The sequence below is a fragment of the Rhinoderma darwinii genome, chromosome 3 (genome assembly GCF_050947455.1).
Source record: "Rhinoderma darwinii isolate aRhiDar2 chromosome 3, aRhiDar2.hap1, whole genome shotgun sequence".
Taxonomy (NCBI): domain Eukaryota; kingdom Metazoa; phylum Chordata; class Amphibia; order Anura; family Rhinodermatidae; genus Rhinoderma; species Rhinoderma darwinii.
In genome coordinates this window covers 398,141,546-398,213,634 of record NC_134689.1, presented here as the reverse complement: position 1 = coordinate 398,213,634, position 72,089 = coordinate 398,141,546, and the positions used below count along the sequence as shown (strand labels likewise).

Genomic DNA, 72,089 nt, shown 5'->3' with positions numbered 1-72,089 from the left:
TTTTTTTGCAGAATTTAGTGGGATTAGTCTGTGAAGATGAAAATCACCTATTTTTCTGTGGAAACATAGAATTTTTTTCATTTTTACAAGGAATAAAGGAGAAAAAGCACCCCAAACATTTGTAAAACAATTTCTCCCGATTACGGCAATACCCCATATGTGGTCATAAACTGATGTTTGGACCCACAGCAGGGCTCAGAAGGGAGGGAGCGCCTTTTGGATTTTGGAGCGCAGATTTTGCTGGATTGGTTTTCAGTGCCACGTCGGGTTTGCAACGCCCCGGAGGGACCAAAACAGTGGAAACCCCCCAAAAGTGACCCTATTTTGGAAACTACACCCCTCAAGGAATTTTTCTAGGGGTATAGTGAGCATTTTGACCCCACAGGATCTTTTTTTAGAGCTAAGGTAACCAAAAAACAGAGATTTTGGCGCTTTAAATTCTTTATTTCTTACAGCGTTCACCGTGCGCAATAAATTACGTTTTACTTTATTCTGCCAGACGGTACGATTATGCCGATACCATATGTGTATATTTTTTTTTATACGTTTTGCAGCGTTTGCACAATAAAATTTCGTTTCTATAAAGTGATTTATTTTCTGAGACACCATATTCTGAGCCGTAACTTTTTTTTAGTTTTTCGTCGAAAAAGTTGTGAGAGGTCTTGTTTTTTGCGGGACGGGTTGTAGTTTTTATTGGTACTATTTTGGGGTAAATGCGACTTTTTGATCACTTTTTATTCTATATCTTGTGAGGGGTGGTGACCAAAAAATAGTGATGCTGACATATTTTTCCGTTTATTTTGTTTGCGGCGTTCACCGTGCGGAAAAATTAACATGATAATTTCATAGTTTGGGTCGTTACGAACACGGCTATACCAAATATGTGTACTTTTTTTTTACGTGTTCATTTTTTCCCTATAATAAATAACTTATTATAGGAATACACTTTATTTTTTCGTTTATTAACTTCTTTTTTTACTTTTTACACTTTATTATTTTTACCTGCAACTCTGATCGCTGCTAGAATACATTACACTACCTAGGTAGTGTAACGTATTCCAACTGTCAGTGTGATGTCACAGTCACTCTGACAGTAAGTCTACGAGGGCCAGCCAGAGGCTGGTCCTCATAGGCTTCCATACATGACCCGGAGGCCGTTGCCTGGCTGTTCCACATAGGCTTCCATACAGACCTGGAGGCCGTTGCCTGGCCTTTGGATGCCATCACAAGCATCAGCAGCCCCCACAATTGCATGGGGGCTGCTGATGTGCTACAAACCCCCTAAATGTGATGATCACAATCGAGCACCACATTTATCGGGTTAATTGATGAAATAAGCGGCGATGAGCCGCTCATCGGCAACACTGGAGTGTCAGCTGTCAGGGACAGCTGATCTCCCAGTTCCCAATGCACACCTTGTCGCCGACAGTGTGCATCGGGAACGACACAGTGACTTCCTGTCACTCTGACAGGAAGCCTATCAGGACCAGCTGAAGGTTGGGCCTGATGTGCTTCCCTCCATGGCAGACATGGAAGCCATTGTTTGGCTTCCGTTTGCCATACTTACTATTGAAAAACCCCTCGATTTCGGACCGGGGTCTGCCGATATGCTAGAAACCCTTAAAATTTGGCGATTGCAACCGATCGCGGAATTTAAGGGGTTAATTCGCCTAAATCAGCGGCAAAGGACCGCTGGCCGGCAAGAGTGGAGTGTCAACTGTCGGCGACAGCTGACCTCCCGGTTCCCGGTGCACACTGTCGCCGACAGTGTGCACCAGAAAAAACTCAGTAACTGTACGTCCTCGTGCGGGAAGTAACTTACTCGTGCGGGTAGGGGTTAAAGGGGTTATGCGGGGACCAAATGTTATTAGCAGCGTACTCTCTGCAGTATGTGAGTAAACTTGCTAATATACATTCAGGTCCCCCGTCGCACTGATTCTGAGATTTTTATAGCGCTGGCGGGAGACCGTAAGTCTAGTTGCACAGCCTTCTTTGATGACGATACGACTCTTCGTCATCTGACCGATCCCGCTGTACTCTGTGTACTCGCTGTACGACTGCTACTGCTTGTACATAGCAGTACTTTAAAAATCTATGAAAATTTTAGAATCAGCGCGATGGGGGACCGGAATGTATATTAGCGAGTGTACGCGCATATCGCAGTGACTACACTGCTAATAATGTTTGGTCCCCCAATAACCCCTTTAACTTATGCTGCTAGGAGGACGCAGATTCCTTAAAATATGGGATCCCTGGATCAATGCACAAACAGCTGTTGCCTTGTAACTTTCAAATTATTTCAAGGGCCGAGTGAACGAATTGGTATGAATGGTCTACCTGTAAGGTCTCATGTACACGACTGTATTGGTTTTGTGGTCTGCAAAACCACTGGTCCTTTGGACTGCAAAAACCCATTGTTGTGCATGCATGTGTCATCTGAACGCACGGATCCGCAAAAATTCATCAGTATTGGTAAATATGCAAATCCAGACTGTAGAATGGCTTGTTCTGAGTTTTTGCGGTCCAGATTTGCGCCCCTCGCAATGATCTGTGTAAATCACAGACGTGTGCATGGGGCCGTAGAAAAGAAGGGCCCGCAATTCATCCGCAAATATGTGGATAAATTGAGGCCGCAAAAATATGGTCATGTGCATGAGGCCTAAGGGATTATCGGCATTGATCTATGAATATCTTGGGTCTAACATGGTCTGTGCAACGATTATTTACAGTATATAAAGTTGATTTTTGTACTGCGATCCCTTGCCGATCGGTGCTTGATTGTACTCTTGTTGTAAGTTTGTGTTCCCGATTGGGAATTTGTTCAACTTTTATAAAATTCTTCCAAATAAAAACATTTTTTTTAAAAATTGTCCCTGTTAAACCAGATGTATATGTCAGTAGTTTTCGTCATTTGCCCCCACATTTGGAGACGTGTCCCTTCTTCTTAGTATGCAAGCTGCTGCAGATTTGTGAGGAAATATCTCAGGGACGTTTCGTTTGGCCTTATCTGAGGACTTCTGCCGGGCCTGGCTCTGTGTACGTCACAAGGTATACAAGAGTCCGGAGGGGGAGGGGCTGCACAAGGGACCAGGGTCCGGTCTTGCTTCACACTTAGGGTGCAAGTGCAGGGTGCAGTTTTGATCAGGTTTTGTGCAATTTTTTTAAGCTAAAACCATACGTGGATTGAAATAAGAGGAGAAGAAGTACCTGGCCTTTATACTTTCTCTCCCTTCATGATTTACTCCTGGTCTTGGCTGAAGAAAAACACCAAAAAACCTGATTCAATTCTGCACATGTGAATACACCTTAAAAGTATATTTACATGAGTTGGGTATTTTTTTTGCCACTTTTTTTTATCAGGGCAACAAATGTGCCGGTGTTTACAAAAATGGCATGGATTACAAAAATCGCACCGGTACTCATGAATAAAAACAACCCATGTAAATATAACCTCACACCGTCCTGCCATAACAGTAAACCACCGACAGGGGAAGTGAATAACATTGATGATCTGGTTACGATGGCGTCTGACAAGGGGGGGATATATTCGGCAGCAAGTGAACAAGGTTGATTGGTTGGAAGAGCTAAAATGGACAAGTGTAATAATCTGAGCTACTGTCACAAGGGCCAAATTGTGATGTCTGGATGACTGGGTCAGAGCATCTCCAAAATGGCCGGTCTTGTGGGGTGTCCCCGATGTGCAGTGGTTACTACTTAACAAAAGTCGTCCAAGGAAGCACAACCGGTGAACTGGCGACAGGGTCATAGGTGACCAAGGCTCATTAATGCTGGTGGAGAGAGAAGGCTAGCCTGCTTGGTCCGATCCCACAGAAGATCTACTGTAGCACAAATTCCTGAAAAAGTCACTGCTGGCTATGATCGAAAGATTTTAGAACACGCAGAGCATCGCATCTTGTTGTGTTTGGGACTTCAGATTGGTCAGATGCTGACTCCTGTCAACCACCGAAAGTGTCTACAATGGACGCGTGAGCATCAGAACTGGACTATGGAGCAATGGAAGAAAGTGCCTGGTCTGATGAATCACGTATTTGTTTACTTCATGTGGACGGCCGGGTGCGTGTGCGTCACTTTCCTGGGGAAGAGATGGCACCAGGATGCATTATGGGAAGAAGACAAGCCGGCGGAGGCAGTGTGATATTCTGGGGAATGTTCTGCTGGGAAACCTGACATTCATGTGGATGTGAATAAAAACCTAAAAATAGAGTCAAACCCATGCTTATACTGATAAAATAAATAATTTTATTGGTACAAGATATAAAGAAACACACATTAAAATCAAAGATGATTACCACAGTGTGAAGCAATTGAGGGCAGACAGTTGTCAATAGTTGGATAATAAATACACATATATATGTGTTTTGGAAGTATCATGAGTAAGGCTTGGAGTAACTGCAACCATGAAAGCACATTCAGTGCTCTACATAGTGTATGAGATCTATAAACCGAGGAGACATGTAATGTGTTCTAGATAATATGCAGAGTTCCAGGTCTGAGTAATCATTTGAAGGCAAAGATGCAGTCAACACCAGACCCAAACAAATGGTTACATAACAAGTATATGTGGATATATAGTATAAGCAACTTACCCATAGATTTGTGCTGTCTGGCATCACACCCATTCATGTGGATTTGACACGTACCACCTACCTAAACATTGCAGCAGACAAGTACCCCCTTCGTGGTAACAGTATTTCCTAAATGCAGTGCCCTCTTTCAGCAGGATAATGCCACCGCCACACTGCAAACATTGGTCAGGAATGGTCTGAGGAACGTGACAAAGAGATCAAGGTGTTGACTTGTGGCCAAACTCTCCAGATCTCAATCCGATCAATCTGTGCGATGTGCTGGAAAAACAAGTCGGATCCATGGAGGCCGCACCTCACAACTTACAGGACTGAAAGGATCTGATGCCAACGTCCTGGTGCCAGAAACCACAGGAACCTTCAGAGGTCTTGTGGAATCCATGCCCCGACGGGTCAGAGCTGTTTTGGTGGCACCTGGGCGACCCACACAATATTAGACCAGGGGTTTTAATGTTATGGCTGATCGGTGTATATTAAGAATCTACTGGGGGAGGGCTAAAGAGCAACAGGTTTAGGTTTTAAAAGCTAATAAAAGTTTATCAATAAGTTATATTAATCGCAAAATGGTGCCATTAAAAAATACAACTTGTCCCACGAAAATCGAGCCTCATACAGCTATATAGACGGTAAAATAATGTGTCTCTTTAAAGTGTAGCTAAATGTTTGACAAACTTCTGACATGTCATAGTGACATGTCAGAAGTTTTGATTGGTGGAGGTCCGAGCACTAATCGCTAGAACGAAGCAGCAGAAGCGCTTGTGTCTGTTTGGCTTTTTCCGGAAATAAATGTATCGGTGTACGGACTCAATTGAAAGTCTATAAGCCTGTACTCCAATACATCGGCTTTCCGGAAAAAGCCGAACAGACACGAAGCGGCTGAGCGCTCACACGAGTGCTTTAGCTGCTTCGTTCTTGCGATTGGTGGGGGTCTCAGTGTTCGGACCCCCACCAATCCAAACTTCTGACATGTCACTATGACATGTCAGAAGTTTGTCAAACATTTAGCTACACTTTAAGGTAAGAAAGTTTGGGGACAACTGCAGTATGGGATAGATAGATTAGATAGATAGATAGATAGATAGATAGATAGATAGATAGATAGATAGATAGATAGATAGATAGATAGATAGATAGATAGATAGATAGATAGATAGATAGATAGATAGATAGATAGATAGATAGATAGATATGAGATAGATAGCTCTGTTTTGGCTTGCTAAAATCAAGTGGTTTGTATATCAAGTGGAGTTACTAAACAGGAGTTGAAAAGAGGAGTTAAAGCCCTTGTAAGTCTTCTTCTTCTTCTTTTTCCCCCTGTAAGTCTTCTTCTTCTTCTTCTTCTTCTTCTTCTTCTTCTTCTTCTTCTTCTTCTTCTTCTGTAGCAAGGCAGGCTTGGCTGGAACCAGGCGGCAGATAGACGTCAGGCGTCGAATGCAGCACAACATGGCAACAGCTCAGCACGGCACTAGATCTGGATAGCACGGGAACAGGATACAGGATACAGGAACAGGGAACACTAGGAAACTGGAAGACTAGGGGACCATTAGCAAGACAAACTTTGGGTAACGAACAACGCTCAGGCAAAGAACAAGAGGGCAGAGCACCTTTTATAACCCAGTAGCATTCTGGCCCTTTAAGACGGTGCATGCACAGGCGCGCGCGCTCTTCGGAGACAGTCTCGATATCCGGAAGTGAGTGCCGGCGCCTCACAGGAGGACAACGCTGCAAGGAACTTGGATGTCCATCGCCACGGCCGTCGAGGGGTACGTCAGAACTACGGGCCGTGGCCATAGACGTTACAGTATCCCCCCTCTTACGCCCCCTCTTCTTGGGACCAGAGCGGGAGAAAAACTTCCTCATGAGGACAGGGGCATCGATGTTCTCCTCTGGCTCCCAAGACCTCTCTTCTGGACTGAACCCCCTCCAAGCCACTAAATAAAACGTCCTTCCTCCCTCCTTCTTGGTGGCCAGAATCTCCCTTACTTCAAAAGTCCCGGATGAGCCGGAACTAGGAGTCCTGGAGTAGCGGTTCAGGACCACTGGTTTCAGCAAGGAGACATGGAAGGAGTTAGGGATCTTGAGGGTAGGAGGCAGCCGCAGCTTGTAAGACACCGGGTTGATCTGTAGCAGGATTTCAAAGGGTCAGAGGAACTTAGGGGCAAATTTGCAGGACGGCAGCCGGATATTCCTTGAAGACAACCAGACCTTTGTACCTGGAAGAAACTGAGGAGGAGCCCGTCTTCTTGTATCTGCCTTTCTCTTCATGCGATCCACCGCCAGCAGGATAGAAGATCGGGTCTGTTGCCATATTTGCAGAAAGCCCATGAAGGTAGCGTCAGCTGCAGGCACCTGGGACATAGTAGAGACAGGAAGAGGTATACGAGGATGTTGGCCGTAGACGATGAAGAACGGACAGGAAGTGGTGGACTCACTAGGGTAGTTATTATAGGAGAACTCTGCCCACGGGAGCAGCTGCACCCAGTCATCATGCCGCCTGGAAACAAAGTGACGCAGATAGTTCTCCATAATCTGGTTAACCCTCTCGACTAGCCCATTAGATTGGGGATGATAGGCCGAAGAGATGTCCAACTTTACACCGAGGAGACCGCAGAATTCTCTCCCAAACTTCGAGGTGAACTGGACCCCTCCGTCCGAGACAATATGCAGGGGCAAGCAGACGGAAGATGTGTTGAATGAAGAGGTCAGCTAATCGCGTAGCAGAAGGCATACCGGTCGAGGGAACAAAATGAGCCATCTTAGAAAATCGATCCACCACCACCCAGATCACACTGCAACCCGCAGAAGAAGGAAGATCTGTGACAAAGTCCATTGCGACATGCTGCCAGGGAGCAACGGGCATAAGCAATGGTTGGAGCAGGCCAGCAGGTCTGGAGTGAGCAACTTTATTTGCTGCGCATACCGTGATGAGGAGACAAAGTCCAATACGTCTTTGGGCAGCATGGGCCACCAGAACTGGCGGGCGATTAGATCTTGGGTCTTACGAGCACCCGAGTGACCTGCCAGCTTGGAACTGTGACCCCAACGAAGGATTTTTCCTCTGTCTGACAGACGCCCAAAAGTCCTTCCCAGAGGAATGTCTCTAACTTGCAGGGAGTTCACAGAGAAGATGCAGGATGGGTCAATAATATTCTGTGGGGACTCCACAGTGTCCTCAGTTTCAAATGACCTAGACAAAACATCGGCCCTCACACTCTTGTCAGCAGTTCAGTAGTGGAGTTCGAACCGGAACCGAGCAAAGAATAACGACCACCTGGTTTGATGAGGATTCAACCGCTGGGCCGTCTGTAAGTAGGTCAAGTTCTTGTGATCCGTGAAGACCAGGATAGGATGGACTGCGCCTTCCAGTAGGTGTCTACACTCCTGCAGATCCAGCTTGATGGCCAGTAACTCCCGATCCACAATCGAGTATTTGCGCTCTGCGTAAGAAAACTGTAAAGGATCTGCCAGACACAGCTTCTGTGTCGACGCCCGTGGGTAATCAGTCTGCACCTGTTCCTAAGTCTGAGAGAGTGACACGATCTTCTACCAGTCAGGCTGGGAGGCTGAGGAGTGGGAGAGCCTATCACAGCCTGGCCAGACGGAGCTAACTCCCGCCCTCTGTCTATTTATACCTGCATTTCCTGCTCCTCCTTTGCCTGTGATTCTTTTCTGTTTCCTGGCTCTGCTGCTCCTGCTATGATTATTGACTTTGCTTCATTTTTGACCCTGGCTTTACTGACTACGCTCCTGCTCTGCGATTTGTACCTCGTGCACTCCTGGTTTGATTCGGCTCGTTCACTACTCTTGCTGCTCACTGTGTTGCCGTGGGCAACTGCCCCATTTCCCTTAGCTTCTGTCTACCCTAGTCTGTTTGTCTGTCGTGCACTTATTCAGGGTAGGGACCGTCGCCCAGTTGTACGCCGTCGCCTAGGACGGGCCGTTGCAAGTAGGCAGGGACTGAGTGGCGGGTAGATTAGGGCTACCCTGTCTGTCTCCCTACCCCGTCATTACAAAAACAGCTTGGAATAGTAGCCACATACCATAGCCTTGCCTTTCGAACCTCTCTGGAACAACAGTGCACCAGCACCAACAGAGGAAGCATCCACCTCCAAAAAAAACTGTAGGGATACATCATGGTGGTGAAGAATAGAGGCTGAGGTGAAGGCTTTTTTTAAGGATTCAAATGCGGCTTCTGCCTCCGGAGTCCACTCTTTGGCATTCATACCCTTTTTAGTGAGGGTAGAAATGAGATCAGTCAAAGATTAGAAGTTGGGGTTGAACAGCCGGTAGAAGTTGGCGAATCCCAGGAAGCGTTGTATGGCCCTTAAGCCTTGGGGGCGTGGCCAATCCAGGACAGCCTTTACCTTCTCAGGGTCCATCTTGAGGCCCTGATTGGTGATGATATAGCCAAGGAAGGGTAGAGACTTTTTCTCAAACACACACTTCTCCAGCTTGGCATAAAGATGATTCTCTCTTAAACGTAGCAACACCTGGCGGACATGACTCTGACGAGTTACTGGATCTGGGGAAAAAAATCAAAATGTCATCGAGATACACCACAACACAAACATAAAGGAGATCACGAAAAATGTAATTGTGACGATGCGGGGTGCAGACCCACTGGGCCACACCGCGTAGCGGGAAGGCTGCTGGCCAATCCTGAGGCAACGTAGACAGTAGCAAGGCAGACGCGTCTGGGACCAGGCGGCGGGCAGACGCCAGGTGTGGCGCAGCAGAACAGGCGTGGAACACAGCACAATACAACAACAGCTCAGCACGGCACTATAACAGGATAGCATGGAAACAGGATACATGATACAGGAACAGGGTACACTGGGAAACTGGAAGACACTAGGAAACCATTAGCACGACAAACTTCGGGAAACAAACAACGCTCTGGCAAGGAACAAGAGGGTAGAGCCCCTTTTATAGCCCAGAGCATCCTGGGCTAGATTGCAGACTTCCTGCAATTTGCACGCACTGGCCCTTTAAGACCGTGCACGCGCCCTCGGGAGACAGTCTCGGTATCCGGAAGTGAGTGCCGGCGCCTCACAGGAGGACGACGCTGCACACAAGTCAGATGTCCATGGCCACGACGGGCCGTGGCCATAGATGTTACAGTCATTGACAAATTCTTGAAACACCGCGGGGGCATTACACAGGCTGAAGGGCATAACTAGGTATTCATAGTGCCCATCACAAATATTAAAAGCAGTCTTCCTCTCGTCACCTCGACGAATCCGGATCAGATTGTAGGCCCCCCGCAGTTCCAGTTTAAAAAAAAAATTGCCCCCCGTATGCGATCAAACAGTTCTGAAATCAAAAGCAGTGGGTACTTGTTCTTCACCGTGATCTGGTTGAGGCCTCGGTAGTCAATGCAAGGTCATAGGGATCCATCTTTCTTCTTGACAAAGAAGAACCCAGCTCCGGAAGGGGATGAGGATTTACGAATGAAGCCCCTCTCCAGATTCTCTTTAATGTAGGCCGACATAGACTGGGTCTCTGGCAAGGATAGAGGGTACACTCTACCGCGAGGAGGAGACGACTCAGGAACCAAGTAGATCGGACAATCATATGCTCGATGTGACGGCAAGGTCTCAGCTTCCTTCTGATCGAAGACATCGGAGAACATCAAGAAACAAGAAGGCAACCCTGCCAATGACTGAAGCGGAGCAGGCTGCAGTGACTGGATATGACCCATCCAGCGGTCAAGACACTTCGGGCCTCACTGGAGAACCTCTCCAGTGTTCCAATCCAGGACTCGGGCATGCAAACGGAGCTAAGGTAAACCCAGCAGCACGGGGTTGACGGCCTTGGACAGGACAAACAGGGAGATGAGCTCAGCATGAAGAGCTCCCACTTGAAGTCTTAATGGCTTGGTCACAGACACAACTGGGTCAGGCAATGGCAGTCCATCTACCGAGGCAACGATTAACGGCCTTTCCAGCAGGACAGTGGGCAACTGAAGAAGGTCCACAAGTTCTTGGCAGATGAAATTGGCTGCAGAGCCAGAGTCCAGGTAGGCAGAGGCCAGATGGGGCCTCTCGCCAGCAATGATGGTTACGGGAAAGAACTGTTTGGAGGAGAGTTCTTGATTAAATGCAGTGGCGCCCAGGCTTTTTGGCTTCTGAGGACACAGACGCACGACATGGCCAGCGAGGCCGCAATATAAACAGAGACCAGACGTTCGCCTGCGCTGTTTCTCATGGACGGACAATTTTAGCCCATCCACTTGCATCAGAACCTTGGGCAAAGCAGTAGAAGGAGGCAAGAGGGGTTGCTGGAAGTTGGGCGCCAGTCTAGGAAGCCGTCTCTCCTGACGAACTTCATGAGATCTCTCCCTCAGCCTTATGTTCACCCGAGTGGCAAGCAGAATCAAGTCGTCCAAGACAGGTGGCAGATCTCGAGCAGCCAGTTCGTCCTTGATCTTGGACGATAGACCATGCCAAAAGGATGCCACCAAGGCCTCATTGTTCCAGGATAGTTCTCCTGCCAGGGTCCGGAACTGGTTGGTGTATTCGCCCACGGAGTTGCTGAAGAGACTCGTCCTGGCTCTTCGAAAACAGTCCGGAATAACCGCACGAACCCCTGAAAGTCTTGGGTCTCGGGTCCCTGACGTTCCCAGATAGGATTTGCCCATGCCAGGGCCTTGCCGGCAAGTAGAAACACGATGAAGGCGATCTTGGTTCCATCCGAGGGAAATGCTCGGGCATGCAGGGTAAAATGGATATAGCATTGGTTCAGAAACCCCCGGAGCCCTAAGAATAAATTTAAAGAATTCTCAGGAATACTGCCTGTGCCATGCACATCACAGGAAAGACAGCGGGAGCTCAGGGAGTTAAATGCATGGCTAAAGTCTTGGTGTAGAGGAGAAGGCTTTGGGTTCCTAGAGCACTGGGCTGACTTTTCAATGGGGTACAAACTGGATTCTGCAGATGAATTGCACCTAAATGGAAGGGGGTCCGCTGTGCTGGGGGAGAGAATTCTAGCTGGGGTGGCAGAGTATTTAAACTAGGGTTGAGGAGGGAGGTCAATGTAGAAGATAAAGGGGTAGTCAGGTTAGAGAGGGGCCAGATTATAGATTATATTGGTGTGGGGAGAAGTAGACTGTGGGGAGAGGACTAGGCAACAGGATAAGGAGATACTTTTGTTACAAAACAGCAATGAAAATAAAAATGCTCAAATAATGTCAAATAATCACATTTCTGAAACTTTAAGTGAAAAAATTAAAGGCAGGTTAAAGTGTGTGTCCACAAATGCCAGAAGTCTAGCAAGCAAAATGGGGGAGCTGGAGGCCTTGGTACTGGATGAAAATATATATATACACTACCGTTCAAAAGTTTAGGGTCACTTAGAAATGTCCTTATTTTTTAAAGAAAAGCACAGTTTTTTTCAATGAAGATAACATTAAATTAATAAAAAATACACTCTATACATTGTTAATGTGCTAAATGACTATTCTAGCTGCAAACGTCTGGTTTTTAATGCAATATCTACATAGGTGTATAGAGGCCCATTTCCAGCAACCATCACTCCAGTGTTCTAATGGTACATTGTGTTTGCTAACTGTGTTAGAAGGCTAATGGATGATTAGAAAACACTTGAAAACCCTTGTGCAATTATGTTAGCACCGCTGTAAACAGTTTTGCTGTTTAGAGGAGCTATAAAACTGACCTTCCTTTGAGCTAATTGAGAATCTGTAGCATTACATTTGTGGGTTCGATTAAACTTTCAAAATGGCTAGAAAAAGAGAGCTTTCATGTGAAACTCAACAGTCTATTCTTGTTCTTAGAAATGAAGGCTATTCCATGCGAGAAATTGCCAAGAAACTGAAGATTTCCTACAACGGTGTGTACTACTCCCTTCAGAGGACAGCACAAACAGGCTCTAACCAGAGTAGAAAGAGAAGTGGGAGGCCCCGCTGCACAACTGAGCAACAAGACAAGTACATTAGAGTCTCTAGTTTGATAAATAGACGCCTGACAGGTCCTCAACTGGCAGCTTCATTAAATAGTACCCGCAAAACGCCAGTGTCAACGTCTACAGTGAAGAGGTGACTCCGGGATGCTGGCCTTCAGGGCAGAGTGGCAAAGAAAAAGCCATATCTGAGACTGGCTAATTAAAGGAAAATATTAATATGGGCAAAAGCACACTGACATTGGACAGAGGAACATTGGAAAAAAGTGTTATGGACAGACGAATCGAAGTTTGAGGTGTTTGGATCACACAGAAGAACATTTGTGAGACGCAGAACAACTGAAAAGATGCTGGAAGAGTGCCTGACGCCATCTGTCAAGCATGGTGGAGGTAATGTGATGGTCTGGGGTTGCTTTGGTGCTGGTAACGTGGGAGATTTGTACAAGGTAAAAGGGATTTTGAATAAGGAAGGCTATCACTCCATTTTGCAACGCCATACCCTGTGGACAGCGCTTGATTGGAGCCAATTTCATCCTACAACAGGACAATGACCCAAAGCACACCTCCAACTTATGCAAGAACTATTTAGGGAAGAAGCAGGCAGCTGGTATTCCATCTGTAATGGAGTGGCCAGCGCAGTCACCAGATCTCAACCCCATAGAGCAGTTGTGGGAGCAGCTTGACCGTATGGTACGCAAGAAGTGCCCATCAAGCCAATCCAACTTGTGGGAGGGGCTTCTGGAAGCATGGGGTGAAATTTCTCCCGATTACCTCAGCAAATTAACAGCTAGAATGCCAAAGGTCTGCAATGCTGTAATTGCTTCAAATGGAGCATTCTTTGACGAAAGCAAAGTTTGAAGGAGAAAATTATTATTTCAAATAAAAAAATCATTATTTCTAACCTTGTCAATGTCTTGACTATATTTTCTAGTCATTTTGCAACTCATTTGATAAATATAAGTGTGAGTTTTCATGGAAAACACAAAATTGTCTGGGTGACCCCAAACTTTTGAACGGTAGTATAGTTGGTGTTGCTGAAACATGGCTAGACTCTTCACACGACTGGGCCGTAAATCTACAGGGTTTTACACTGTTTCGGAAAGAGAGAGCAAATAGGAAAGGCCATGGCGTATGTATGTATGTATGTATGTATGTATGTATGTATGTATGTATGTATGTGAGATGTGATAGGAAGGTGGTGGTGTATGTCTGTATGTGAGAAGTGGTATGAAGGTGGTGGTGTATGTCTATGTGAGAAGTGATATGAAGGCGGTGGTGTATGTCTGTATGTGAGAAGTGATATGAAGGCGGTGGTGTATGTCTGCATGTGAGAAGTGATATGAAGGTGAGTGTGAAAGAGACAATAGTGGGTGAAGATTGTGAGGAGGTTGAAACCTTGTGGGTGGAATTACAAAGGGAGGTAAGCACTGAAACAATTACTTTTGGTGTAATCTATAGACCCCCCAATATAATTAAGGAGATGGAAGGTCAGTTATATAAACAGATGGAGCGGGCTGCACAGGCGGATACTGTAGTGATAATGGAAGATTTTAATTACCGGGATATTAATTGGGGTCATGGTTTGGCTTCAACTGCAAAGGGGAGAAATTTCCTCAACCTGTTGCAGGAAAATTTTATGGGCCAGTTTGTGGAAGACCCGACTAGAGGTGAAGCTCTGTTGGATCTGGTAATTTCTAATAATGCAGAGCTTGTTGAGAATGTCAATGTTTGTGAAAAACCTCGGTAACAGTGATCACAATATAGTTATATTTTACCTATACTATAAAAAACAAACACAGGCTGGGAGGGCAAAAACATTTAATTTTAAGAAGGCCAGGATTTCCCCAGGATAAGGGCTGCAATTCAGGATATAGACTGGGAAGAACTAATGTCAAATAATGGTACAAATGATAAATGGGAGATCTTAAAATCTACTTTGTATAATTATAGAGAAAATTTTATTCCTATAGGTAACAAGTATAAACGACTCAAATTAAACCCCACATGGCTTACACCTTCTTTAAAAAGGGCAGTACATGAAAAAAAAGGGCATTTGAAAAATACAAATCTGAGGGTACAGATGTAGCCTTTGTAACTTATAAAGAGCTTAATAAAATCTGTAAAAGGTAATAAAATCAGCAAAAATACAAATTGAAAGGCGGGTGGCCAATGATAGTAAAACAAATCCCCAAAAATTATTCAAATATATAAATGCAAAAAAGCCAAGGTCTGAACATGCAGGGCCAGGGTCGGCCTTAGGATAGATGGCGCCCCACCCCATCATTAAAAAAAAATGCCCCATAAAAATATTTTAATGCCCCTTTAGTGCCCCCATACAGTTTAATAATAATATTTAATAATGTAATATATTACAACCCCTTCAAGGACACAGTATTTTGTTCTCTAATTGTGCCCACAGTATTATGCCCCCTGTAGTACCCCTACACAGTATAATGTCCACTTAATGGCCCCCACACAGTATAGTGCCCCCTTGTAGATTTTGCCATACAGCCTCCCTGTAGACAGTGCCATAATCCCCCACCTCCGCCTTGTAGATCGTGCCATACAGCCCCCCCACCTCACCCTTGTAGACAGTGCCATACAGCCCCCACCTCCCCCTTGTAGACAGTGCCCCCAAACAAAAACAAAAATTGTACTTACCTAGACCCTTTTCCCACAATGAACTGAGCTGCTCCATGACGGGATCTTTGCATAGGCCAGTGTGATACTGTAGCCTAGTACAGAGTTTCCCAACCTTTTGGGACTCGAGGCACCACTGGAAAAATACAATGTCCTCAGGCCACCACTACCAAAAATTGTTTTGAGAAAGACAGAAAACGGCTAAAAACAGCACTACACTCGTAGGTTATGTTCACACACGTTTTTTGTAAGGCAAAAAAATCGGCCTCAATATTTCTTCAGGAATTGACAGCGTTGTTTGACCTTTTTTTTTTTTTGCGTTTTTTCTTAAGCCGTTGAAGCTAATGCAAAAGACACGGAAAAATGCACCTAACGAGCGACGCAGCTATTTTCTGCCTCCTATTCATTTTAATTGGCGGTCAGAGGTGGAAACCACTTGAAGACCATCCGCACCCCACTCACAGTAAAATGACCATCAGCCCACCACTCACAGATTCCCCTGTAGGTAGCGCCACACAGCCCCTTGTAGGTAATGCCACACAGCCCCTTGTAGGTAGCAGCAGACAGCCCCCTTGTAGGTAGCGCCACACAGCCCCCTTGTAGGTAGCGCCACACAGCCACCTTGTAGGTAGCGCTACACAGCCCTCTTGTAGATAGCGACACACAACCCCCTTGTAGATAGTGCCACACAGCCCCCTTGTAGATAGCGCCACACAGCCCCCTTGTAGATAGCGCCACACAGCCCCCTTGTAGAGAGCGCCACACAGCCCCCTTGTAGAGAGCGCCACACAGCCCCCTGTAGAGAGCACCACACAGCCCCAAGTAGAGAGCGCCACACAGCCCCCTGTAGAGAGTGCCAGACAGCCTCCTGGTAGGGAGTGGCACACAGCCTCCTGGTAGGGAGTACCACACAGCCCCCTGGTAGGGAGTGCCACACAGCCCCCTGGTAGATAGTGCCACACATCCCCCTTGTAGATAGCACCCGTCCTTCCTGTAGATAGCGCCACTATATCCCTGATGGAGCGGAATCCCTGTGTGGCCGGGGATTCCGCTCCTGGAGCGCTCCGCTTGATGTCTCTGACTCTGTCCATATATGGACAGTGAGATCAGGGGAAACTACTGAAGCGGAATCCCCGTACACAGCATTGCCGATGCTGTGATCGGGGATTCCACTCCAAGAGAAGCTCCTGTCGTCTGTATCCATTTACACCCTAGAGTTCTTAAAGAGCTTAGTTCAGTTATTTCTGTCCCCCTCTTCATAATATTCAGAGATTCTCTAGTGACTGGTATAGTGCCAAGGGACTGGCACAGGGCAAATGTGGTGCTTATTTTCAAAAGGGGCTCTAGGTCTTCCCCGGGTAATTATAGACCAGTAAGCTTCACATCCATCGTGGGGAAAATGTTTGAGGGGCTATTGAGGGACTATATACAGGATTATGTGACAAAAAATTGTATTATAAGTGACAGCCAGCACGGTTTTATTAAGGACAGAAGTTGTCAAACCAACCTAATTTGTTTTTATGAAGAGGTGAGCAGAAGCCTAGACAGAGGGGCCGCTGTGGATATCTTGTAAAGTTATGCGTCTGGGTACCAACAACCTGCATGCATCATATGTCCTAGGGGGAGCTATACTGAGGGAGTCACTTGTTGAGAAGGATCTAGGTGTACTTGTAGATCATAGACTAAATAACAGCATGCAATGTCAATCAGCTGCTTCAAAGGCCAGCAGGATATTGTTGTATATTAAAAGAGGCATGGACTCGCGGGACAGGGATGTAATATTGCCACTTTACAAAGCATTAGTGAGGCCTCATCTAGAATATGCAGTTCAGTTCTGGGCTCCAGTTCATAGAAAGGATGCCCAGAAGTTGGAAAAAATACAAAGAAGAGCAACGAAGCTAATTAGGGGCATGGAGAATCTAAGTTATGAGGAAAGATTAAAATAATTAAACCTGTTTAGAATTGAAAAAAGACGACTAAGGGGGGACATGATTAACTTATATAAGTATATTAATGGCACATACAAAAAATATGGTGAAATCCTGTTTCACGTAAAACCCCCTCAATAAAGAAGGGGGCGCTCCCTCCGTCTGGAGAAAAAAAGGTTCAACCTGCGGAGGCGACAAGCCTTCTTTACTGTGAGAACTGTGAATCTATGGAATAGTCAATAAATGGGATTTGTGTCATTTTCAGTACTTCGGCGTGTATACCGCCAGCACCCCATGCTGATTAATAGGGTTACCCATAGTTGGCCCATTTATAATGGAGAGAAAAAAAATCTCTGTGATTGCAGTGCAAGTCCTGGAGAGCAGAGGGTTAATCTATCACACAAAAACATGTTGGGACACAACAGGAGGAGATACTCCCAGTTGGTGGGCGTGCTCTCCATGTAATGGGCGTGCTTATGTAAATAGACCTGGAGGTGGGAGGGAGTATGCTTGAAGTTGGGGGTGTGGTGCAGGCAGCTGTTGACGTGTTGCTCCAGTAGAAAGTGCAGGGATAGGACACAAGTTATTAGCCCAGTACACAGGGGTGGCAGGAGATCATGGGTCAGTGTCCAGCCTGGCGGCTCGGGAGTCACAGCTCTGCTACTGGTAAGATCCTACAGCCTTGTACCTCGTACCTCAGCTCTGTGCCTCCCAGGGTTGGTGTCATACTAGCAGACGTGTGTGTCAGCAACATGTATAAACATCTGCACTGAATTTTGTATTCCACTTCCTCACCATTTTCAAGATCACTACTTGCATTCTTGTTAGCATCCAGAAGCTAGTACTTTCTAACAGCTGAGGGTTTGTTACAATTGTATCCAGTCTCGACAATGCTATGTGATCTAAACCATTTGGACTCCAGATTGATCTATTTTACTTGCACTGATAGATTGTAACAAATTATCAGGACAGGAAAGAGATCTGTGCTGTTGATGTTTTTATCTCGCAGAGAAATGTCTGGGCTCCATACATTTGTAGCAACCCCCCAGCTGTGAGAAGTATTAGGGTCAATGCACAAGATGTCATTTATTTGCGTGCGACAAAACCGCAGTGTAATACAGTACCATCATAGGCAATGAGATTCCAGGTAATCTCATGTACACGCTGCAGTATTTTCCCGCATGTAAATTGACCGGCGGTGCGTATTTTTTGAACCGCAGCATGTCAATTTATCTCGCGATTCCGCTTGCGAATTCTATCTCCCTAGTTCTGGAGAAATACACAGCAAAACCCGCAGCGTGAAAACGACACGATTTACGCAGCAAGTCAAAAAAACGCATTTTCAGGTGCATTTTTTTGCCTGCAAATTTCTTGCGGTTTTGCTTAATATTTTCCGCAGCCAAATACGCAACGTCTGCATGTAGCCTCTGGCCTCATGCACATGACCGTAGTGGTGTGCAGGGCCGTGATTTGCGGCTCGGACAGTCGCGGAGTGTCACCTGAGGGCCGTCCGCAATCGCGGGCCGTGCAAATAGCCACGTGCATTAATTTCTATGATCCTGGACCGCAAGATGTGGTCGTAATAAGACATGTCCGATCTTTTTGCGGTCCAGGCTCCTGGGCAATGCAGGGACCGTGGAAACCACAGTCGTGTGCAAATTAATGGGACCGCAATTCACCCGCAAAAATATGTTCGTGTGCATGGGGCCTTATGGTGGCCAAGTTGCAGATTTCAGTAGCACATGTAAATTTTGCACATTGGGAAATCCGCAACATGTGTGTGGATATCCTTCAGATCTGTTCACATTGTAATTCGGACCCTCGGTGGGGCATCCATCACTTTTGATGGCGAGATAAGTGCAGCATGCAGGGCTATTCTTGCTGATATGATGACGAAAACTCAGACGGGCCCAATTATTAGTTGATGGGTCTGTTGGTTGGGGTTTGGATTTATTATATGACAGATCCGGTAAAGCGTCATGGCTTCCATTATAAACATGTGTGTGGACATAACCTTACACCTGTACAGGTTTTCAGCCTTGGGACGTAAAGAAAATTGTCCTGGTTCACTGACAGCAAGCGTAAATATAAAAATGGTGATAGGAAAGTCCCGGTAGGTATACATTCTTGTTTACATCCAGAGGATAATAACCTGTACAACCCTAATACTTGTCTAAGCTGCGGTTTTGTTCCTATTGTATCCAGTCTGTGAAGTAAATACAGCAGCAGCACAAATCTTTCTCATGTCCTTATGGTTTGTTACAATGTATCAGTGCAGCTAAAACGTATCATTCTGGAGTCTGGGCTGTTTACCTCACAACGCATTTTCTAGACTGGATTCAAATATAACAAACCCTCAGCTGAGCGAAGTATTAGGTCTATACAGGATTTCTGTCTCTGAATATAAACAAACATGTTCCCATTCATTGACAGAAAGCATAGATCTTGAAATGGGAGACCAAAATTAAGGGGCGGTCCCATCACAACTATGACTTTCAGTAATTCGTCCATTATAAGCGCTGTTTGGAGATTTCTATGAGGCAGCGCTGTTTTGGAAGCCCCATTGATTTCAGTGGTGGTCTGTACGACACCATAGAAATCAATGTGGAGTCTGTAGGCGTAATGTGCAGAAGAAGAGATGTTATAAAATCTGGGACCAGCAACTAAAAAGTTCAGGCATATTATGTAGCACTCTCTCGTGGACTCAGCATGTCCATGAATAGACCACTGAGTTTGATGGGAAACATGTAATGCTTAATTTCCCCTGTGGTGGCACTGCAGGGAAATAGGACACTTGGTGCCAGGTTCCCTCATAAATTGTAGCTGATCATTAGGATTCCCAGCAGGGGAGCACCCTATAATCCATCTGATTGTCAGGGGGACGCTTCAAACAGAAAAGGGATTATGCGAAGTAGAGAACCCCTTACTTAGACCCACCGCCCCCAACATAGTCCCAAATGAAGTTGATGCAAACCCATCCTGAAGCGCTAGATTCCCATAGTACTGTATGAGTGTTTCCTTACCTCAGGATACCCGCCTTGTTGTGACCGTGTCTGTAATGTAAAAGTATATTTGGCTTTTACAACCGTAAATGTAAGCGCTATATGGGAGTCGTAAAAAAATATTACTTTAAGGGCCTATTCAGATGAGAGTTGTTCACTTCTGTGAGCTGTCCGAGGGTAGCACTAACTGCACACCTTTTTACAGTCTGTTTTTCTATAATCGTAAACAAAAATCTGTATACCACGGGATATACTTTTTTGTTTTTTTACATTGTTCCAATGGCTGACGTATGTCTCTGCATAGATATACAGTCTTATACATCGGAGGTACTGTATACCACTGACGTATAAAGACAAGAATTGTGAACAGGGCCTAAAAAATCAATAATATATTATATGTGGAGGAATGAGCAGCTGCAGAATTATTTTATTTATTCTTTACATTTTTGACATAAAGCAGAAAATCAACAATCGGTCTCAGAAATGGCAGCCCTAGTGGATACTGATCTCCCGAACAGCCGGGAGAACAGCACAGCTAGTAGTCGGCGGGTGGTAATGCAGGTAAGGCAAGACAATTGGTAGTTGTAGGGGATTCTATAATCAGGAAGACGGATAGAATAATTTGTCGCCAAGACCGCCTCAACCGAATGGTTTGCTGTCTCCCTGGTGCCAGGGTTCGGCATGTGGTGGAACGGGTGGACAAATTATTGGGAGTGGCTGGTGATAATCCAGCTGTTGTGGTCCATGTGGGAACCAATGACAGAATACATGGTAGGTGGAGGAGCCTTAAGAATAATTGTAAAGAACTAGGATACAAGCTGAAGGGAAGGACCTCCAAGGTTGTATTCTCAGGAATACTGCCTGTGCCATGCGCATCACAGGAAAGACAGCGGGAGCTCAGGGAGTTAAATGCATGGCTGAAGTCTTGGTGTAGAGGAGAAGGATTTGGGTTCCTAGAGCACTGGGCTGACTTTTCATTGGGGTACAAACTGTATTCTGCAGTTGATTTGCACCTAAATGGAAGGGGGTCCGCTGTGCTGGGGGAGAGAATTCTAGCCGGGGTGGCGGAGTATTTAAACTAGGGCTGAGGAGGGAGGTCAATGTAGAAGATAAAGGGGTAGCCAGGTTAGAGAGGGGTCAGACTATATTGGTGGGGGGAGAAACAGACTGTGGGGAGAGGACTAGGCAACAAGATAAGGAGATCCTTTTGTTACAAAACAGCAGTGAAAATAAAAAAGCCCAAATGTTGTCAAATAATGACATTTCTAATACTGAAAGTGAAACATTTAAAGGCAAGTTAAAGTGTATGTTCACAAATGCCAGAAGTCTAGCAAGCAAAATGGGGGAGCTGGAGGCCTTGGTACTGGAAGACAATATAGATATAGTTGCTGTTGCTGAAACATGGCTGGACTCTTCACATGACTGGGCTGTAAATCTACAGGGTTTTACACTTTTTCGGAAAGACAGGACAAATAGGAAAGGTGGTGGTGTATGTCTGTATGTGAGAAGCGATATGAAGGCGGTGGTGAATGTCTGTATGTGAGAAGCGATATGAAGGCGAGTGTGAATGAAACATTAGAGGGTGAAGATTGTGAGGAGTTTGAAACCTTGTGGGTGGAATTACAAAGGGAGGTAAACACTGAAACAATAACTTTTGATGTAATCTATAGACCCCCCAATATAACTGAGGAGATGGAAGGTCAGCGTTATAAACAGATCGAGCGGGCTGCACAGGCTGGTAATGTAGTGATAATGGGACATTTTAATTACCGGGATATTAATTGGGGTCATGGTTCGGCTTCAACTGCAAAGGGGAGACATTTCCTCAACCTGTTGCAGGAAAATTTTATGGGCCAGTTTGTGGAAGACCCGACTAGAGGTGAAGCTCTGTTGGATCTGGTCATTTCTAATAATGCAGAGCTTGTTGGGAATGTCAATGTTCGTGAAAAACTCGGTAACAGTGATCACAATATAGTTACATTTTACCTATACTGTAAAAAACAAACACAGGCTGGGAGGGCAAAAACACTTAATTTTAAGAAGGCCAATTTCCCCAGGATGAGGCTGCAATTCAAGATATAGACTGGGAAGAACTAATGTCAAATAATGGGATAAATGATAAATGGGAGATTTTCAAATCTACTTTGGGTAATTATACTGCAGAATTGATTCCTATAGGTAACAAGTATAAACGACTAAAATTAAACCCCACATGGCTTACACCTTCTGTGAAAGGGGCAATACACGACAAAAAAAGGGCATTTGAAAAAGACAAATCTGAGGGTACATCTGCAGCCTTTGTAAAATATAAAGAGCTTAATAAAATCTGTAAAAGATAATAAAATCAGCAAAAATACAAAATGAAAGGCGGGTGGCCAAGGATAGTAAAACAAATCCCAAAACATTCTTCAAGTATATAAATGCAAAAAAGCCAAGGTCTGAACATGTAGGACCCCTAGATAGTGGTAATGGGGAGTTGGTCACAGGGGATCAAGAGAAGGCAGAGTTACTAAATGGGTTCTTCCGCTCTGTATATACAACATAAGAAAGAGCAGCTGATGTAGCCGCTGCCAGTGCTGTTAATATATCAGTTGATATACTGAATTGGATAAATGTAGATATGGTGCAAACTAAATTAAATAAAATAAATGTACACAAGGCCCCGGGACCAGATCGGTTACACCCTAGAGTTCTTAAGGAGCTTAGTTCCGTTATTTCTGTCCCCCTCTTCATAATATTTAGAGATTCTCTTGTGACTGGTATAGTGCCAAGGGACTGGTGCAGGGCAAATGTGGTGCCTATTTTCAAAAAGGGCTCTAGGTCTTCCCCGGGTAATTATAGACCAGTAAGCTTAACATCAATTGCGGGGAAAATGTTTGTTTGAGGGACTATATACAGAATTATGTGAAAATAAATAGTATTATAAGTGAAAGCCAGCACGGTTTTACTAAGGACAGAAGCTGTCAAACTAACCTGATCTGTTTTTATGAAGAGGTGAGCAGAAGCCTAGATAGAGGGGCCGCTGTGGATATAGTGTTTTTGGACATTGCAAAGGCATTTGACACTGTCCCCCATAGACGTCTAATGGGTAAATTAAGGACTATAGGTTTAGAAAATATAGTTTGTAATTGGATTGAGAATTGGCTCAAGGACCGTATCCAGAGACTTGTGGTCAATGATTCCTACTCTGAATGGTCACCGGTTATAAGTGGTGTACCCCAGGGTTCAGTGCTGGGACCACTATTATTCAACTTATTTATTAATGATATAGAGGATGGGATTAATAGCACTATTTCTATTTTTGCAGATGACACCAAGCTATGTAATATAGTTCAGTCTATGGAAGATGTTCGTGAATTGCAAGCGGATTTAAACAAACTAAGTGTTTGGGCGTCCTCTTGGCAGATGAAGTTTAATGTAGATAAATGTAAAGTTATGCACCTGGGTACAAACATCCTGCAGGCATCATATGTCCTAGGGGGAGCTACACTGGGGGATTCACTTGTTCAGAAGGATCTGGGTGTACTTGTAAATCATAAACGAAATAACAGCATGCAATGTCAATCAGCTGCTTCAAAGGCCAGCAAGATATTGTCGTGTATTAAAAGAGGCATGGACTCACGGGACAGGGATGTAATATTACCACTTTACAAAGCATTAGTGAGGCCTCATCTAGAATATGCAGTTCAGTTCTGGGCTCCAGTTCATAGAAAGGATGCCCTGGAGTTGGAAAAAATACAAAGAAGAGCAAGGAAGCTAATTAGGGGCATGGAGAATTTAAGTTATGAGGAAAGATTAAAAGAATTAAACCTATTTAGCCTTGAAACAAGACGACTAAGCGGGGACATGATTAACTTCTATAAATATATTAATGACACATACAAAAAATATGGTGAAATCCTGTTCCTTGTAAAACCCCCTCAAAAAACAAGGGGGCACTCCCTCCATCTGGAAAAAGAGAGGTTCAACCTGCAGAGGCGACAAGCCTTCTTTACCGTGAGAACTGTGAATCTATGGAATGGTCACCGCAGGAGCCGTCACAGCAGGGACAGTAGATGGCTTTAAAAAAGGCTTAGATAATTTCCTAGAACAAAAAAATATTAGCTCCTATGTGTAGAAATTTTTTACTTCCCCTTTCCCATCCCTTGGTTGAACTTAATGGACATGTGTCTTGTTTCAACTGTACAAACTATGTAAACAATAAACATCAGTGGCCCTAAACAGTTACAAAAATGATTAGATGTTACAGGGTAATTAGAGGATCAGGAACCGGGTTACTGTAATAAGATGTTACATGGTAATAAGAGGATCAGGAGTCAGGTTACTGTAATAAGATGTTACAGGGTAACAAGAGGATCAGGAGCCGGGTTACTGTAATAAGATGTTACAGGGTAATAAGAGGATCAGGAGCCGGGTTACTGTAATAAGATGTTACAGGGTAATAAGAGGATCAGGAGCCGGGTTACTGTAATAAGATGTTACAGGGTAATAAGAGGATCAGGAGCCGGGTTACTGTAATAAGATGTTACAGGGTAATAAGAGGATCAGGAGCCGGGTTACTGTAATAAGATGTTACAGGGTAATAAGAGGATCAGGAGCCGGGTTACTGTAATAAGATGTTACAGGGTAATAAGAGCATCAGGAGCCGGGTTACTGTAATAAGATGTTACAGGGTAATAAGAGGATCAGGAGCCGGGTTACTGTAATAAGATGTTACAGGGGTAATAAGAGGATCAGGAGCCGGGTTACTGTAATAAGATGTTACAGGGTAATAAGAGGATCAGGAGCCGGGTTACTGTAATAAGATGTTACAGGGTAATAAGAGGATCAGGAGCCGGGTTACTGTAATAAGATGTTACAGGGTAATAAGAGGCTCAGGAGCCGGGTTACTGTAATAAGATGTTACAGGGTAATAAGAGGATCAGGAGCCGGGTTACTGTAATAAGATGTTACATGGTAATAAGAGGATCAGGAGCCGGGTTACTGTAATAAGATGTTACAGGGTAATAAGAGGATCAGGAGCCGGGTTACTGTAATAAGATGTTACAGGGTAATAAGAGGATCAGGAGCCGGGTTACTGTAATAAGATGTTACTGGGTAATAAGAGGATCAGGAGCCGGGTTACTGTAATAAGATGTTACAGGGTAATAAGAGGATCAGGAGCCGGGTTACTGTAATAAGATGTTACAGGGGTAATAAGAGGATCAGGAGCCGGGTTACTGTAATAAGATGTTACAGGGTAATAAGAGATTCAGGAGCCGGGTTACTGTAATAAGATGTTACAGGGGTAATAAGAGGATCAGGAGCCGGGTTCTGTATCTGTGAAGTGACTGTAGGGTTATAGTATCTGTGCTCGGTCTGTCATCAGTCAGTGTGTACGGAGGTCAGGAAGGAGGTGGATTGAATGTTGCTGGTGTTCCAGGTCACAGTGTGATAGTAGGAGATGTTTACTTGTATATTAATGTCACAGCTGCAGGGACATCAAACACACGTTCCGTTACTTTGCTTTGTACTGATCAGAGCTTCTCCTCTCTATATAGGATGTCCTCATTAGACTGTTAGCTCTTGTGCTTTATATCCTGTATTATGAGAGCAGTCATTGCTGTTATCGATTAGCTTACAATTAACCCTTGTTTTCTTTCCCCTAGACTTCCAGTACCTTTCTGCTCAGGGATACTGCATATACAAGCAACTATACTCCACCAGAGAACTATAAGGATCTAATTATTCAATTCTATCAACCACTCCAGGATTGTGGCGCATATTACCGGATCACTGGCAATTCCATGATTTTCTCTGGCAACTCTTGCCACGTCCCGAGCACCATTCTCTGGAATTTACTAACAAAGGACTGGAGAGAGCCATTGGATTTACCCTGACTGACTGCTGGACACTACCCCATTCATTATGTGCAAATGACTTTACTATTCTGTCCTTATGGTGACTGAAGCAAAGATGGAGGACAATGTACTCATTAGTTACTCTGTGGTTGCTGGTAGTTTCATCATCTTCCAGTTTCTCTTTTCGGTCTTCAGTCCTAGAATCTCACCCAAAGTTTGTAGCAGCTACAGAAAACTCGCCTATGCCAAACAATGTGAATGGGACTCTAGGTAACCTCCTCTTATTACAGTAACCCGGCTCCTGATCCTCTTATTACCCTGTAACATCTTATTACAGTAACCCGGCTCCTGATCCTCTTATTACCCCTGTAACATCTTATTACAGTAACCCGGCTCCTGATCCTCTTATTACCCTGTAACATCTTATTACAGTAACCCGGCTCCTGATCCTCTTATTACCCCTGTAACATCTTATTACAGTAACCCGGCTCCTGATCCTCTTATTACCCTGTAACATCTTATTACAGTAACCCGGCTCCTGATCCTCTTATTACCCTGTAACATCTTATTACAGTAACCCGGCTCCTGATCCTCTTATTACCCTGTAACATCTTATTACAGTAACCCGGCTCCTGATCCTCTTATTACCCTGTAACATCTTATTACAGTAACCCGACTCCTGATCCTCTTATTACCCTGTATCATCTTATTACAGTAACCCGGCTCCTGATCCTCTTATTACCCTGTAACATCTTATTACAGTAACCCGGCTCCTGATCCTCTTATTACCCTGTAACATCTTATTACAGTAACCCGGCTCCGGATCCTCTTATTACCCTGTAACATCTTATTACAGTAACCTGGCTCCTGATCCTCTTATTACCCTGTAACACCTTATTACAGTAACCCGGCTCCTGATCCTCTTATTACCCCTGTAACATCTTATTACAGTAATCCGGCTCCTGATCCTCTTATTACTCTGTAACATCTTATTACAGTAACCCGACTCCTGATCCTCTTATTACCCCTGTAACATCTTATTACAGTAACTCGGCTCCTGATCCTCTTATTACCCTGTAACATCGTATTACAGTAACCCGGCTCCTGAGCCTCTTATTACTCCCGTAACATCTTATTACAGTAACCCGGCTCCTGATTCTCTTATTACCCCTGTAACATCTTATTACAGTAACCTGGCTCCTGATCCTCTTATTACCCTGTAACATCTTATTACAGTAACCCGGCTCCTGATCCTCTTATTACCCCTGTAACATCTTATTACAGTAACCCGGCTCCTGATCCTCTTATTACCCTGTAACATGTTATTACAGTAACCCGACTCCTGATCCTCTTATTACCCTGTAACATCTTATTACAGTAACCCGGCTCCTGATCCTCTTATTACCCCTGTAACATCTTATTACAGTAACCCGGCTCCTGATCCTCTTATTACCCTGTAACATGTTATTACAGTAACCCGACTCCTGATCCTCTTATTACCCTGTAACATCTTATTACAGTAACCCGGCTCCTGATCCTCTTATTACCCTGTAACATCTTATTACAGTAACCCGTCTCCTGATCCTATTATTATACCTGTAACATCTTATTACAGTAACCCGGTTCCTGATCCTCTTATTACCCTGTAACATCATATCACAGTAACCCGGCTCCTGATCCTCTTATTACCATGTAACGTCTTATTACAGTAACCCGGCTCCTGATCCTCTTATTACCCCTTTAATATCTTATTACAGTAACCCGGCTCCCGATCCTCTTATTACCCATGTAACATCTTATTACAGTAACTCGGCTCCTGATCCTCTTATTACCCTGTAACATCTTATTACAGTAACCCGGCTCCTGATCCTCTTATTACCCTGTAACATCTTATTACAGTAACCCGGCTCCTGATCCTCTTATTACCCTGTAACATCTTATTACAGTAACCCGGCTCCTGATCCTCTTATTACCCTGTAACATCTTATTACAGTAACCCGGCTCCTGATCCTCTTATTACCCTGTAACATCTTATTACAGTAAGCCGGCTCCTGATCCTCTTATTACCCTGTAACGTCTTATTACAGTAACCCGGCTCCTGATCCTCTTATTACCCTGTAACCTCTTATTACAGTAACCCGGCTCCTGATCCTCTTATTACCCCTTTAACATCTTATTACAGTAACCCGGCTCCTGAGCCTCTTATTACCCCTTTAACATCTTATTACAGTAACCCGGCTCCTCTGCCTCTTATTACCCTGTAACATCTTATTACAGTAACCCGGCTCCTGAGCCTCTTATTACCCCTTTAACATCTTATTACAGTAACCCGGCTCCTCTGCCTCTTATTACCCTGTAACATCTTATTACAGTAACCCGGCTCCTGATCCTCTTATTACCCTGTAACATCTTATTACAGTAACCCGGCTCCTGATCCTCTTATTACCCCTGTAACATCTTATTACAGTAACCCGGCTCCTGATCCTCTTATTACCATGTAACATCTTATTACAGTAACCCGGCTCCTGATCCTCTTATTACCCCTGTAACATCTTATTACAGTAACCCGGCTCCTGAGCCTCTTATTACCCTGTAACATCTTATTACAGTAACCCGGCTCCTGATCCTCTTATTACCCTGTAACATCTTATTACAGTAACCCGGCTCCTGATCCTCTTATTACCCTGTAACATCTTATTACAGTAACCCGGCTCCTGATCCTCTTATTACCCTGTAACATCTTATTACAGTAACCCGGCTCCTAATCCTCTTATTACCTTATTACCCTGTAACATCTTATTACAGTAACCCGACTCCTGATCCTCTTATTACCCCTTTAACATCTTATTACAGTAACCCGGCTCCTCTGCCTCTTATTACCCTGTAACATCTTATTACAGTAACCCGGCTCCTGATCCTCTTATTACCCTGTAACATCTTATTACAGTAACCCGGCTCCTGATCCTCTTATTACCCCTGTAACATCTTATTACAGTAACCCGGCTCCTGATCCTCTTATTACCATGTAACATCTTATTACAGTAACCCGGCTCCTGATCCTCTTATTACCCCTGTAACATCTTATTACAGTAACCCGGCTCCTGAGCCTCTTATTACCCTGTAACATCTTATTACAGTAACCCGGCTCCTGATCCTCTTATTACCCTGTAACATCTTATTACAGTAACCCGGCTCCTGATCCTCTTATTACCCTGTAACATCTTATTACAGTAACCCGGCTCCTGATCCTCTTATTACCCTGTAACATCTTATTACAGTAACCCGGCTCCTAATCCTCTTATTACCTTATTACCCTGTAACATCTTATTACAGTAACCCGGCTCCTGATCCTCTTATTACCCTGTAACATCTTATTACAGTAACCCGGCTCCTGATCCTCTTATTACCCTGTAACATCTTATTACAGTAACCCGGCTCCTGATCCTCTTATTACCCATGTAACATCTTATTACAGTAACCCGGCTCCTGATCCTCTTATTACCCTGTAACATCTTATTACAGTAACCCGGCTCCTGATCCTCTTATTACCCTGTAACATCTTATTACAGTAACCCGGCTCCTGGTCCTCTTATTACCCTGTAACATCTTATTACAGTAACCCGGCTCCTGATCCTCTTATTACCCTGTAACATCTTATTACAGTAACCCGGCTCCTGATCCTCTTATTACCCCTGTAACATCTTATTACAGTAACCCGGCTCCTGATCCTCTTATTACCCTGTAACATCTTATTACAGTAACCCGGCTCCTGAGCCTCTTATTACCCTGTAACATCTTATTACAGTAACCCGGCTCCTGATCCTCTTATTACCCCTGTAACGTCTTATTACAGTAACCCGGCTCCTGATCCTCTTATTACCCTGTAACATCTTATTACAGTAACCCGGCTCCTGATCCTCTTATTACCCTGTAACATCTTATTACAGTAACCCGGCTCCTGATCCTCTCATTACCCTGTAACATCTTATTACAGTAACCCGGCTCCTGAGCCTCTTATTACCCCTGTAACATCTTATTACAGTAACCCGGCTCCTGATCCTCTTATTACCCTGTAACATCTTATTACAGTAACCCGGCTCCTGATCCTCTTATTACCCTGTAACATCTTATTACAGTAACCCGGCTCCTGAGCCTCTTATTACCCCTGTAACATCTTATTACAGTAACCCGGCTCCTGATCCTCTTATTACCCTGTAACATCTTATTACAGTAACCCGGCTCCTGATCCTCTTATTATACCTGTAACATCTTATTACAGTAACCCGGCTCCTGATCCTCTTATTACCCTGTAACATCTTATTACAGTAACCCGGCTCCTGATCCTCTTATTACCCTGTAACATCTTATTACAGTAACCCGGCTCCTGATCCTCTTATTACCCTGTAACAGCTTATTACAGTAACCCGGCTCCTGATCCTCTTATTACCCTGTAACATCTTATTACAGTAACCCGGCTCCTGAGCCTCTTATTACCCCTGTAACATCTTATTACAGTAACCCGGCTCCTGATCCTCTTATTACCCCTGTAACATCTTATTACAGTAACCCGGCTCCTGATCCTCTTATTACCCCGTAACATCTTATTACAGTAACCCGACTCCTGATCCTCTTATTACCCTGTAACATCTTATTACAGTAACCCGGCTCCTGATCCTCTTATTACCCCGTAACATCTTATTACAGTAACCCGGCTCCTGATCCTCTTATTACCCCGTAACATCTTATTACAGTAACCCGGCTCCTGATCCTCTTATTACTCCTGTAACATCTTATTACAGTAACCCGGCTCCTGAGCCTCTTATTACCCCTGTAACATCTTATTACAGTAACCCGGCTCCTGAGCCTCTTATTACCCTGTAACATCTTATTACAGTAACCCGGCTCCTGAGCCTCTTATTACCCTGTAACATCTTATTACAGTAACCCGGCTCCTCATCCTCTTATTACAGTAACCCGGCTCCTGATCCTCTTATTACCCTGTAACATCTTATTACAGTAACCCGGCTCCTGATCCTCTTATTACCCTGTAACATCTTATTACAGTAACCCGGCTCCTGATCCTCTTATTACCCTGTAACATCTTATTACAGTAACCCGGCTCCTGATCCTCTTATTACCCTGTAACATCTTATTACAGTAACCCGGCTCCTGATCCTCTTATTACCCTGTAACATCTTATTACAGTAACCCGGCTCCTGATCCTCTTATTACCCTGTAACATCTTATTACAGTAACCCGGCTCCTGAGCCTCTTATTACCCTGTAACATCTTATTATAGTAACCCGGCTCCTGATCCTCTTATTACCCTGTAACATCTTATTACAGTAACCCGGCTCCTGATCCTCTTATTACCATGTAACATCTTATTACAGTAACCCGGCTCCTTATCCTCTTATTACCCTGTAACATCTTATTACAGTAACCCGGCTCCTGATCCTCTTATTACCCTGTAACATCTTATTATAGTAACCCGGCTCCTGATCCTCTTATTACCCCCTTTTTCAGTAACTCAGTGTAAATTAACAAATTACTTCTCTTTCTTCTAGGATAGTCTCAACGGTGCATGCATTGATTGTGGGGGGTCTCTGCCTCTACATTTTGGTGTATGATGACGCAGTGAATGCAGACCCCATATGGTAAATATAACATCTCTGCTATACTTCTATTGATGTTTCTGTCCTGTTGCTGTGCTTGTTACTTGTCAATACCTTTCGCTTTATTGTCGCTGGTTATTTTATATTTATAGGTGTTGATAAGGGAGTGTTCTTATACAGTATGGCGGAATGAGATTTGCCAAGCCCCAGTTATATAGAAGAATATAGTCCAAAAACCGCTCAAGTACAAGTAATTTACATGGATATCTAACATCTTTCTCCCCCTAAGAGTTTACAATAAAGCTAATATAATTGGCATCGGTAAATGATAATTTATTGCGAATACTTATCTGGGGCACACGAGTCATAGTCCAAATCAAAGGTTATTATTCTGCTCTATTTAGAAATCAGGTCATTACTGAGTTGAAGATATTGATATTGGACGACACTACATTTTATAGATAAGTAAAGGAGCGGCACAAAGATATGAGACGTTTACAAAGCATGTAATGCGGAATATATAGATTATAGAGGTATGTGGATTATATAGCGTTTATAAGTAGGTTGACTGTAATTAAAGGATACACGTCGTTTTACATTGGCATCTCCATTCATTAAAGCAGCATTCCACTTTAAATAAATACTCCTACTGCGTGATCAGTACCATTTGATAGAAATACTGGGGGTGAGGCTGATATAAAAGTGACAACCACTACGCTAAGCTCCAAATGTTATCACTGTTACATATAAACCTCCATAAAATGCTGAGTAACATTGTGACTACTTTGTCTACGCATCTTGTACAAATTGTGAGTCACATGATGTCTAAAGCGAAAATCCAATTTTCCGCTCGTTTCCTGTTAACGGTCTGCTGTGGGAGCAGTTATGACAGTAATACAGTTAGTTTTCATGTCTGACTGCGGGGTGGAGTTAAACTGCTGTCTGTTTCCCAGGGCAACCAGCAGAATTTTGAAGGCAGCTCTGTATATGTAAGGAGAAGACCACAGGAAATAACTCAAAATCTGTACAAAAAAAGCAAAGGATTTGTTAATTAGTTTTTTTTTATGCAGTGACATTTTTTATTTATTTGGAATGTACTGGGCAGTGCTTAAGAGTAGTGCCGAGCGCCACTTATTTTCTATCATCCGACCTGGCGTTGCTTTCAAAGTACGCCAGGTGTGTGCTGCACAGGGGCTAGAGTATCATTTACTTTTGGAAAACCCTTTTCATATTGGAGCTGCAGCCGGGATCAGCTGATCACCGTGGCTCGGGCTCTTGATCAGCTGATCACCGTGGCTCGGGCTCTTGATCAGCTGGTCACCGTGGCTCGGGCTCTTGATCAGCTGGTCACCGTGGCTCGGGCTCTTGATCAGCTGGTCACCGTGGCTCGGGCTCTTGATCAGCTGGTCACCGTGGCTCGGGCTCTTGATCAGCTGGTCACCGTGGCTCGGGCTCTTGATCAGCTGGTCACCGTGGCTCGGGCTCTTGATCAGCTGGTCACCGTGGCTCGGGCTCTTGATCAGCTGGTCACCGTGGCTCGGGCTCTTGATCAGCTGGTCACCGTGGCTCGGGCTCTTGATCAGCTGGTCACCGTGGCTCGGGCTCTTGATCAGCTGGTCACCGTGGCTCGGGCTCTTGATCAGCTGGTCACCGTGGCTCGGGCTCTTGATCAGCTGGTCACCGTGGCTCGGGCTCCTGATCACCGTGGCTCGGGCTCCCGATCAGCTGATCACCGTGGCTCGGGCTCCCGATCAGCTGATCACCGTGGCTCCGGCTCCCGATCAGCTGATCACCGTGGAACCGACTTCCGATCAGCTGATTTTGCTGGTGAAGCCATAGCCAGTCAGACATTTAAAATGTAGTATCACATGATGGTTATTCAGGTGAATGTTCTATATGTAATACTTGAACAGCTTGAGACCATCAGTCTGGGACCTGTATAGGGCATATGCACAGGGGTTGTCTTGATTTGACAACCCTTTTAAAGGAATTCTTTACTGTGGTGTAGTTTTAGAAAAGTATTTTTAGTAACGCTGGCCGAGATTTGGATATCATAATTGGATTTTCTCCTTTTAGGCTGTCAGTCTAGTTGTTAAGGATACACTCCCTAACAACCATAGTCTTTTAAATTAGTTTGTCCCTAGCAACCATCTTAAAACTAAACTGGCAATGAGACTTAACAGAATCATGCCTTTTCCATATCTCCTAATGCCATATTCTTCATATAGCTGGAGACGTTCCCCTTTTGTGTTGGATCTATGCCAGAACTCACCCCCAGGATAGTGCGTATCCGTGAGGAGCAGAACGAGCAACCAGGCCTCATCGCGATAAATGTTCCTAATTTTCACATATATTTTGATCTTTTGTAAGGGCATTTTCTCCTACACAATCGGTTCTCAGTCCAGTTAAAATACTACCAAAAAAATATTACTACTTTTTGAAATTCTCATTTTATCATATCCTGTCCAAAATGTATTTGGAAAAACGATGTGCCATTGAGTCTTCTATCAAATACTAACTTTTGGTAATGCTTCTACCCCCTCACCCCACACACATACGTAATGCCTGTACAGTGATGCCACCTGGCAGAGTATCTTATATGTTCGGCCCAGCAGTAGCAACATCACTGTAGTAATCTCAACATAGTAATGCTTTTAAAATAGTGCCATCCACAGTGCAGTGCCTATACGATAGTGCCATCCACAGTGCAGTGCCTATACGATATTGTCAGCCTCATTGAATTCCATTGAGCAGTCCTAACCATATTACTTCCCAATACCCATTCAAGCCGCTCAATAGAAGTGCCCATCAATATAGGCAGCTACGGAGGAGAGATCAATAATAGTGTGAGCGTCAAAGCAACGTCCACATCCATGTGCCAGCCATAGTATTATCTTCGTGCCAACTTTACAGTTGTGCCTATATTGACAGCTTTGCCATAGTGCTTACTTCACTGTATTGCCAATAGTGCTGGCCTTACAGCAGTGCCCATGTTGGTCACCTCCCAGTAGTGCCTAGAATGTCTGTTTGACTGTAGTGCCCATAGTGCTAGCCGAAGTGTGGTGACCATGGTGTTCACCACACAGTAATGCACATAGTGTCAGCATGACAGTAGTACCCATAGTGCTTGCCACACTAAATTGCCCATAATGCTTGCCTCACAGTTGTGCCCACCAGTGCTCTCCTCCCAGCAGTGCCCACAGTGCTCTGCTCGCAGCAGTGCCCACCTCAAAATAGTGCCCATAGTGTTCCCCTCACAGTAGTGACCACTGTGCCGGCTGCTTCCCTGCTGTATTCCTATATACCAGTGGTCTGGAACCTATGGCTTTCCAGCTGTTGCACAACTACAACGCCCAGCATGCCAGTTCCGGTGTTTCAGTGGTCCCAGAAATGTTGCTGTCTAGCTAGAGCTGGGAAGCGCAGGTTGTAGACCAGTCACCAGTGCTATATAACCTTTCCTTACTGGACTATGTACCTAGCCGTCACCCAGCATTATTCCTGCACCACCCCCACTCACAGCTCTGCTGTTCCATGTCAACCCTCTTGCAGCTCCTTTCCTCCGCTAAACCCAAACACCGTTCCCCATCAGAGGGCACACAAAGGCTCCCTTATGTGGGAGATAATAAAACCCTTTGTTATGTGAAGTGGGTTAATCTGGCCCCTCCTGATGTGGTCACAGCTCTCGGATCTACTACTTAACCCTAAATGTGACACTAAAACTACTGGTTGTCTTTCCTTTTTTGACGTGTTGAGTTGCGCCATCTTAGCCGCCGAGGGTACGTGTTCATTATTGCCTATACGACTTCTCCCTGGCATGCAGCAAATAGTTTATCTATTGACCATCAACCTGTATAGCTCCAGTGTAATGACATTTTACAGAAAATGTAAAGTAACTTCACACATTTTTGTATTTTGTGTCTTCTACTCCAATCACATACAGAGCTGCATATAGATTTCTGCTAATTTCCCGTTGCGGGAGCTTTGTTGACAGGTGTTAGCTGTTGGGTCACGTGTAACGAGGGGTGTTGGTGCAGATAAACTACTGTCTGTTTCCAAGAGCAAACTGCAGAATTTTAAAAGCAGCTCTGGATGTGAATGGAGAAGAATGGACAGTGGCATCTGTTGCCACATGTATTCTAGAAGCATGGCTACAATTATTTTAAAGTAAATTTGCAAATGCTTTTATTTACTCTTTTGGTACTCTTCTACTCCAATCACATGCAGAGCTGCGTCCATATTTTTCTGTTAACAGAAAGAAGTGCACTGTGAGTGTAGCTGCACAGCTAGTGCTAAACTGTTCAGGCACATGTCTAACAGTGGGGTGGTTAAACCGCTGGGGTAACGAGCAGAAGTTTGAAAGCAGCTCTGGATGTGAATACAGAAGAAACCATAAACTATAAATATAAGAAATTATTTGTAGAGATTTTCTACATTATACGTAGATTTATACTCTGAAATGTTAAAAGTGGAGCTATGCTTTAAGTAGGTCCATCAAATTATTATGAATGCTACACAAGCGTATTGACCCCGTTCCCACAATTCGCTTTACTAAAGTAGATGTCCACCATAATATATCTGTGTATAGGGGGGGGGGGTCTCTGGTTTTCTGACTAGATAAATTATATAATTTTGGTTACGTGCAGCCACCACTAGAGGGTGCTAACTACATATGGATTTATATAGCTATTACTGACCTCCATGGATACGTTTTGTATTCAGTGAGCTATGTAGGAGATAGGGCACTTATAATCTGGTGACAGAGCCTCTTTAAGGGTTGTGAAATACGAACGCCGATCGGTAGCCCCTTCTCTTTCTCCGGTGGACTTGACTCAACGATGTGTTAGTAATTTGAATGCTGGCATGTAACACTAAAGGCGGCCGCTGCATGAGAATATATGGCCACCTACAGCTGCCCCTTTTCGCTTTCCTTTTTTAGCCATAATTTTTCACAGAATTTTTCTGTTACTTCATATTTTTTTCCTCGGGTTTTCTCTCCTGTACTGATCTCCTCAGTAATCTACAGTTCACCATCTGGGCCGTTGCTGAGCATCACGTTACAGGAAATGTTATCTGTGATGGCAAACACTGCACTTTATAGAATGGCTTTGAGCCCGTGCTACTGGGCCGATATTTTAGATAAAATGGCTTTTTCGTCTTTTTTAAAGAGCGTTTCCTCCTAGAACCGAAAATCCCCAATAAAGAGAAGCCCTCCAAGTCTTCTCTTCCCTCAAGAGAGTCAAAATTTTCTTTATCCATTTCTTAGTTAGAACTAGGGTTGCCAATCTTCATTTATTTCTAGGCACCTTATCCAAAAATTAGTCAGCCCAAAAATGTTACCGCCGTCTGACTCTCCCCTTTTAGATAGGACCCCAACATAATGCCTCTAAATCCAAAATGGTTCACACGACCCCCTTCATCTGACCCTAAAATTGTTTCATTCTCAAGAACCCAAAATAATTTCAGACACCAAAATTGAGTCAGACCCCAGACCTGAAGAAAATTAGAATTTTTGAAAATACGGAAGAAAAACATATTAACTACGCAATGACAGATTTTTATTTTATTTTTTTAAGGAGAAAAACTAATGGCTTATTGATTATATACGAATCTTGATGTGATTTTTCTGTAAATGGAATGTAGTCTTAATTTAAAAAAATCTCCTACCGTTTTGGGTATGCAGTTCCTGTGCAGACTTATGTGCACCAGGTTGTTGCAGCTGCTAATCCATGGTTACAGACTATATTCAAACCCTGTATGTAGTGTGCTATTACCCCCACCTGGTTCTCCCTGAGCACACTACAGGACTTTTCACATATGGATGTGACTTTGGCCGCATGCGGCAGCCGCCCCATGTGTTCTTACCCTTCTATGCAAAACGGTTTAACGTCCCTCATAGACTTCTGACCTGCATATTATCCCAAAAATAGCAGATGTGACAGAAATGCCTGTGTGAGAGAGAAAGGGGGAAGGAGATTAAGGCAAAAAAGCTGGAGCATTAGAAGAAGAGAGGGAAAGAGAGAGAGAAGATTCACAGGGAACGCCCACTGAGCTCTGAACTTGCAGCTCCATGAGCAAGTCTGAAAAATAAAAAAGCAAAATAGAAAATTAAAAGGGGGATGCTGTCCTAATCAAAATAGGTTACACATCTTCATCTTCGCTCGCTTCTGTAACGCTTGTGTGTCTTCTCTGTCCTGTGTCCATAGACTTCCTCCTTGTTGTTAATGATTCTCACCTTTTCTATATGATTCATGCTGCCTCCTATTCTCCTTTCTTGGTACTGCTATATTTTTCCCCAGAAAAATTGTATAAAGCCATGTTCACACTTTACATCTTGTTGCATTTTTTTTCCTCATTTTTGCATATTCTAAAGCTTGCTGGATTTTTGGTTGCCCAATCCCACGTTTTATTGTGGTTTTTCATCATTCTCTTCATTAGTGGAAAAATAGCAATATCTCTTTAAGAAAATGTTTTGTTGAAGCGAAGTGTGAACATGGCCTAAATCATCTTGGAAAAAAAGAGAAAATAATCTAATATCTATGTTCTCATTCTAGGGGGGACCCATTTCAGGTGAAAATGAATGTTGCCATCACATGTGGCTACCTCGTCTATGGTAATAAATTTGAATATTTATAATATATAATAAAATTATAAACTTATCAGCATTTCCCAAGTACAATATATACACCTTAAAGGGAATCTCCATATTCTAACACCATGTTGCTTTTTAAGTCAAATATTCTGTACCAATTTCTTAATATATCTATATAGCGGTCGGGCCTCAGTTTCTCTGATACAGAGCCCCAAATCTCCTACATACATATGAGGTTTTAAATGCTAAAAGTCTGGCTGCCTGCAGTCACCACTAGAGGGAGAATTAAAGCAAAGTATGCAGTAAGCTCCCTCTAGTGGTGACTGCAGGCAGCCAGACTTTTATAATTTATCTCTCTTGGAATGTATCAGAAAGACCGATCCCCAACTCTTATCCGCACAGAATTTTGGACCTAATCTGACATGGTGTGAAAAGGTAGATATTAACTTTAAAGTGGACCTTTTTAGCTTTTCAAAACTTCTGTCTTAATCCTACAGGTATCAGATACTTTCATCGGTCGGGGTCTATGAACTGGGACCCCTACGGCTTGTTAGAATAAACCGTGCCTCTTCCGCTTTTACATGGCAGAGCTCCCCATTTCTAAATACCTAATGCTGATGGGTTCCTATAGATTTTAATAGGACTGTAATGGCCATTTAGGGGTGGTCCCTCATTTTAGCAGTCCGTAGAGTTCCCAGCTCATGGGCCCCACTGAATAAAATGTCTATGAATATGTCATAGTCTGAGATCCAATTTAAAGGGACTTTTCCCACAAAAAAAAACCTATCATGACGTGTCAGTTAGATATGGGACTGGAGCTATTGGGACTGAAGGGCAAATAGTCTAAAACCACAATATGGCTTTTTGGATCAGATTTGCCATTCACATGACTGGGATAGTGATGGCGCCTATGAGAGATGTAATGGCGGCCATATTGGTTTTGAAATACACTATTCTTGATAACCTACAGACAGTAGAAGAGGGAGTGGAGTAACACATGACTGCAGGATCAGACTATACGGAGGGTTTGTTTGTAGTCTGTCACCATAGAGACACCGTTATGCATAGGAGCTGTATTCACAAAACGGTAGGAGATTTTTGATGAAGACGTTTTGCAAAGTTGCTTCATTTTTTATTTTCGATTCATTGGAGCAATAAAAAACTTTTTGCAAAAGGGTTCTTACCCATTTTAAATTTGGAGGGTCAGTAAACCCCAGCAGGTTATGATCACTTCATTGTCAGATACGGTGACGTTTTTACTGCTCTGTGTAATCGGGGCATTGAGGTAGGCTGCATTATGGGGCACTGAGGCTAGATATGTTATGGGGGATCTGTGACTGACTGTATTATGGGTTTACTGTGGTTGATACTGTAATGGGGGCACTATGTCTGGCACATAGGGAGATCTGGCCGGCACTTTTATAGTTTGTGTTGCCAACTGTGGAGGACATGAGTAGGTACAGAGGACGGCACAAGTTGCTACAATAAATACCGCCGTTCTATAGAATTAACTTAATTCTGTTGTATAAGTTTGTGCACTCAAGGAAATAGAGCAATTAAACACAAATCCAAAAACTAATTTTTTTTTACGTCTTTGCAGACTTGCTGCTTTTTGCCCGTTTCTGGAGGGAGATGAGAGACCCTTATATGGTCTGCCACCATTTTGCAGTGATCTACGCGTATGGATACGTACTGGTACGTACAGACTGGCAACCTCTCCCCTTCCACGGCATCGTAGGCCCAATAATGACTTTTAATAAGTCAACTAGGATTTACATTATACAAATCTCGTCAATGGGGGTCCATTTCTGGGGACCCTTCTGTCCCTATTTGTGGCATTCGTCAGGGTCATTTGAAAGATTACCATTTGATTGTAAGGGGCCTACATATTCCAGTCTTCTTCCATCCTCCATTTTGTACCCCATTGTGTACATTTGATGGGCACCTGGAAAGGGGGAGGGGATTTTTCCAATATATGGGTCCCTACAGAGGGAAGAGTAATATTATCTTTATATATAATATATTTAGTTCGACAGCGACTCTCCCGGAAAAGAAGGGAAATCTCCCGGGTGCCCGCATCCTTTTTTTAAACATACTTGCCTCTCCTCGTTCCTACGGTCCTCCTTACTCTGCGGCGGCACCCTAGAAGGAAGGAAGAGGACTGCAGGAACGGGGAGAAGTAAGTATATGAGCGTCTGCACTGGAGTCTATTATACCTTAGGTGGAGTCTGTGTTTATCTAGTGGTCTGGGGTTTGGATTTTTTAGGGGGTCTGGATATTTATTGGGTCTGATCTCTGTATTAATTTAGAGGTCTGTTGTCTATTTGTTTATAGGGTCTGGTCTGGGATCTGTATTTGCTTAAAGGGTCTGGTCTGGGGTCTGTATTTGCTTAAGGGGTCTGTATTTTCTTTAGGAGGTCTGTATTTGTTCAAGGGTGTAAAGAAAGGGGGATAATATGTATTATTTGGATTCAATTTAAGTGCCTGTCCTAGAGGAAAAACGGGTAAAAAATGCATACAACCCATTTCTAGTATACAGTACCGCCTGTAGTGCCCTGATGGCCCTAGTTCCAGCAGTTTGGCCCCAGTAAGGGCAGAATTTGTGTTTTTATGGATTTTATGAAAATGGCAAAAAAATTGGGGCAAGTCTTTCAAACAAATGTGTGGGTACTGTCCTAAATAAATGAATTGGCATTTGCAGGAATCCACACTAGAGGGCGCTGTGACATTACGATACAGTATACTCCGTAATCCGGGTTTTTTGCAGAATTCTGCTCCTGGTAGATCAGACACCTGAGACACTATGATACATGAGGCCCTTTGTAATGTTGATGACTGCAGCACATCCGTCTACCTATAGCTACAGACTTCTGCTCTTATCACTGTCTACCATGTATCTGATGCATCCCTTAACTCATTTTTTCACAGAATCGCGGCGTGCTTCCATATTTTGCAAATTTTCGGTTGATGTCCGAACTCTCAACACCGTTTGTAAATCAGAGGTGAGAGGAACCCTGTGTCATCTGTACTGCACGAAGACCCTTTACATGTATTACCCTAACATCCGCTAATATTAGAAAAATGTCCACATATGACCATCGTAAATCACCAATATAGTTATATTCTTATACATAGGGAGCAGTATTATAGTAGTTATATTCTTGTATATAGAGGGCAGTATTATAGTAGTTATATTCTTGTACATAGGACCCCAGTATTATAGTAGTTATATTCTTGTATATAGGTGGCAGTATTATAGTAGTTATATTCTTGTATATAGGTGGCAGTATTATAGTAGTTATATTCTTGTATATAGGGGGCAGTATTATAGTAGTTATATTCTTGTATATAGGAGCAGTATTATAGTAGTTATATTCTTGTATATAGGGGGCAGTATTATAGTAGTTATATTCTTGTATATAGGGGGCAGTATTATAGTAGTTATATTCTTATACATAGGGAGCAGTATTATAGTAGTTATATTCTTGTACATAGGACCCCAGTATTATAGTAGTTATATTCTTGTATATAGGGGCAGTATTATAGTAGTTATATTCTTGTATATAGGAGCAATATTATAGTAGTTATACTCTTGTATATAGGAGGCAGTATTATAGTAGTTATATTCTTGTATATAGGGGCAGTATTATAGTAGTTATATTCTTGTACATAGGGGGCAGTATTATAGTAGTTATATTCTTGTATATAGGGGGCAGTATTATAGTAGTTATATTCTTGTACATAGGTGGCAATATTATAGTAGTTATATTCTTGTATATAGGGGCAGTATTATAGTAGTTATATTCTTGTACATAGGACCCCAGTATTATAGTAGTTATATTCTTGTATATAGGGGCAGTATTATAGTAGTTATATTCTTGTACATAGGGGGCAGTATTATAGTAGTTATATTCTTGTACATAGGTGGCAATATTATAGTAGTTATATTCTTGTATATAGGGGCAGTATTATAGTAGTTATATTCTTGTACATAGGACCCCAGTATTATAGTAGTTATATTCTTGTATATAGGGGCAGTATTATAGTAGTTATATTCTTGTACATAGGGGGCAGTATTATAGTAGTTATATTCTTGTACATAGGTGGCAATATTATAGTAGTTATATTCTTGTATATAGGGGCAGTATTATAGTAGTTATATTCTTGTACATAGGACCCCAGTATTATAGTAGTTATATTCTTGTATATAGGGACAGTATTATAGTAGTTATATTCTTGTATATAGGGGCAGTATTATAGTAGTTATATTCTTGTACATAGGACCCCAGTATTATAGTAGTTATATTCTTGTATATAGGGGCAGTATTATAGTAGTTATATTCTTGTACATAGGGGGCAGTATTATAGTAGTTATATTCTTGTACATAGGTGGCAATATTATGGTAGTTATATTCTTGTATATAGGGGCAGTATTATAGTAGTTATATTCTTGTACATAGGACCCCAGTATTATAGTAGTTATATTCTTGTATATAGGTGGCAGTATTATAGTAGTTATATTCTTGTATATAGGTGGCAGTATTATAGTAGTTATATTCTTGTATATAGGGGGCAGTATTATAGTAGTTATATTCTTGTATATAGGAGCAGTATTATAGTAGTTATATTCTTGTATATAGGGGGCAGTATTATAGTAGTTATATTCTTGTATATAGGGGGCAGTATTATAGTAGTTATACTCTTATACATAGGGAGCAGTATTATAGTAGTTATACTCTTATACATAGGGAGCAGTATTATAGTAGTTATATTCTTGTACATAGGACCCCAGTATTATAGTAGTTATATTCTTGTATATAGGAGCAATATTATAGTAGTTATACTCTTGTATATAGGAGGCAGTATTATAGTAGTTATATTCTTGTATATAGGGGCAGTATTATAGTAGTTATATTCTTGTACATAGGGGGCAGTATTATAGTAGTTATATTCTTGTATATAGGGGGCAGTATTATAGTAGTTATATTCTTGTACATAGGTGGCAATATTATAGTAGTTATATTCTTGTATATAGGGGCAGTATTATAGTAGTTATATTCTTGTACATAGGACCCCAGTATTATAGTAGTTATATTCTTGTATATAGGGGCAGTATTATAGTAGTTATATTCTTGTACATAGGGGGCAGTATTATAGTAGTTATATTCTTGTACATAGGTGGCAATATTATAGTAGTTATATTCTTGTATATAGGGGCAGTATTATAGTAGTTATATTCTTGTACATAGGACCCCAGTATTATAGTAGTTATATTCTTGTATATAGGGGCAGTATTATAGTAGTTATATTCTTGTACATAGGGGGCAGTATTATAGTAGTTATATTCTTGTACATAGGTGGCAATATTATAGTAGTTATATTCTTGTATATAGGGGCAGTATTATAGTAGTTATATTCTTGTACATAGGACCCCAGTATTATAGTAGTTAAATTCTTGTATATAGGGACAGTATTATAGTAGTTATATTCTTGTATATAGGGGCAGTATTATAGTAGTTATATTCCTGTACATAGGAGGCAGTATTATAGTAGTTCTATTCTTGTACATAGGGGGCAGTATTATAGTAGTTATATTCTTGTATATAGGAGCAGTATTATAGTGGTTATATTCTTGTATATAGGGAGCAGTATTATAGTAGTTATATTCTTGTACATAGGGGACAGTATTATAGTAGTTATATTCTTGTATATAGGGAGCAGTATTATAGTAGTTATATTCTTGTACATAGGGGACAGTATTATAGTAGTTATATTCTTGTACATAGTATCAGTATTATAGTAGTTATATTCTTGTACATAGAATGTGTGTCTCCCTTATGTCCTCATAGATTGTAAGCTCTTGCGAGCAGGGTCCTCACTCCCCAGGTTTGAATTGTAAATGAACTTTGTCACTATGTAATGTCTGATATTGTTTGTTTCATGTTCCCTCTAAATTGTAAAGTGCTGCGTAATATGTTGGCGCTATATAAATAAAGATTATTATATTATTATTATTATTATTATTATAGGGGAAGTATTATAGTAGTTATATTCCTGTATATAGGGGCAGTATTATAGTAGTTATATTCTTGTATATAGGGGCAGTATTATAGTAGTTATATTCTTGTATATAGGAGCAGTATTATAGTAGTTATATGCTTGTATATAGGTGCAGTATTATAGTAGTTATATTCTTGTATATAGGGGGCAGTATTATAGTAGTTATATTCTTGTATATAGGAGCAGTATTATAGTAGTTATATTCTTGTATATAGAGGGCAGTATTATAGTAGTTATATTCTTGTACATAGGGTGCAGTATTATAGTAGTTATATTCTTGTACATAGGGGGCAGTATTATAGTAGTTATATTCTTGTACATAGGGGACAGTATTATAGTAGTTATATTCTTGTACATAGGGGACAGTATTATAGTAGTTATATTCTTGTACATAGGGGGCAGTATTATAGTAGTTATATTCTTGTATATAGGAGCAGTATTATAGTAGTTATATTCCTGTATATAGAGGGCAGCATTATAGTAGTTATATTCTTGTACATAGGGTGCAGTATTATAGTAGTTATATTCTTGTACATAGGGGGCAGTATTATAGTAGTTATATTCTTGTACATAGGGGACAGTATTATAGTAGTTATATTCTTGTACATAGGGGACAGTATTATAGTGATTATAATGTATATAGGGGACAGTATTAGAGTGATTATATTCTTGTACATAGGAGCAGTATTATAGTATAGTCTTGTACATAGGGGCAGTGTTATAGTAGTTATATTCTTGTATATAGGGGGCAGTATTATAGTAGTTATATTCTTGTACATAGTGGCAGTATTATAGTAATTATATTCTTGTATATTGGGGCAGTATTATAGTAGTTATATTCTTGTATATAGGGGGCAGTATTATAGTAGTTATATTCTTGTACATAGGGGCAGTATTATAGTAGTTATATTCTTGTACATAGGGGGCAGTATTATAGTAGTTGTATTCTTGTATATAGGGAGCAGTATTATAGTAGTTACATTCTTGTATATAGGGGCAGTATTATAGTAGTTATATGCTTGTATATAGGTGCAGTATTATAGTAGTTATATTCTTGTATATAGGGGGCAGTATTATAGTAGTTATATTCTTGTATATAGGAGCAGTATTATAGTAGTTATATTCTTGTATATAGAGGGCAGTATTATAGTAGTTATATTCTTGTACATAGGGTGCAGTATTATAGTAGTTATATTCTTGTACATAGGTGGCAATATTATAGTACTTATTTTCTTGTATATAGGGGCAGTATTATAGTAGTTATATTTTTGTACATAGGACCCCAGTATTATAGTAGTTATATTCTTGTATATAGGGGCAGTATTATAGTAGTTATATTCCTGTACATAGGAGGCAGTATTATAGTAGTTATATTCCTGTACATAGGAGGCAGTATTATAGTAGTTATATTCTTGTACATAGGGGGCAGTATTATAGTAGTTATATTCTTGTACATAGGGGACAGTATTATAGTAGTTATATTCTTGTACATAGTATCAGTATTATAGTAGTTATATTCTTGTACATAGTGGCAGTATTATAGTAGTTATATTCTTGTACATAGTGGCAGTATTATAGTAGTTATATTCTTGTACATAGGGGCAGTATTATAGTAGTTATATTCCTATATATATATGTGGCAGTATTTTATAGTGGATATAATCTAGTACAGAAGAGGCAGTATTATAGTAGTTATATTCTTGTATATAGGGGCAGTATTATAGTAGTTATATTCTTGTATATAGGGGGCAGTATTATAGTAGTTATATTCTTGTACATAGGGTGCAGTATTATAGTAGTTATATTCTTGTATATAGGGGGCAGTATTATAGTAGCTATATTCTTGTACATAGGGTGCAGTATTATAGTAGTTATATTCTTGTACATAGGGGCAGTATTATAGTAGTTACATTCTTGTATATAGGGGGCAGTATTATAGTAGTTATATTCTTGTATATAGGGAGCAGTATTATAGTAGTTATATTCTTGTATATAGGGGGCAGTATTATAGTAGTTACAGTGAAGGAAATAAGTATTTGATCCCTTGCTGATTTTGTAAGTTTGCCCACTGTCAAACACATGAACAGTCTAGAATTTTTAGGCTAGGTTAATTTTACCAGTGAGAGATAGATTATATTAAAAAAAAAACCTGAAGATCACATAGTCAAAATTCTATATATTTATTTGCATTGTGCACAGAGAGATAAGTATTTGATCCCCTACCAACCATTAAGAGTTCAGCCTCCTCCAGGCCAGTTACACGCTCCAAATCAACTTGGTGCCTGCATTAAAGACAGCTGTCTTACATGGTCACCTGTATAAAAGACTCCTGTCCACAGACTCAATGAATCAGTCTGACTCTAACCTCTACAACATGGGCAAGATCAAAGAGCTTTCTAAGGATGTCAGGGACAAGATCATAGACTTGCACAAGGCTGGAATGGGCTACAAAACCATAAGTAAGACGCTGAGTGAGAAGGAGACAACTGTTGGTGCAATAGTAAGAAAATGATAGACATACAAAATGACTGTCAATCAACATCGATCTAGGGCTCCATGCAAAATCTCACCTCGTGGGGTATCCTTGATCCTGAGGAAGGTGAGAGCTCAGCCGAAAACTACACGGGGGGAACTTGTTGATGATCTCAAGGCAGCTGGGACCACAGTCACCAAGAAAACCATTGGTAACACATTACGCTGTAATGGATTAAAATCCTGCAGTGCCCGCAAGGTCCCCCTGCTCAAGAAGGCACATGTACAGGCCCGTCTGAAGTTTGCAAATGAACATCTGGATGATTCTGAGAGTGATTGGGAGAAGGTGCTGTGGTCAGATGAGACTAAAATTGAGCTCTTTGGCATTAACTCAACTCGCCGTGTTTGGAGGAAGAGAAATGCTGCCTATGACCCAAAGAACACTGTCCCCACTGTCAAGCATGGAGGTGGAAACATTATGTTTTGGGGGTGTTTCTCTGCTAAGGGCACAGGACTACTTCACCGCATCAATGGGAGAATGGATGGAGCCATGTACCGTCAAATCCTGAGTGACAACCTCCTTCCCTCCACCAGGACATTAAAAATGGCTCGTGGCTGGGTCTTCCAGCACGACAATGACCCGAAACATACAGCCAAGGCAACAAAGGAGTGGCTCAAAAAGAAGCACATTAAGGTCATGGAGTGGACTAGCCAGTCTCCAGACCTTAATCCCATCGAAAACTTATGGAGGGAGCTGAAGATCCGAGTTGCCAAGCGACAGCCTCGAATTCTTAATGATTTACAGATGATCTGCAAAGAGGAGTGGGCCAAAATTCCATCTAACATGTGTGCAAACCTCATCATCAACTACAAAAAAACGTCTGACTGCTGTGCTTGCCAACAAGGGTTTTGCCACCAAGTATTAAGTCTTGTTTTCCAAAGGGATCAAATACTTATTTCACTGTGCACAATGCAAATAAATATATATAATTTTGACAATGTTATTTTCAGGTTTTTTTTAAATATAATCTATCTCTTACTGGTAAAATTAACCTAGCCTAAAAATTCTAGACTGTTCATGTCTTTGACAGTGGGCAAACTTACAAAATCAGCTAGGGATCAAATACTTATTTCCTTCACTGTATATTCTTGTACATAGGGTGCAGTATTATAGTAGTTATATTCTTGTACATAGGGGACAGTATTCTAGTAGTTCTATTCTTGAACATAGGGGGCAGTATTATAGTAGTTATATTCGTGTACATTCGGGGCATTATTATAGCATTTACACTGTTCTGCTCAGGGGAAATATTCTAGTATATTCTTTCCCCACTACTCTCGTCAGCTTATGTAAAGTAAATTTCTTAGCAGGGGGGACAATAAGCACAGAAAAATGTATTCTAATATTGTATTTGACAAAATCTCTCTTTTTATACATTTCTTTATTTATGAATGTCAATATCACATGTCGGTGGAGTACAGCCACCATGACCTGGTATCTTACGTACTCCTAATACCCTCTCCTTTTTTCTTATTTAGGTGGTTTTTTGATGCAGTTAATATGCCACGGTCCTCTAAGCCTGTCTTGGTGAATGGGATGGCTATGGCTATTGTCTTCTTTATTGTCCGAATTGCTGTGATTCCAAGCTACTACTCTCAGGTCTTTGCCACATTTGGCACAGAGGGTTACATCCGTCTGGGTATTGGGCCACAGGTAGCATGGATTGTGTCCTGCGTCATCTTGGACATCCTCAACGTGTTCTGGATGTATAAAATTGTGCGCGGATTTTACCGGATTGTAAAGTCGAAACCTGGAGGAAAACCTACAAGGAACCATGCCGACTGACACTGTGTGAACTCCTTAAGTGCTCTAGTCTCATTCGGTGACAGGGCCGCATTCAAGGAGAAATTTGAATGGAAGCCACTTACCAAACACTAGCGTTACCATGTGGTAGCCTCTTATTGGACCATACCATACGAAGGGGTTTGTTGATGACCATGTCACCTAATATAGTACCTCAAAAAGTCTCATTATAAAAAGGGGTTGCTTTTAAATACTGGTTAAAAAACTAAATTTCTAGTAAATTTCTTATTTTTTGTTTAAGCAAAAAGTCAAGAGTATCCTGTAAAAATTGAGACACAGGCTTTTTGTAGCCTGCCCTATGTCTGCAATAATACTGTAGTAGACATAACTGATGGGGTATGGCGACTTGAAAAATATCTGATAGGTGCTATATCCAGTAATGCCAAGAGAAAAAGTCACTCCCATTTATACAAGCTCCTCCGATTGACAATGTTTTAAAACGGGTACCGTGTTTTTAAGCATGGTCTGCATTTATTTTTGTTTCGTTTTTGTTTAGTTTCCCTGCAGCGCCACCACAGGACAAATAGAGCATTACATAGTACCTATTGAAATCCATGCAATGCATGAATATGCTGGGTCCTCCAGAAAGAGAGAGACACTCTGTAGCTACTCCCCGCCCTGTCTTATATAGATGAGGGTGCCGAATGGGGGTCTATAAACTCCTCTATAAACTCATAATTCCCTAGTAGTTTATTTGAAAATGTGTTTTGTTTTTTTGTTTGTTTTTTTGAATTTTTAAACCAGACAACCCCTTTGAGCCATCGTAAACATTTTGCATTAAATGTCTTAACCTATAGCTGCCAGATATCCCTAAATCCCAAAAAAAGTTCTCAATTTAAAAATTTGTCTATGCAAAGTCCCTATTTTCTTAAAGGAACATTCTGGGCAAAACTAGTGCAGAGCCTGAGTGGGCGGAGCATGACCCAGGGATTCAAAGAACACCGAAGCCTTTGACATGCATCGCCCCCACTGACTGCACTAGGGATAACAGTGCATCATCATTTTTTCCCAGTGTTTTCCTTTTAAAGGTGTTCTTCAGGATTTTGTGAATATCCCAGACTACTCTATCTTCTTAATTGTAGATTGTTCTAACATGGTGTCCATGTGTTCTGACCACAGGAACCTTGGCAGCAGAGGTCATCAAAGTATGTTTACATGTGGCATGCCCCTTTCCCAGCCAGGTTTCTCTTAATAAACGGAATACACAGAATGTCTATGGAGGGTTATGGATTCCTCCAGTCCATTGAGTTGTTAGTGCTGATGGAGAAAAGTCCTAATTTTGTATTCACCAATTAATTCTGTTCCCCAAAATCTCCATTCTGATGTGACTTTAGACAAGCTGAAGATCCTATCTCTTCTTGTGGACTGGTCTCACTCTAGGGCGTAACTTGAATTTCCTTGGCCCCAAAGCAAAGTCTGTAACCGTACTCCCACCTACCATTTGCTATTCATAATACTGGTGTCTTCCTATGTGGCAAAGGACTCTTTGGGCCCCCTCATGCACCCGGGCCCGGGTACGACTGCTACCTCGGAAGTTTATTCAGGGAATTGAGGTAAACTATTTCTGCTAGTCTAAAAATTCTCTCCCTATAACCATGTTTTAGTCTGTAATTTACCATGTCCTCCCATGAATATTGGCCAATTAGTATTGATTGTACTAATTTCTCCTATAGTGATGGGGTAGGGAACAACATCACCATCAGCAGGACTGTAGTAACCCTATAACCCCTGTTATACAGATCAAATTTAGATTTGTACAGAAAACCTCAAAATTCAATGAATTTTTATCTATTTATAAATGGCTAATTTCCAATCTATGAAATGTGAAATATGAAATGTTCTTTTTAAATAAATAAATAAAACCCAATAAATCTAAAATATTTTTAGCTTGATGTCCTTAGTAACTTGGCCAATTCCTCCTCCTCCTCCTCCTCCTCCTCCTCTGATACTCAGGGAAAGAACCAATCAGACATCACAATTTTACCTATAGCACCCCCCTTTCCCATGACTTCGGTTAGGGTCGAGGTACTTCGCTGGCCTCAGGTCTTAGGTGCCTCTTGCTGGTCCGGTGATTTATTCCCTGGTTAATCTCTAGCATGAGTGGAATCAGACCAAATTGGAATAGTTTGAGGTATGGTTGCTATGGGCAACTACAAACGTAAAATTAATTAAAACTTTCCGGGGGGGGGGGGGGTATAACTGAGAGATGGACCGCAGAAGTATGGTCAGGCAGTCCAGAAGTTCGCAACGGGAGTGGGGTAGATATGGATATGCAGTACCGAGGTGAAACATAAGCGTAGTTGGTTTGTGCCAAAGTTCTGGTAACGGAGGTCGACCAGTGACGGGTATGCAGTACAGTAGGGGTTAATTCAGGAGAGTTCACAAATGAGTCACGGATTCGGTAACAATGGTCTAGTAGAGGCGGGTATGCCGTACAGTAAGACCCCCATCACATCACGTTTCTGAACTCCATTTATCGGGTATGTCAGGAAAGTTCCCAACATTCACGATAAACGTGTCCAAACAGGTCTATTAGCCCGACAGAGGCCAAAAGAGTGTCCTAATTTCTGTCTGGTATGCCTCGATATACCTCTTTTTACTACACACTTCAATCCTTAAAGGGGTATTCCGGTTACAAGTTACCCCCTATCCTTAGGGTAAGGGGTAACTTGCTGATCGGTGGATGTCCGACAGCTGGGACCCCCACCGTTTACGAGAATGGGGGTCCCAAACCGCTCGTCTGAACCAAGCGGCAGGTCACTCAATCGCACTGCCGCTCCATTCATTCTCTATGGCAGCGCCGGAAATAGCCGAACGCTGTACTCTGCTATCTTTGGTGCTCCAGCAGAGACTGAATGGAGCGGCAATGCACATGAGCGACCTGCCGCTCGGTTCAAACGGTGGGGGTACCAGCTTTCGAACATCCACCGATCAGCAAGTTACCCCCTAGGGGGTAACTTGCAACCAGAATACCCCTTTAAGGATGGAATAGTGTAGTAAAAAGAGGTATATCGAGTCATACCAGCCAGAAATTAGGACACTCTTTTGGCCTCTGTCTGGCTAATAGAGCTGTTTGGACATGTTTATCGTGAATGTTGGGAACTTTCCCGACATACCCCACCGATAAGCAAGTTACCCCTTACCCTACGCATAGTGGATAACTTGTTGTAACCGGAATACTCCTTTTTGAGGATCCTGCAGAAAATGTTTTTTAACATGGAAGTCTATGGTGATGGATGCCACTCTTCGGGAAGCTCCAGTGACATAACTGTCCATATTTGGCACCAACTGAAGGGATTGACCGACAACGCTGGATCACGGAAAGGTGAGTATATATTACAATTGTAAACAGAGAAATTTTGGAATGTTCCCGTTGTTTATACTGCTGAGCAGCTCTGTGTGATTGGGATCATTCTGTGATTGAAAGGCCTACCCTTGTTTTGCCATATGTATCATCGTCATGTGTGTACTGTATGTGTTAGATTATTATAGAATACATAATACTACATTAGGCAGCAGATTTGCCGGTGTAGAATTTTTGTATTACCTTGCTGACATCTATGACACTAAGAGAATTCCTGCCAACATTTTATTGACTCTTTTTCATTTAGGAAGAAAGAATATACTTATTTTTTTAAAGTTTTAATAGAAAAATGCTATTACACAGTTCTGACTGTAGGGGGTTGTGTTGTCTTCAACTAAGTAGAGATGCTGTATAAAGCCACCGCTAACACAGTGACACGTACTAAAAAAATGACTGCTCAGATCTCCTCTGTGTAATCACTGTCTGATGAAGCTGACGGCCGACCATACATCATGAAAATTGTGGGGGCTCTTTGTTTGTTTTACTGCGGTGTGACTTAAACCCTCTAAAGCAAGCCACCCAAGACGTCCGCTCATCACATTGGGTGCTGAAGCTCCAGAAAACTGATATCTGAGTTATGATAATGCTCGTGGGGGGGCACGTCATCAATAGTGCGATATTACGTGTCAACCAAATAAATGGGCCACCATGTAATACAAGTTCACCTTGAGTCTGCCAGAGTGAGAGACACTTTACAGCTATGGCTTCACTATAGCAAATCGAGGGGGTTCCCAAGTAGAGCGACCACCATTTATGATGTCCATATGCCCTAATAGGTCATATGGACGGGGATTGTCCAGTTGGGACAACTCCTTTTTAAAACCAGTTCATTTCCTAGAACTGGTTCTTGAAGTAGAAAAAATGGCAAGTAAATGTCTAAGAGCCTCATTTGTGGCCGCGGTTAGTAGGGCATTCGTAAGATGGGTTGTGTTAAATGTGGCTATTGGACTGGCAGCTCCAAAGTCCTCTAGCCTGACCAGTTAATAAATGTTCTTTAGTCCTTAGGCTGTCTTTTCTGTCTCCTATGTATATATTCAAGGAGATATCAAGTTATCATTACCATTATCAAGTAAATAGAGTCCAAAAATTACGGCATCAGACAAACTTTATTAAATCATTCACAAGATACAGCTGGGAAGCCCAACCAATTGTGACACCTCGCACGAAAACCATGGCACGTCTGCCCCTGGCTCCTCCCCTAACACATTACTGGCCACCCCCTCCGCTGGCCACCTTTTAGCTCCAGCCACACCAACCTGCACCAAGCCGGCCACCTGGGTACCCACTGGTCGTCGTGACCAAACTTCGTAACTGCCCGGGCCAGAGCCATCCAACTTGGGGCTCTGCCACACAGCCTGTGCCCCCCCCCCCCCCACATTGCAGAGGCAAATGCAGGATTTTTAAAAAGGGGTTTCCAAATGCATACTTTTCAAACTAAGTTATTTTCACCATGCTCCCACCAGCCTCTGATTTACATTACGAGTATTGGTTTGCACGTATCCACTAGTCTAGCCCTTTATATTACGAGCTCTGATATAAAGGGCTATGCTAGTGGAAATGTGCTGACCAATACTCAGACTAAAAACAATTGTAGATATTGCCACACTCACTCCCCCCTGTAGATAGTGCTACAGTTTCCCTTGTAGATGGTGCTACACACTGTCCCTGTAAATAGCGCTAGTTCCCCTGTAGATAGTCATACACAGCCCATGTAGATAATGTCACAGTGCCCCCAGTAGATAGTGACCCCTGTAGACAGCGCCACACACTGCCCATGTAATAGCTCCATACACCGCCCATGTAGGTAGTGCCACAGTGTCCATGTAGGTAGTGCCACACGTAGTGCTGCACGCTTAAACACTCACCTGTCACCGTTCCTGCACCGTCCTTTCCTCCAGCGTTGCATGCCTGGTCTTTTCTGACCATGCCTGCTACAGCGGATCGACACAGGCAGCGCGATGACGTCATCACTCCCCTGCCATTCAGCGCTTTTTTGTGATGCAAGCGAAGTTCCCTTGCCTCGACAGCACTGTCAATTGCTTCTGCGTCCTTAGGACACCGATACAATTGAGTTCTATAGTCCGGGCCGGCCTTAGGGGTGTGCGACCTGTGCCATGGCACAGGGGGCATCACTCCAGGTGGAAGGGGGCGCTGTGCTGGCTCCCTTCCCCTGCTTGTTTCAGAAGCGCCTGTGCCCGGCGAGTCAGCAGCCGCCTTTCTGCTAGGGCACTTCTTCACTTCAATCAGTGGCGTCGCTACCGCTGTAGCAGCCATAGCGGTTGCTAGCGGCGAAACCTGGGATGAGGGGGCCCGTGTTGTTCCCACCCATGGACGGCGGCACTGCTAGCAGCTGCTATTACAGCGGTAGCAACGCCACTATAGCAGAGCAGGAAGGTATCTCCCTGCTTTAATATCTACTAGCGCCACTGTTGCTCCCTGAGGGAGCGGAATCCCCATGTGGACGTGGATTGCGCTCCTGGATGAAGCGCTTGATGTCTCTGTCCATAAATGGGCACAGACAACAGGGGCTTCTCCTGGAGTGGAATCCCCGGTCACAGTGTCGGCAACGCTGTGGATGGGGATTCCGCTTCAGGAGTTGCCCCTGATGTCACTGTCCATATATGGGCAGAGATATCAAGCGGAGCACTCCAGGAGCGGAATCCCCGGCAACAGGGGGATTCTGCTCCTGAAGGGAGCTACAGTGGCGCTTTCTACAGGGCGGGGGGGGGGGTGCTACCTACAAGGGGGCTGTGTGGCACTACCTACAAGGGGGCTGTGTTGCACTACCTACTGGGGGTATCTGCGAGTGGCGGACTGATGGTCATTTTAGTGAGCGTCACGCTGTAGGAAAAAGAGGAAACAAAGTGCACATAGTGCATGAACCTGTAGAATAAAAGGAGAATATAAAACGGTGGTCAATTATGCTGACCTGATGGTGCAGCCCAAATTCCAGTCCGAAGATTGATAAAGCTCCGCTGTGTAGATCCAGGAGATAAGAATGTAAAAAACGGAAAGTCCGAGGGCGCAGCCGTACCGGAAATTACTTTTCATTTTTGTACAATAAAACAACAACAATGTGTTTCAAGGCTGTACTGGCCCCTTCGTCAGGTTGAGTACAAGTGATTAGTCAATTTACAATGTCTCATTGGGAATTGACTAATCACTTGTACTTAACCTGACGAAGGGGTCGGTACGGCCTTGAAACACGTTGTTATTTTATTGTACAAAAATAAAAAGTAATTTCCGGTACGGCTGCGCCCTCGGACTTTCCGTTTTTTACATTCTTATCTCCTGACAGTGGCGTAGCTATAGGGGTCGCAGTTGCGACCGGGTCCCTAAGCCTGGGGGGCCCACGGGCCCCCGTTGCCATACAGTATGCTTCCTAACTAAATCTTCTGTGCCGTGAAGCCGGCACTTCCTGGTTACGGTCACATGGTACACTTAGTGTACCATGTGACCATGTTGTCATGTGACACGTCTTCCAGACAGAGCAGAAGAGTCGGTGCGGAGGACTCCAGGTAAGCTGCAGTGTAATGTATTGTGTTGTAATGTATTGTTTTGTGATGCCTTGTAATGTATTGTGGTGTTTGCGGTGGAGAGGGGGGGGCGTTAAATCACAGACCCCCCTCCTCCACCGCAAACTGCACAATACAATACAGTATAGTACACATGACTATGAGAGCGGGGCTGCGGCTGTGTAATACAGTCACTGCCCCGCTCCTGTGTCCTGATATGTGCGCGCCGTCAGGATGATGCGATGCGGCTACAAAACACCCCCATGTTCTGTCTTCGGTGCCTGCGCCGCCGCTCATTAGTGCAGCGCCGGCCGCATCACCTCATGCTGACCGCGCGCGCACTTCCTGTCAGGAGCGGGGCAATGACTGTATCACACAGCCGCAGCCCCGCTCTATAACGGCGGAGATCAAAGAAACCTCTTATCTCCGCCGCTATTCTCCTGAATGCTGCGATCAAAGCTGACTGCAGCATTCAGGGGAAAATGAGAAGGGGGGATCCCCCTGGATCGCATCACAGGGACATACCATATATGGGCAGACAGCCCAGGGTCCATTGAAGGACCCCAGTTCTGTCTTACCTCAGTATGCCCTAACAGGAAATATGGTATGTCCTAACAACTGCCTGTGTACGATCAGTACACAGGCAAATGTACAGGTATATAGCTATAGGCCAGTACATTGAAGTTTAAAAATAAAGTAAAAACAAAGTAATGTTAAATTAAAAAAAATACACATACACCTTTTTTACAATAAACATTAAAAGAAGTCTCGATACATAAAATATACACACATTCGGTATTGGCGCGGCCGTAATAACCTGCACAACTATTTTTCTGCATCATTTATGATGTGTACTCTGTCAAAAAAATAAAAATTGCTTTCTATCACTTAGGCCCCATTCACACGACCGTGCCCGCAATCACTTCCCGCGATTGCGGGCACGGCTGGCCGCCGACTGCCACCCGCATTTTCGGGCCAAAGTATGGGAGCACGGCCCGCAAAATGCAAAAGAACGGACATGTTCCATAATTTTTGGAACATTTCTACGGCACGGACACCCATCCGTAGCGCTACGGAAATGTGTCCGCGCTCAATGAAAGTGAATGGGTCCATTTTTGCGGACCTCAAAAATGGAGGTTATTTACGGTCGTGTGCATGGCGCCTAATTGTGAGGCACAAGGTGTGATGATGAATTTAACCTCCATGTGCCTCACATTAATAGTAATTAAGCCCATCATGTATCTTATATATTAACCCATTATGACTGAGAAACATGATGGGGTTAATTACTATTAATGTGAGGCACATTCAAAATTCATCACACCTCGTGCCTCACATTAGAAAACGAAAGAACTTTTTTTTATTTTTTACTACTGTTGGCAAAGTAAACAAAGTATCGGTATCGAAGTCCAAATTTTGGTATCGTGACATCCCTACACTGTGGATCGCGTCCCCCTGGGGGTTCGTGAGTCGCTCACCGAGGTCCCGGTTCCAATCAATGCTGGAGCAAGGAGCTGACATTTCCTTGATCCAGCATTCACTGTGCCTTGAGCGGCTCGACGCAGGCTGTGGGATGTAGCGACATCATCGCGCCTGCCTGCGCTGAGTCACTCATAGCACAGACCGGAGGAGGCGAAGGATCCTCCACTCGACGTGGGCACGGGGATAGGTAAGTAATTATGCTATTTTTATATTATGCACATATGGGGGCATTATACTGTATGGGGGCTGATATTGCGGGGGGGGGGGGGATTATACTGTATGGGGGGGCTCATATGGGGAGCATTATACGGTATGGGGCATTATACTGTGTGGAGGCATTATACTATGGGGGCTGTTGGGCAAGGCGTCTGGGCATAGGCGCGCGCAGGGGTCTGATGATGATGATGATGATGATGATGATGATGGAGGTGTTGGGGAGGGGTAGGGGGGCCCAAGCTGAATTCTTGCACCCAGGCCCATGAGCCTTTAGCTACGACCCTGTCTCCTGATTTTAGTGTGAGTGGGGGGCTGATGGTCTTTTTACTGTGAGTGGGGGGGGCTGATGGTCTTCAAGTGCTTTCCACCTCTGAGCTCCAATTGAAATTAACAGGAGGCAGAAAATACCTGCTACGCTCGTTTGGTGCTTTTTTTTTTTTTTTTTTTTTTCCTGCGTCTTTTGCATTCGCTTCAACGGCTTAAAAAAAAAAAAAACGCAAAAAAAAAAGTTAAACAACGCTGTCAATTCAAAATCTGCTTCAACATACCTGAAGAAATTTTGAGGCAGATTTTTTTTGCCTTACAAAAAACGCTGTGTGAACATACCCTAAGAGTGCAGTGCTTGTTTTTAGCCGTTTTCTGCCTTTCTCGAAACCATTTTTGGTACGGGTGCCCTGAGGAAATTTTATTTTTCCAGTGTGTGTAGGGGTACTACAGGGGGCAATATACTGTGTGAGCCACTTAGGGGGCATAATACTGTGTGGGCACAATTAGAGGACAAAATACTGTGTCCTTGAAGGGGTTATAATATATTATCTTATTAAACATTATTATTATACTGTATGAGGGCACTAAAGGGGCATAATACTGTGTGGGGGCACTACATAGGCCATTATACTGTGGAGGACATTATACTTTTTTATGATTGGGTGGGGCGCCGAAAGATAATTTCGCACAGGGCGCCATCTATCCTAAGGCCGGCCCTAGTTACAGGGGGGGGTTTCCGGCAACTGCAACCCCCCCCCCCCTGGGTGCAACTCTGCATTGGTGAGCGGCTCTGCCACACAGCTTATCCCCCCCCCCCCCCCTTGATAATCAGCTCTGCCACACAGACTATAGCTTGCTTGCTATCATCCCATGAACCTCTGCTTTTGTGCAAGTGGCATGCCGCAATTCAATCACACAACCGTCCAAGTGGAAGCGCAACCCTCCATAACCGTAACGGCAGGGGGTAGAAATCTGTACTCCCTGTTCAAAATGAAATGGCTAGCCAGCCCTAAAACAAAGCCCTTATGAACCCAAACTAAACCCTTGTCCCACCAGAGGCACGCAATGTTCAATCCCACGGTATCTCTGGTATTTGTATAATACGGCATCCTCCTTTGTGCTGCATCTGCTTGGCCCGTACAATGTTTAGTCCGGATAATCCGTTGGATCAGACGCGAGTGACAGGCATCGTCCTATGCGCCGTGTGACACATAGACTTCACAATCCGGGCAGGTAGAACATGGTGTTCGGTCCTGGTAATCTGTGAGATCTTGTGCGGTGGGTCATGGGTTTTGTCATTGGCTATAAATCTGTTCTTTTTTCATGGTATCCCCCCTCCCCGCACACCATACCAGTGGCATATTCACTGTATAAATTGTCCTGTGACAATGTGCAGAGGCCCTGTGCACGTTGCATTATGCTCGCTGCTATGTACTCGGCTATTATGACTATTTTAGGAAGAGCTGCTTATGTAAGACACTCCCTTCTTTTTACACACCCGAGCCTCATTCAAAGGGAATTTCTATACAAACGGCATCGGGAATGTGTCACTATGACACGGTAGGACTTCACCCCTCGGGATCCCTGCACAATGACACCAGATATTAAAGCGTCTGCCCACCTATAAACACCATATTGCAGGGTACATATGCAGTTAATCTATATAAAAAATTGGAGTCCGTTTTCAAATAAATGACATTACTAATCCTGTACCGAGTTACAGCCTATATTATACTCCAGTGCTGCATTCATAATTCTGCAGAACTTAAATCTGCCAGCATTTCCTGCTTGTTCAGTGTCTACAAAGAGCTTACGCTGGTTATTTGCACTTTGGAAAGTGTCCTCTTTATAGCAGGCGTTGCCCCACCACATTATTGACGATCTCTATAGTATAAGCTGATATTTTCTGGAAGGGTCCATCATGTTTTGGTTCAACATCCATTATCCTAAATTTAGTGATGGCCAAAAAACAGCACAAAAGTAGCGGAGATCAAGTAGTGGGGGTATCAAGTCACATTCATTGTGTTACTCAATGAATTACTGGTTTACGCCCGGAGCCGCAAACCAGTCTAGCCCTGTCACAATGGCATATATACATACGGTATGTGACACTAGGGGGTATATTCTAAAAATACTGGAATCTGAAAGTGACTTTGAAACAATGAGACAATTTTATAGTCTATCCAATTAAAAAGTCTTGTGTGTGATATATTCAAAAAAACTCTTTTATAAAGATTTTATTGCTGTCTGAAGAAGATGATTTCATAGACTTGTCATGAAAAGGCTGAAAATTTAAGTAGCTTCTGTGTATAGTTGTATATGTTATACTAGCTGCACATATATATCTTCTTGTATATAGTGATATGGAGCATGCGGGTATATACTGGGCATCTTCTGTATATAATTATATAGGTACAGCTGGTATAAATTATACATCTTCTTGTATATAGTGATATGGAGCATGCTGGTATAACCTGGGTATCTTCTGTATATAATTATATATGTACAGCTGGTATAAGTTATATATCTTCTTGTATATAGTGATATGGAGCATGCTGGTATAACCTGGGGATCTTCTGTATATAATTATATATGTACAGCTGGTATAAGTTATACATCTTCTTGTATATAGTGATATGGAGCATGCTGGTATAATCTGGGTATCTTCTGTATATAATTATATATGTACAGCTGGTATAAATTATACATCTTCTTGTATATAGTGATATGGAGCATGCTGGTATATACTGGGCATCTTCTGTATATAATTATATATGTACAGCTGGTATAAGTTATACATCTTCTTGTATATAGTGATATGGAACATGCTGGTATAACCTGGGCATCTTCTGGATATAATTATATATGTACAGCTGGTATAAGTTATACATCTTCTTGTATATAGTGATATGGAGCATGCTTGTATAACCTGGGTATCTTCTGTATATAATTATATATGTACAGCTGGTATAAGTTATACATCTTCTTGTATATAGTGATATGGAGCATGCGGGTATATACTGGGCATCTTCGGTATATAATTATATATGTACAGCTGGTATAAGTTATACATCTTCTTGTATATAGTGATATGGAGCATGCTGGTATAACCTGGGCATCTGCGGTATATAATTATATATGTACAGCTGGTATATGGTATACATCTTCTTGTATATAGTGATATAGAACATGCTGGTATAACCTGGGTATCTTCTGTATATAATTATTTATGTACAGCTGGTATAAGTTATACATCTTCTTGTATATAGTGATATGGAGCATGCTGGTATAACCTGGGCATCTGCGGTATATAATTATATATGTACAGCTGGTATATGGTATACATCTTCTTGTATATAGTGATATAGAACATGCTGGTATAACCTGGGTATCTTCTGTATATAATTATTTATGTACAGCTGGTATAAGTTATACATCTTCTGGTATAACCTGGGCATTTTCCAGGTATATTATGATACATGTATACTTGGTGGAAAATCTTCCTATATAGAATGATGAGATTTTCTAGTTGTTTCTGATCTTTGGGAATAATGGGGTCATTCCTACAGAAACCACAACCAATAGGTTATGTAATTATGTAAGAAGAGTTGTTTTCACATAAACCAACATCTATAATGTGCAAACAGTGTATATATAATCCCAGCCTTGCTACTCCGCTGCTCTACTTCCCTTCTTCCCATTAGGATGGTTGTTCTCGATATGTAGGTTTGTAGGTAGATGTGTTCCCTTTGGATCTCTTCTCCTGGAAATAGGCAATACGTTTTATCAAGGAGGCAGGTGCCCAGGTTTGAACCAAACTGTAATAATTGTTGGACTTTGGCTCCGAGATTCATCTTTCTATAATACTGCCCCCTATATACAAGAATATAACTACTATAATACTGCCCCCTATATACAAGAATATAACTACTATAATACTGCTCCATATATACAAGAATATAACTACTATAATACTGCCCCCTATATACAAGAATATAACTACTATAATACTGCCCCCTATATACAAGAATATAACTACTATAATACTGCCCCTATATACAAGAATATAACTACTATAATACTGCCCCTATATACAAGAATATAACTACTATAATACTGCCCCTATATATAAGAATATAACTACTATAATACTGCCTCCTATATACAAGAATATAACTACTATAATACTGCTCCTATATACAAGAATATAACTATTATAATACTGCTCCTATGTACAAGAATAGAACTACTATAATACTGCCTCCTATGTACAAGAGTATAACTTCTTCTAGTATAGAAAAACGGTTACACTGATTTGCTAGCAAAAGGAATGCAGTGGTCTGTTAATATGTATAAATGCTCCCCATAGCTGCCCCACACCATATAATGCCCCCCATAGTTGCCCCCACACCGTATAATGTTCCCTATAGCTGCCCCCACACAGTATAATGCCCCTCATAGCTGCCCCCACACAGTATAATGCCCCCCATAGCTTCCCCCCACACAGCATAATGCTCCCTATACTGCCCACGCACAGCATATGGCTTCCCATAGCTGCCCTCACACAGCATAATGCTCCCCATAGCTGCCCCCACAGTATAATGCCCCCCTCCCTCCCATACACCGTATAATGCCCCCCTCCCTCCCATACACCGTATAATGCCCCCCTCCCTCCCATACACAGTATAATGCCCCCCTCCCTCCCATACACAGTATAATGCCCCCCTCCCTCCCATACACAGTATAATGCCCCCCTCCCTCCCATACACAGTATAATGCCCCATACTTACGGACCAAATAGAAAAATAATAACATACATACTTGCTTATCCCCGTACCCACGACGGGTGTTGGATCCTTTGCCTCCCCTGCACTGTGTGCTGTGAGCGAAGGCAAGCGTGATGTAGTGACGTCATCGCGCCTGTCTGCATAGAGTCACTCACATCGCACAGGAGGATCCTCCACACGGCAGGGAAACGGGGATAGGCAAGTATGTATGTTATTATTTTTTTATTAGGTCCGTACATATGGGGGCATTATAGCTACGCCACTCATCACTCACATCTCCTTCTTCAGTCTTCTGGCTGTGGGCGGAGCTAACTGGTGGTTGGGCTGTGGGCGGAGCTCTGTGTGAGCTTCGGACACCACGTCCTTCTAGGTTATGTAATAGATAAGACTGCCCCCTATGTACAAGAATAAAACTACTGTAATACTGCCCCTTCTATACAAGAATATAACTACTATAATACTGTCCCCTATATACAAGAATATAACTACTATAAGGGGGAGTTCACACAGAGTTTTGTGACGTGGAAACCGCGCCATAAAACGGCAGAAAATGCCTCCCATTAATTTCGGGTGTTTTTTTTTCCCGTGAGCGGAAAAAACGGTTCGTGAGAAAGGCGGGACATGCCCTATCTTCGGGCGTTTACGCCTCTGATCTCACATTGACATCAATGGGAGGCAGAGAAAGCGTAAGTCGCAGCGTTTTATGCCCGTGGCGCTTAATGGGCGCGGGCGAAAATCGGTGTGCAGACAGAGGAATTTTGAGGCAGATTTTCCTCTGCCTGCATGCCGATTTTCACAGCGGTTTTCGCCGCAAAATACTCTTTCTCTGCCTCCCATTGAGAAACAGAACGCCGTTTTTTCCATTGCAATCAATGGCCAGATGTTTGGAGGCGTTCTGCTTCCGATTTTTCGGTTGTTTACAGCCTGAAAATAGGCCGTGTGAACATATCCTTACACTTGTAGAGGCATTTGGATTAAAGGCCCATTTACACGGGCCGATAATAGGCCAAAAAAGCAATTGTAAAAGCGCTCATTTCCAATCAATGCCCCGTGTAAATATAGAGAACCAACCCACAGCAAATATGATCGACTAAGGCACAAATTCAGAGAAAGATACAAACAATTCTTTATTAAGATAAAAGCATGAAACAAATAAAAATGGAAATAGGGGATGAGTCACACAGTAAAAAGGACGTCTAATCGATCAAGAATATCAGGTATGGATATTGTGTCCACATGTAAGCAGTATACATATAATATGGTAATGGAAATACGTGCATGTGATCACATAAGAAACTGTATCTAATGAAAAGCAGCACGGATTCAAGCAAGGTACATCAAATGACAACAGCACAATATCAAAAAAGTGAAATCAGGTACCGGTGGCTGTGGTGATTGTCAAGTAAGTATATAACATCAGTAACAGTCACACATGGTTACACAGGTAGTATGAACCAAATTATGCAAAAAGTGTGCTTGAAATCAGAGGATGACCAGCAAGAAGTGAGCACAATAGAGCTATAACTGCTACACAGGACAGAAAAGGTAAAGCAACATACCAGTGGACATGATGTAACCAGGGATTAGACGTCCCAACCCAAGCTGCTTTTCATTAGATACAGTTTCTTATGTGATCACATGCACGTATTTCCATTACCATATTATATGTATACTGCTTACATGTGGACACAATATCCATACCTGATATTCTTGATCGATTAGACGTCCTTTTTACTGTGTGACTCATCCCCTATTTCCATTTTTATTTGTTTCATGCTTTTATCTTAATAAATAATTGTTTGTATCTGTCTCTGAATTTGTGCCTTAGTCGATCATATTTGCTGTGGGTTGGTTCCCTATCAATTTTTTGATCGATGCACCAAGTATATCTTGGTTACTATGTAGGATCCAAAAAATATAGTGCATCTAATATGGCTAGCAATGTTGCTTTACAGCTTATTTGGTGATACTCTTTAGCACTACTTTCATATTGTATCCTATTGGTTGGTATTTTATCGGTTTTGCCCGTGTAAATATAGTAGCGATCAATGGACAAAGAAGCAAAGGCTCGTTTGTCGGCTGATTGCATCTTTTTTGCAGCCTTAAAAGTAATCACTCCCTGTGTAAACGGGATGTGCTGCCAACAATATGCAGACTGTATGGGGACTGATCACTCCTTTGTCCCCATACAGTTTGCATCGTTAAAAGGACCTTTTAAGTGAGCAGGGATCGACTTGTTATATCATCAATCAGCGCCCGTGATGGGCAGAAATCTGGGCCTTACAGTGTAAGCACACTCACTCAAACAGTCAGGGACAGGCATACGCTCTTTATACTTGTACAGTCAGGGAGAGGCATCCGCGCCTTATAATGGGTGCGGGAAAATCACGCGCAGCACACGACTGTATCCATATAGCAACATTTAACCCATGCGTCTCCCCCATACTAAAATAATATAACAACCGACACGTAATTCTCTTTTAAAGTGGGGTTGACCCGGGGGTCGGCCCCAGCTTTATTAATACAATAAAAATGTAAATAACATATTTACAAAATATATAAACACAATGACCTTAACAGAGGTCAATAAACAACCTGTATGCCTGCCTAAACCAAGGACATGTAAGTAAATCCCCTTCTACTACCGCCACCAGGTGACCGTGTACTCCTTAACTACACGGCTCACCGACCCCCAACAAAAACGGAGCTTGCTCAACCCCATCCTGCAACCCCGACAAGAAAATATCGAGCCCAATGTCTGTCAGGTGCACCCCGTCTGGCAGCAACAATCCTCTGTTGTCACCTTCCAACTCCCGATGATGAACCACCACACCTCCCCTAGCTCGTACAAACCGGGACACAGCCGCTCAATGGCATTTACATCCCGCGCCCCATGCCACACCAACCTAGGAACTATTTCCGACCAAACTAACACCAACCGGGGGAAAAAGGAAGCGAACCTCTCTAAGTCCGACTGTATCAGCGAAATCAATACCCCCAACCTAACCGAACACAGATCATTGCCTCCCAAATGTACGACCAAAACAGTTGGTAACAGCAAATGCCGGCTGATGTTGACCACTTTGGGCAGTGCCTGCAACCAGCGCAGGCCCCGGAGGCCCCTCCAATAGATTTCGGCACTTGCAAAGCCCAACGATCTTCCACCAGGGCGTATGGCAGCCCTCCTTTCCACCCAGAACACATAGGAGTGCCCAACAATCCACACCGATGGTCTGGAACCTAAAACTAAAACTGAATTAATGCAAAATAAGATCAGGGCGAACGTAACCAGTAAAACAGTCCGACTTCCACCTACCGATGCGCCTCACTGCCGCATCTGATAACCCCAATTCGCTGGCCATCGTGGCCGCCCCAATACGGAACGAATGAGTACCATACTCACCCGGCGGTTTACCGACCCGGACCAACGCCTTACGGAAAATAGCAGAAAACTGGAACCTTGTAAGCGGCTGCCCATCCGAATGTGACAAAAATTGGACCCCTCCACTACGCACCCCCAAGAAAGCCGACACTGCCGCCACCGGACAAGCTGAACCCGGAACAGGCCGAAGCGAAACCCAACAACCCCGACCAAACACATCCGTCTTAGAGCGACGAATCCGCAAACGAACCCCCACCGATGAAACCACTACATCCTCAAAAAGCAACCCCCCCCCCCGGCCGAGCCGCCCCCATCGGAACTAACTCCGAAATCCGCAAAATCCCCGAAAAAACATAACGAGAAAGCCACTGAAAACAACACGGATTCATACGGAGAAGAACAAACCGCCGGCAGCGCCCCTATCAGTTCCTGCAATAAAGAAAAGGCCAACTTCTTCCAACCCTTCAAGGCTTGCAAAATAAAAAAGGACATGGTCACGTCCGACCACCCCCTTAACTTGGAAAAGAAAGCAACCCTGGCCAGACGCCGCTGAGCTACCACCCCCGAAACACCACGCTCACGTAAAGCTGTTAAATACTCCAATGTCACAGTCGTGCGCAGCACCGGATCATCCCCCACCCGTCTATCCCCCTCAGCACTCAACCATTCCTTCCACGCATTACCGTAAGTAGCCCAGATAGAGGGCGCCAGGGACGACCTCACCAATGGCACTAACTCCGATCCAGCAGCCTCCACAAAAACTCCGGGCAGCTGGTCCCCTCCACCTGCAGGCAAAGAGAGCGAAAATCCTGCCAATGAAAACGAGATAAGGCGTCAGCAACCACATTATGAACACCTGGAATATGGTGAGCACGAAAACTGATGTTACACTGCAAGCACCGTAACACCAAATGACGGAGCAAAGCCAAAACCGGACCTGAGGAAGAAGTATGTTGGTTAACAGCAAAAACAACACTCATATTATCCGTCCAAAACACCCCAGACCTGTTGGAGAGGCGCACCCCCCACAATTCTACGGCGACCACTATGGGAAAAAGTTCCAACAACGACAAATTTTCACACCAATCCTTGTCCCTCCAGGAATCGGGCCAAGCTTCTGCGCACCACGCCGAACCCAGCAATGCCCCAAAACCCACTGCACTAGCCGCGTCCGTAAACAATTCCAAGTCCACGCTGGAAACGGAAGGCGCCCTCCAACACGTACGCCCATTGTAGTCCTCCAAGAAAGTGCGCCAGACGCGCAAATCCGCCTTAACAGAACTGGAAATCCGAACATGATGAGAAGGCACCGAAACTCCCACTGTAGCTAGGGACAACCTCCTGGCAAACACCCGCCCCAAGGGCATAATACGACCCGCAAAGACCAACAAACCCAACAACGATTGAATCTGCCGCAACTCCAACTTCCGCGCGGCCAAAGCCATGTCCAATGCGGCACGTAATTTCACCACCTTGTCCGCCGGGAGGCGAAAGACTATAGTCTATTTCAATGCCCAGAAAACACAACACCGACACCGGTCCCGCCGTCTTTTCCTCAGAAAGGGGGACCCCGAAACGCTGAGCGAGAAATTGAAAGGACCTCAACAAAAACTGACACTGCCCCGAGGATCCGGGCCCTACAAACAAAAAATCGTCCAGATAATGAGTCGCCGATCCAGAACCAGTGAGATCCCGCACACCGCCCATTCCAGAAATTAGCTGAACACCTCAAAATAAGAACAAGAAATCGAACAGCCCATCGGCAAACACATGTCATAATAGAAAAACCCCTCCAACGCACAGCCCAACAGATGAAAACAATCCGCATGAACAGGCAACAAAACTAAAAGCGGACGCAATTCGACTGCCCGATCAAACGAAGCATACGAGACAGTCGCCAAATCACTGTCAATCCCGTCATTCACCGACCACCCCTTAGGATGGGACAGATGGTGAATCAGACGGATCTTACCAGGCTCCTTCTTAGGAACCACCCCCAGGGGCGACACCCGAAGATTCGGGAAGGGCAATGCAGAAAATGGGCCGGCCAAGCTCCACTTCCTTTTCCACCTTTTCCCTAATGATGGCTGAAAACTCCTCCGCTGACTTCAAATTCCGTGACATAACCGGGTCCGCCTGAGCAGTAAACGGAATAAAGAACCCAAAACAAAAACCCACTCTAAGCAGGGCGCTTCCGCCATCATGGGATATCGGCTTTACCACGGGAGCATCGCCACTCGACGGGAGCACCTAACCGCTGCATGGGTAGCTCCGCACGAGGAGCACTCATGCCGGAATTTACAGGAGACATAAAATCTACAGTGTCCCTCGTTAAAGAGCCAACCGGCTCCTGCTCGACTGACACCACCAACCCCGCCCCCACGGGAAGGGGAAGAGGCGGGGGTGGCGGGCTGAAAGGGCCGCTGCGCCATCATCAAGCGCAACCAAACATCAGTCGCTTTCGTATCCCACCCCACCTCCGGCCTCTGCGCCAGACGCCGACGGAACTCCTCATCGTACCACCACCAGGCCGAGCCACAGTGCGATTTATACGCACTAAAAATCGTATCCAAATACACAAACAACTGCTCCGCAAACGCCGGCCGGCCCTGACTAAACACCCCCCCCCCCAAAATAGCAAAGGCCTGCACCCAATTATTGAACGACCGCACAACCCTACGCTTACTCAACACACCCCTTTCAAGTCTATGCTCCTTATCCACCGCCGACGAATCGACCGACAAAAGAGACCAAATATCAATATAAGCATTCTTCCCAATTTTCTCGCGCACCTCATCAGACACATGAGCACCTAAGGGAGACACAGTACAAGAATAAGAATCTCTGAAAGCGGGGACCGACGGAGTGGACATAGATGTGGACGCCTCCACCGTGGACCTCGCCCCCATGGCCTGCGACGACGGTCCCACGGGCAACGAGATGGCCCCCGCCACCAGAGATTGCACCGCAGACAATAAATCAGTGGCAGACATGTTATCAGCATTCCAAGCCCGAAGGCAGGCATACTCACCGTGTCCAGCAGCAGACGCACCTCCTGGCGCGGACGGACCCACGTCAGCCGGCGTGGAAACTGGGACCACCGAAACCACCTCTGGCGTAGGGGGTGCGACCACTGGTGCTCCAACCGAGGAACGGCGACTCCGAGTCCCCCGGTCCTGCTACCGTTCAGTGCGGCCCGCCAACTATCCCGGGAGTCGTCGGACGACGAGGAGTCAGACGGAGATCGCCTATAATGACGACGCCGATGTCTCCTCGAGCGACTGCGACTGGACAGATGGCGCCGCCCCGACCCAGCCATCTCCACTTATACTTGCTGCCGACACAGTTGCCACCGCCGCCGGCCCAGGCAGCACCGGTAACACATCAGCGGGAGGGGCCACCGCCTGACGTGCCACCCGCCTAGCTGACCGGCCCGAAAAGAAGAGCTCCGACCCCTCAAAGGAGCCATCATCACCCGACTCGTCCACCCACTGCTCCCCCCTCCCCTTAAAAACCCCCCACCTCCCGTCCCTCCGATGCCAGGAGCAGCGGCACGCTCCCAGCTGGGGAAGCAGCTGCAGCTGCCGAAATGAAAGCCGACGCTAGGGCCTGCCCCACGAATCCCCTCCCGTCCAGTGGGCGGGGCCTAAGGCCCACCACAACCGTGGCTCCCCTGGTCCCCTGTGTCGGGGGAACCACATCCCCCACAACGGCGTTCCCGGAAGCACCGGCGCTGGAGGAGGCAGCATTACTGACGGGGGAGGGGCCAGAACACTCGCCGCACGCGCAGCCCTCGCTGCCGGCCGCACCCCACCGAAAGTGGAGGGAGAGAGCCAGACCGGCGGACGAGAGGCCCGAGCCAAAGGAGCAGGAGCAGACTCAGCTGACTCCCTCAGCAGGGACTGCAGCCAGTCGCTCCATTCCGCGGTGATAGTGGCGCGCAGCGCCTGAAGATGCTGATTACAGTCCATGATCAGCAGAAAAATCCTGTCAAAGAGGCCGCACTACAGGTAACCAGCCCCTATATACCTTCTCTCATTACCCTAAGCCCACCCCTTCTCCTCCCCTAACACCCCCTACCTAACTCTGACTCACCCCAAGTACCAGGGAGGGGAGGGAGACATTAACCCTCGCTTAACCCTTTCCCTGCAACAGTCCCTGGCTCAGCGGCTATATGCCTGTGAGCCCCCATGGAAGCACTTCCGTGTGACGCGTGTGATTCGCGCAACAGCAGTAAAAAGTATGAATGAAAACAGAAAAGCACGTGGTGCTTTTCTGTTTACAAACATACAGAGTGTCATAATGATGGCGGCTGTGCGAAAATCACGCAGCCACGCATCATACGCGGCTGACACACGGAGCTGTTAAGTACCTTTTGCGCGTGCAAAACCTTGCGTTTTTTTGCGTGCGCAAAATGCACACGCTCGTGTAAATCCGGCCTTATACTTGTACAGGCATACGCTCCTTATACTTGTACAGTCAGGGACAGGCATAGGCTCTTTATACTTGTACAGTCAGGGACAGGCATACGCTCTTTACACTTGTACAGTCAGGGACAGGCATACGCTCTTTATACTTGTACAGTCAGGGACAGGCATATGCTATTTATACTTGTAGTCAGAGACAGGCATATGCTATTTATACTTGTACAGTCAGGGACAGGCATATGCTTCTTATACTTGTACAGTCAGGGACAGGCATCCGCTCCTTATACTTGTACAGGCATCCGCTCCTTATATTTTTACACTCAGGGATAGGCATAGGCTCCTTATACTTGTACGGTCAGGGACAGGCATACGCTCCTTATACTTGTACAGGCATACGCTCCTTATACTTGTACAGTCAGGAACAGGCATACGCTCCTTATACTTGTACAGTCAAGGACAGGCATACGCTCCTTATACTTGTACAGGCATACGCTCCTTATACTTGTACAGTCAGGGACAGGCATACGCTCTTTATACTTGTATAGTCAGGGACAGGCATACGCTCTTTATACTTGTACAGTCAGGGAAAGTCATAGGCTCTTTATACTTGTACAGTCAGGGACAGGCATACGCTCCTTATACTTGTACAGTCAGGGACAGGCATACGCTCCTTATACTTTTACAGTCAGGGACAGGCATACGCTCCTTATACTTGTACAGGCATATGCTCCTTATACTTGTACAGTCAGGGACAGGCATACGCTCTTTATACTTGTATAGTCAGGGACAGGCATACGCTCCTTATACTTGTACAGGCATACGCTCCTTATACTTGTACAGTCAGGGACAGGCATACGCTCTTTATACTTGTATAGTCAGGGACAGGCATACGCTCCTTATACTTGTACAGTCAGGGACAGGCATACGCTCTTTATACTTGTACAGTCAGGGATAGGCATACGCTCCTTATACTTGTACAGTCAGGGACAGGCATACGCTCCTTATACTTGTACAGTGAGGGACAGGCACTTCTTCGGACGTTTTTGGAGCCGTTTTTCATATACTTTATTGAAAACAGCTCCAAAAACGTTCGTAAAAAACGCGAGTGGCTTAAAAAACGTCTGAAAATCAGGAGCTGTTTTCAGACGTTTTTGGTTAAGCGTGTGAACATACCCTGAGAGTGGAGAGTAGTTACAAAGAGCATCTCTTGCTCTGGAGGACCTGTCCTGCATTACACAGACAACACATTGATATGAATGGACAGGGTAATGCTTAGTTTCTCCTGTGGTGGCACTGCAGGGAAATTGAACGCTTACTACCAGGTTTCCCTATAGATCACAGCTGATCACTAGGGGTACAAGCAGGGGTACAACTTATTGCCAAGGGAAACTTCTAACAAGTAAGGATTGTCCAAAGAGTACAACCCCTTCAAATACCTTTACTATATCAGGCATTTAGAGGAAAATCATTTCGGAGATATATAAAACTATTGTGAGCTTAGAGCAACATATATGTAACTTTCTCCAGCAAGCGTGCCAGGCAGGTTTGGACATATCCTCATTCAATAAGTGCCCCCCGGGTTAAAACAGAATGTTCATCAGACAAAAATACATTGTTCAAATAACTGATTCATATAGAATAATCCCTCATTACAAGGGAAGGGAGAGAATTCACTTTCCTAAATACTACGGAAATAAATTACGAGTCCATTCCACCTAAACCACAGAGGAATCAGAAACTCTAATAATAAGACAATCAAGAATGATTTATATTATATAGGCAGATGTCCTGGGTGTTAGTAGTCAAGATCTTTGCAGGACAGTCCTGAGTTCCTAACCCATCCAAAGTCTCTAAACTGCCCATAAAATGGTGGATGGGTTGGCATCGCTAGCAAAGGGTGTTATTGACCACAGGTCTCCAAAATCACCGCCCGATCTTCACCATGCATTCAACAGGTAGTTAGTAAAATTCAGGGGCAATTCCAATGTGTCTGGACCACCTAAGTCCCTTTTTGACCTTAAGGGCAGTAAAACATAGGAAAAAAATACCAGCATGCATTACAATACCTCAAGTCTGTGGGATAAAATGGCTTTTGATGTAAGGAGCATCAAAACCACA

The 72,089-nt window shown here is 43.7% G+C and overlaps 1 protein-coding gene across 1 annotated transcript; it reads left to right on the top strand.

Annotated features, from left to right (window-relative positions):
• Positions 1–17,647: 17,647 nt before the first annotated feature.
• LOC142750183 (TLC domain-containing protein 4-A-like) lies at positions 17,648–50,411 on the top strand. The gene is made up of 7 exons (XM_075859051.1): positions 17,648–17,755; positions 25,740–26,201; positions 31,499–31,588; positions 38,098–38,156; positions 39,736–39,830; positions 41,064–41,137; positions 48,207–50,411. The coding sequence occupies exons 2-7, from the start codon at positions 26,029–26,031 to the stop codon at positions 48,511–48,513; spliced, it is 798 nt and encodes a 265-aa protein (XP_075715166.1). The 5' UTR covers positions 17,648–17,755; positions 25,740–26,028; the 3' UTR covers positions 48,514–50,411.
• Positions 50,412–72,089: the final 21,678 nt, after the last annotated feature.

Excerpts from the sequence above, each read along its gene's own strand:
- LOC142750183 (XM_075859051.1), top strand. The coding sequence starts at position 26,029 with ATGGTGACTGAAGCAAAGATGGAGGACAATGTACTCATTAGTTACTCT. Across the intron at positions 39,831-41,063 it reads ACGCGTATGGATACGTACTG|AATCGCGGCGTGCTTCCATA; the intron begins GTACGTACAGAC and ends ATTTTTTCACAG. Across the intron at positions 41,138-48,206 it reads ACACCGTTTGTAAATCAGAG|GTGGTTTTTTGATGCAGTTA; the intron begins GTGAGAGGAACC and ends TTTCTTATTTAG.